This window comes from Manis pentadactyla, chromosome 9 (assembly GCF_030020395.1).
Source record: "Manis pentadactyla isolate mManPen7 chromosome 9, mManPen7.hap1, whole genome shotgun sequence".
In the NCBI taxonomy this organism is placed as follows: Eukaryota; Metazoa; Chordata; class Mammalia; order Pholidota; family Manidae; genus Manis; species Manis pentadactyla.
The window spans coordinates 45596229-45661482 of NC_080027.1; the positions used below are offsets into that span (position 1 = coordinate 45596229).

The 65254-nt window shown below is 40.0% G+C and overlaps 5 protein-coding genes and 1 pseudogene across 5 annotated transcripts; all 6 read left to right on the forward strand.

The window, feature by feature from the left end:
- The first annotated feature begins 16039 nt into the window (after positions 1 to 16039).
- Positions 16040 to 16975, forward strand: LOC118933032 (olfactory receptor 52E5-like; annotated as a pseudogene).
- A 5354-nt stretch (positions 16976 to 22329) lies between these two features.
- On the forward strand, positions 22330 to 23289 carry LOC118933031 (olfactory receptor 56A3-like). The gene has a single exon (XM_036927001.2). It carries the CDS (start codon positions 22342 to 22344, stop codon positions 23287 to 23289), a length of 948 nt encoding a protein of 315 aa, XP_036782896.1. The 5' UTR covers positions 22330 to 22341.
- Positions 23290 to 36318: 13029 nt separating this feature from the next.
- LOC130684712 (olfactory receptor 56A3-like) lies at positions 36319 to 37266 on the forward strand. The gene has a single exon (XM_057506612.1). The coding sequence runs from the start codon at positions 36319 to 36321 to the stop codon at positions 37264 to 37266; it is 948 nt and encodes a 315-aa protein (XP_057362595.1).
- A 7781-nt stretch (positions 37267 to 45047) lies between these two features.
- Positions 45048 to 45995, forward strand: LOC130684713 (olfactory receptor 56A3-like). Its single transcript, XM_057506613.1, has one exon. It carries the CDS (start codon positions 45048 to 45050, stop codon positions 45993 to 45995), a length of 948 nt encoding a protein of 315 aa, XP_057362596.1.
- Positions 45996 to 53798: 7803 nt separating this feature from the next.
- LOC130684714 (olfactory receptor 56A3-like) lies at positions 53799 to 54749 on the forward strand. Its single transcript, XM_057506614.1, has one exon. The coding sequence runs from the start codon at positions 53799 to 53801 to the stop codon at positions 54747 to 54749; it is 951 nt and encodes a 316-aa protein (XP_057362597.1).
- A 7800-nt stretch (positions 54750 to 62549) lies between these two features.
- Positions 62550 to 63500, forward strand: LOC130684715 (olfactory receptor 56A3-like). Its single transcript, XM_057506615.1, has one exon. It carries the CDS (start codon positions 62550 to 62552, stop codon positions 63498 to 63500), a length of 951 nt encoding a protein of 316 aa, XP_057362598.1.
- The last annotated feature ends 1754 nt before the right edge of the window (positions 63501 to 65254 follow it).

Consider the following 65254-nt stretch of genomic DNA (forward strand, 5'->3'; position numbering starts at 1 on the left):
AGGTTGGAGTGGGAAGGTCAAGATGTGGCAGGAGGGCGTCTGGAGAGGTGGCTCTCCTGGTCTCTAAGACACTGTCAGCCCCAGAGCCTGGCCCACTGCCTGCTGGCCTCCTCCATGTGCCTTGATGAGTAGGTCTTCAGGTTTTCTTTTAGGCTCAGAAGAGAGTGACCCCTTCCATCTTTCCCAGCCATTCCCACACCCTAAGGGGAGAAGGGAGGAGTGGGACATGGGTGAGCTGCACATCAGGACAGAAGTTCAGTGGATGGACTATAGAGATTTGAATCCCCCAGATCCAGGCCCTAGCCCAGGACTGTCCAAACATATTCCTGAAACCTGCCTTGACATTTGCTATAATGCCACCAGGATCCTAGTATGGGATTCAAACAAGCAATGCATTTTCTGCTCAGCCTTCACATTTATGCAGTTTGTGGTCATCTGGAGATCCTGATCCTGTTGTTAGGACTTAGCTGGGAAGGGGGGCCATGTGAGCTGGTATTCCAGTCAACAAAAACATTGAATTTATTGCCTTTCCTTGGAACTTTATAATAGAATTAAAAATGGTGTCCTGTACTCTTAGCCCATGTCCTTGTCATTGGCACAGCCTCCAGGCCTGGCTCAACTTCCTGCCTTGGCTAGTAAGGTATTTATCCTGCCTTCTAAGTTTTAAACCATGTTCCTCTTTTGGACCCTCCTCAAAGACCTGTTTTTTTTTTTAAGAACAGCCTTAGCACCCTCAATTTGTTCATGTCCTCCTGGTGCACAGACTAGCTCTGTCCCCCGAATGGGCAATTCAGTCTTTTCCAAAGGACCCAAACCAAAGTAAACACTATCGAGCCTTCACAAAGAGAAACAACAGCAAATAATCTAGTAAGAGAATGATAAACATTATGCTTTTAAAGTATAATCCTCTCTGGATCAGGAAGAAATGACTGCCCTTGAGTGCTGTAAAGGGCTGCTCTACCGCTAATCAATCCAATTATTTCCTGAAGGATGAAAACAAGGAATCCTGAAGTCAGACCCTGTCCAGTCCTATAGAGTAGAGGGCTCGGCTTTTCCAGGATGTCCATGGAGTCAGCTAAATAGAGCTTTCCATATAGCTATTCCTTCTAAACTGAAGGAAGACAGGGCTTAGTTCAGTGCCCATCTAGGCTAAATCATGTGCAGCAGTTGAAAACAGAGACTCTGGAGTCAGACTCCCATGTTCACAGTCCTGGCCTCACCGCTTATTGGTGCTCTCACTTTGATCAAACTACTCTGCTCCCCTTTACCTGTACCCCTTCATTATCTGTGAAATCAGTATTACTTTTAAGTGTTTTCAAAACAATGGAATGAGATAATGACTACAAGCTTTCAGTGTGGTGTCATTCAGTTATTTGTCGGTGATGACTGATTATGATGGTAATTTTAAAACCTCACTTGCACAGGGTAAGGGCCCCAATGGAAACCTGGGTATTTCCTACTACTCTGTCCTACATTTTAAAGGACTCTAGATTACCAGTGTGATCAAGACATTTTACATGACATAACCAGGCAACTACTCCACTGCTCCCACCTCTGAATTCCTCCTCTTCTGCTTCCCTAACTACCAGACCTGGAAGCTCGAGCTGTCCCTTCCCCTCAGCCTCCTCTTCCTCCTGGCCATGGGGGCCACCACCACCCTCCTCATCATCATCCGGATGGAGGCCTCTCTGCACCAGCCCATGCACTACCTGCTCAGCCTCCTCTCCATGCTGGACATGGTGCTCTGCCTCACCATCATCCCCAAGGACCTGGCCATCTTCTGGTTTGACCTCAGGTCCATCAGCTTCCCTGCCTGCTTCCTGCAGATGTACATCATGAACAGTTTCTTGACCATGGAGTCCCCACACCTTCATGGTCATGGCCTATAACTGCTATGTGGCCATCTCCGCCCACTACAATACCCATCCCTCATCACTGACCAATTTGTGACCATGGCTGCCATCTTTGTTGTGGCCTGGAATGCCCTTTTTTCTTCCTGTTCCAATTCTTTCTGCCAGACTCAGATGCTGTGCAGAGAACATTACCAAGAACTGCATCTGTATGAACGTGTCTGTGTTCAAACTCTCCTGTGATGACATCACCTCCAACCCCAGCCTTATTGTTCTCTCCTCCTCCTTTATCCTTGAGCTGTACTGAGGATCAAGGCAGAGGGAGCTGCGGCCAAGGCCCTGAGCACCTGTGGCTCCCAGTTCCTCCTCATCCTCTTCTTCAGCACCGTCCTGCTCGTCCTGGTCATCACTACCTGCCAGGAAGAGGATTCCCCTGATGTCCCCATCCTGCTCAACATCCTGCGCCACATCATCCCCCCAGCTCTGAACCCCATTGTTTATGGTGCAATAACCAAGGGGATCAAGCAGGGAACCCAGAAGCTGCTGAGGAGGTTTTAAGAGGTAAAAAGGATCAGATCTACCTTAGAATTGTTAACAAAAGTCAGGAATTACTTCATGTTGGAAACATGAATTACTTCATGTTATATGTTCTGATTCTCCTTTTTCTTAATATCTGAGACTATGGTGAGAATATTCTTCTGTGAATCTTTGCTCTTGTTGCCTCAATTCTGTGGTCCTTTGCGAATTTTCCTGGATTCTGTGGTCCTTTGTGAATTTTCCTTGACTAGCTCCTTAGTCAAGGGTCTTGCCTTTGCCAAATGGAGCTGGTTGGAGTGGGAAGGTTTGACCACTAAAGAAACAAGCTTTGTATGATACCCTGAGGAAGGGTATCTGCCTGTCTCTAATTTGCAAAAGACGCAGATGCTCTCCTGTCTCCTGATTGAGCCTGGCAGAGCCCCACAAGACTTTTGTGTTGTGAGGCATTGATTGGGCAGAAGCACAGATGTTTACCCCAGAACTTTGGGCTCTCATTGAGTGCTTTACCCTGAACATCCCTGACACTGTTCTTCAGATCCTGTGTCATATATACCATCTTTGGGCTCCTCAGACCCTCCCAGATCTTGTGAAAGCTTTCTGGGTGAAGTTTTCCTATTCTTCCTTTCTGCTAAGATTCTTCAATATTTTTTTTGTAAAGGAGATTGGCAACTTTTCAGGGGATTTTTGGGGAGGGGCAGTTGCATTGTTTGAAGTGTTATATGTTTTTTCCTTCATTATCTTCACCTTCATGACTTTATAATCTTAACTGTATCCCATCTTAGCTCCTACAAGGAACTTGGTACTTTCAATCAAATCTCAGGTTCCACCCCTATTCTGCTGTGACCTGCCCATCATGGACAGGACCAGTCTGCTGTCCTGTTCATTCCCTCCACTGCCCTGTTTGCTGCAGCCTCCAGCCTGAGCATGGAAACTAGGATTTGATTTTCACAGATAAGTGTGTTCCACTACTTTAGAATCCCACCTTAATGGTGCCACACATTAGTCTAATGTTTCCAAAGAATGTTTTACAGCAAGAAGGATGATCTATCCTTCTTTCTTTTGTATTGAAGATTGTCTTTGCAGAACCACTTGTATTGAAATATAGTACTTCTACAGCATTTTTCCTTTGTTTTATTTTATTTTTTATTCCTTCCAATTTTATTGAGATACAACTGATGACATAGCATTATATTAGTTGAAGATGGAGGACATGATTTGATGTATGTGTATACTGGAAAATAATTACAATATGTTTAGTTAACACCCATCAACACATGGTTAAAATTTGTTTCTTGCAATAAGAACTTTTTTTAGGGATATCCTTCTTTGCCACTAGACACTTGACCTTTCTCTACATTTTGAGAGGTAAATGTCACTGCTAGCATGAATTTTTGAGGTGTTGAGTTTTGAAAGAACCTTCTTTAGGGTCTAATATATATCCATTGCATAACATTGATCTCATTAAAGTTTTCAAGAGATTGAGTCAGGTGAGCTCTTTGTCTCATCCCCACCAACCTTTTAACAGTTAGTATTAATTGAAGGCCTACCATGTGCCAGACACTTCAACTGCATTCTTATTTTGCCTGTACATTTGCTCTGAGAGATTTTTTTGTTGGACTTAGATGAAGAAACTAAAGCTGAATGAAGTAAATGATACCAAAAGCCACAGCAATTGAGTCAGGAAAAATCTATGTCACTTGGGTTCCTGAAGCCTGCCTGTTTCCACATTGTGAGTCCCAACTTTGCTGCACAATAGCATAAGTTACAAAAAGCCGTTGAGTAATATCCCAAGCTACTCATATCCCTACCCCAAGCTTGGTGTCTGGCACTTAGTAAGCATATTAAATATGCTAATTTAATGCATAGGAGTCAATGGCAGGCAGGAAGCAATCCATAACATTTGAGTCATAGAATGACCACACACTTACAAACAAGTCGCCATATGTTGTTGAGAGGAGATATGTCCCAGCTCCATCTAGTACCAACTCATTTTTTTAAATCACTTTTACTAATTTTACATGTATTTATCTTATTTGAAATTTTTTCCAGTTTTACTGAGATATAATTATAAGTGTACAGCATGATTCAACATACATATGTATACTGTTTAGTAATTACCCTCACCTCATAAAGAATTTTTTCTTGTGATGACAGCTTTGAAGATATATTCTTTTAGCAATGTGCAGACACACAATATAGTACTGCTAACTATAATCACCATGCCCTACATGTTTGTGACCTTCACCTCTTTCTGCCACCCCATCCCGAGTTCTGTCAATGAACGACCTATTTTCTGTTACTATGAGTTCATTTGTTTAAATTCTACAGTATTTGTCTTTCTCTGATATAGACATATACATTGACATAGCCACAGATGAAACTAGAATCCTAGCCAAGAAACTGATTGCAAACTAGGAGTCCCTGAAGCAGAAAAACAAACTAAGCCTTGCCTGGATTTCTTTTGTATGGAGCTAAACTTCCAATTAAAAAAACTAAAAAACAAAATAAACAATAACAAATCAGAAATTAAATCTAAAGAATGTAAAAGACAAGAATACAATACAAGCACAGAATAATAAAACAGAAAGAATAGAAAATAACAAAGCCAAAAGTTATGTTTTGAAAAATAATAAAAGAGATAAACTTTTAGTAAAAATGAAAGAAAACACAAATTGGAATTATCTAGAATCTTAAAAATATTACTGAAGTTAGAAATATTTTTAAATATAATAAAACTACACTATGAACCACTAGGACAACTAATTTGACAATGATATAATATAAAAATTCCTTTACAGGAGGGGTGCAGCCAAGATGGTGGCATGAGTAGAGCAGCGGAAATCTCCTCCCAAAACCACATACATTTTTGAAAATGCAACAAATACAACTCTTCCTAAAAGAGAGACCAGAAGGCACAGGACAACAGCCAGACTACATCCACACCTGCGAGAACCCAGCAGCTCGCGAAGGGGGTAAGATACAAGCTGCAGCCCAGCAAGACCCGAGCGCCCCTCACCCCAGCTCCCGGCAGGATGAGAGGAGTCAGAGTGGGGAGGGAGAGGAAGCCCAGGACTGCTAAATAACCAGCCCTAGCCATCTGCACCAGAGTGCAGACACAGTGCGTGCATGGGGTGCTGGGAACTAGGGAAACAGGACAGTAATACCTGGGAGTGGGTCCCCACAGCTGGTGCGCCCCAGGGACAAAGAAAAGCATGTGCTTTTTGAAAGTCTTAAAGGAACAGGGACCCCACAGCTGGACAGAAGCGTCCTGGGACACGTAGCCTAGCAGCTGGGAATCCCGGGGAACTCCGGGCACTCTAACCCCCTGGGCAGCAGCACACCACAGAGGCCCTTCACGGAGATAAACAGCTTCCCAGCCGTTTCCCCTCCGACGTGGCTCTGCCATAGTGGAGCAGCAGCCTGAGGAAGGCCATGACCACAGCAACCGCAGAGCTAAACTCAACAGTGGCCAGGCAAGAATCAGAAGCCCCATCTGTGCACAGCTGCCCAGCACAAGCTGCTAGAGGTCACTGTTCTCCCAGGAGGGGAAGGCCACAAACCAACAAGAAGGGACGTTCTCCCAGCTGTCACTCGCGCCAGCTCCACAAACTATCTCTATCGCCATGAAAAGGCAGAATTTGAGGCAGACAAAAGTCACAGACTCAACCCCTGAGAAAGAGATAGACCTAACCAGTCTTCCTGAAAAAGAATTCAAAATAAATCTCATAAACATGCTGACGGAGCTGAAGAGAAATATACAAGAGCTAAGGGACGATGTCCAGAGGGAGATTACAGAAATGAAACAATCTCTGGAAGGGTTTATAAGCAGAATGGATAAGACGCAAGAGGCCATTGATGGAATAGAAACCAGAGAACAGGAATGCATAGAAGCTTACTCAGAGAGAGATAAAAGGATCTCCAGAAATGAAACAATATTAAGAGAACTGTGTGACCAATCCAAAAGGAACAATATCTGCATTATAGGGGTGCCAGAAGAAGAAGAGAGAGAAAAAGGGATAGAAAGTGTCTTTGAAGAAATAATTGCTGAAAACTTCCCCAAACTGGGGGAGGAAATAATCGAACAGACCACGGAAATACACAGAACCCCCAACAGAAAGGATCCAAGGAGGACAACACCAAGACACATAATAATTAAAATGGCAAAGATCAAGGACAAGGAAAGAGTTTTAAAGGAAGCTAGAGAGAAAAAGGTGACATATAAAGGAAAACCCATCAAGCTATCATTAGACTTCTCAACAGAAACCTAACAGGCCAGAAGAGAATGGCATGATATATTTAATGCAATGAAACAGAAGGGCCTTGAACCAAGGATACTGTATCCAGCACAATTATCATTTAAACATGAAGGAGGGATTAAACAATTCCCAGACAAGCAAAAGTTGAGGGAATTTGCCTCCCACATACCACCTCTACAGGGTGTTTTAGAGGGACTTTTCTAGATGGGAGCACTCCTAATACTAAACAGATGTCACCAGAGAAATTAAAATCACAGCAAAGAAAGCAGACCAACCAAATACTAACTAAAGGCAAAAAATAAAATCAACTACCCACAAAAGTAGTTAAAGGAAACAAAAAAGAGCACAGAATAAAACAACCAACATAGAAAGAATGGAGGAGGAGGAATAAGAAGGGAGAGAAGTAAAGAATCACCAGACAGTGTTTATGACAGCTCAATAAGTGAGTTAAGTTAGGCAGTAAGATACTAAAAAAGCTAACCTTGACCCTTTGGTAACCATGAATCTAAAGCCTACAATGGCAATAAGTACATATCTTTCAATAGTCATCCTAAATGTAAATGGCCTGAATGCACCAATCAAAAGACACAGAGTAGTAGAATGGATAAAAAAGCAAGACCCATCTATATGATGCTTACAAGAAACTCACCTCAAACCCAAAGACATGCACAGACTAAAATTCAAGGGATGGAGAAAGATATTTCATGCAAACAACAGGGAGAAGAAAGTAGGAGCTGCAGTACTAGTATCAGACAAAACAGACTTCAAAACAAAGAAAGTAACAAGAGATAAAGAAGGACATTACATAATGATAAAGGGCTCAATCCAACAAGAGGATATAACCATTATAAATATATATGCACCCAACACAGGAGCACCAGCATATGTGAAACAAATACTAACAGAATTAAACAAGAAAATAGAATGCAATTCACTCACTTTAGGAGACTTCAACATGCCACTCACCCCAAAGGATAGATCCACTGGACAGAAAATAAGTAAGGACACAGAGGCACTGAACAACACAATAGAACAAATGAACTTAATAGACATCTATAGAACTCTATATCCAAAAGCAACAGGATACACATTCTTCTCAAGTGCACATGGAACATTCTCCAGAATAGACCACATACTAGGCCACAAAAAGAGCCTCAGTAAATTCAAAAAGATTGAAATTCTACCAACCAACTTTTCAGACCACAAAGGTATAAAACTAGAAATAAACTCTACCAAGAAAGCAAAAAGGCTCACAAACCCATGGAGGCTTAACAACACGCTTCTAAATAGTCAATGGATCAATGACCAAATTAAAATGGAGATCCAGCAATATATGGAAATAAATGACAACAACACCACAAAGCCCCAACTTCTGTGGGACACAGCAAAAGCAGTCTTAAGAGGAAAGTATATAGCAATCCAGGCATATTTAAAGAAGGAATAACAATCCCAAATGAATAGTCTAACATCACAATTATCGAACTGGAAAAAAAAGAACAACTGAGGCCTAAAGTCAGCAGAAGGAGGGACATAGTTAAGATCAGAGAAGAAATAAAATTGAGAAGTATAAAACAATAGAAAAAATCAATGAAACCAAGAGCTGGTTCTTTGAAAAAATAAACAAAATAGTAAGTCTCTAGCCAAACTTATTAAGACAAAAAGAAAATCAACACACATCAACAGAATCAGAAATGAGAATGGAAAAATCACGACAGACCCCACAGAAATACAAAGAGTTATTAGAGACTACTATGAAAACCTATATGCTAACAAGCTGGAAGACCTAGAAGAAATGGACAACTTCCTGGAAAAATACAACCTTCCAAGACTGACCAAGGAAGAAACACGAAAGTTAAACAATTTTTGAGAAAAGAAATTGAAGCGGTAATCAAAAAACTACCCAAGAACAAAATCCCCATGGCCAGACGAATTTACCTTGGAATTTTATCATACATACAGAGAAGACATAATACCCATTCTCCTTAAAGTTTTCCAAAAAATAGAAGACGAGGGAATACTCCCAAACTCATTCTATGAAGCCAACATCACCCTAATACCAAAACCAGGTAAAGACCCCACCAAAAAAGAAAATGACAGACCAATATTCCTGATGAACGTAGATGCAAAAATACTCAATAAAATATTAGGAAACCGAATTCAAAAATATATCAAAAGGATCATACACCATGACCAAGTGGGATTCATCCCAGGGATGCAAGGATGGTACAACATTCGAAAATCCATCAACATCATCCACCACATAAACAAAAAGAAGGACAAAAACCACACAATCATCTCCATAGATGCTGAAAAAGCATTTGACAAAATTCAACATCCATTCACGATAAAAACTCTCAGCAAAATGGGTGCAGAGGGCAAGTACCTCAACATAATAAAGGCCATATATGATAAACCCACAGCTTACATCATACTGAACAGCAAGAAGCTGAAAGCTTTTCCTCTGAGATCGGGAACAAGAAGCGATGCCCACTCCCCCCACTGTTATTCAACATAGTACTGGAGGTCCTAGCCACAGCAATCAGACAAAACAAAGAAATACAAGGAATCCAGATTGGTAAAGAAGAAGTTAAACTGTTATTATTTGCAGATGACATGATATTGTACATAAAAAACCCTAAAGACTCTACTCCAAAACTACTAGAACTGATATCAGAATACAGCAAAGTTGCAGGATACAAAATTAACACACAGAAATCTGTGGCTTTCCTATACACTAACAATGAATCAATAGAAAGAGAAATCAGGAAAAAATTCCATTCACACTTGCATCAAAAAGAATAAAATACTTAGAAATAAACCTTACCAAGGAAATGAAAGACCTATACCTTGAAAACTATAAGACACTCTTCAGAGAAATTAAAGAGGACACTTACAAATGGAAACTCATCCCATGCTCTTGGCTAGGAAGAATTAATACGGTCAAAATGGCCATCCTGCCCATAGCTATATACGGATTTGATGCAATCCCTATCAAATTATCAACAACATTCTTCAAAGAACTGGAACAAATAGTTCAAAAATTCATATGGAAACACCAAAGAGCCCAAATAGCTAAAGTAATCCTGAGAAAGAAGAATAAAGTGGGGGGATCTCACTCCCCAACTTCAAGCTCTACTACAAAGCCATAGTAATCAAGACAATTTGGTACTGACACAAGAACAGAGCCACAGACCAGTGGAACAGATTGGAGACTCCAGACATTAACCCAAACATATATTGTCAATTAATATTCGATAAAGCAGCCATGGACATACAATGGGGAAATGACAGTCTCTTCAACAGATGGTGCTGGCAAAACTGGACAGCTACATGTAAGAGAATGAAACTGGACTATTGTCTAACCCCATACACAAAAGTAAATTCAAAATGGATCAAAGACCTGAATGTAAGTCATGAAGCCATAAAACTCTTAGAAAAAAACATAGGCAAAAATCTCTTGGACATAAATATTAGCGACTTCTTCATGAGCATATCTCCCCAGGCAAGGGAAACCAAAGCAAAAATGAACAAGTGGGACTATATCAAGCTGAAAAGCTTCTGTACAGCAAAGGATACCATCAATAGAACAAAAGGGTACCCTACAGTATGGGAGAATATATTCGTAAATGACAGATCCGATAAAGGGTTGACATCCAAAATATATAAAGAGCTCACACACCTCAACAAACAAAAAGCAAATAATCCAATTAAAAAATGGGCAGAGGAACTGAACAGACAGTTCTCCAAAGAAGAAATTCATATGGAAAACAGACACATGAAAAGATGCTCCACATCGCTAGTCATTAGAGAAATGCAAACTAAAACCACAATGAGATATCACCTAACACCAGTAAGGATGGCTATCATCCAAAAGACAAACAATAACAAATGTTGGCGAGGCTGTGGAGAAAGGGGAACCCTCCTACACTGCTGGTGGGAATGTAAATTAGTTCAACCATTGTGGAAAGCAGTATGGAGGTTCCTCAAAATGCTCAAAAGAGACTTACCATTTGACCCAGGAATTCCACTTCTAGGAATTTACTCCAAGAATGCAGCACTCCAGTTTGAAAAAGACAGCTGTACCCCTATGTTTATCGCAGCACTACTTACAGTAGCCAAGAAATGGAAGCAACCTAAGTGTCCATCAGTAGATGAATGTATAAAGAAGATGTGGTACATATACACAATTTACTGTTATTCAGCCATAAGAAGAAAACAAATCCTAGAATTTGCAACAACATGGATGGAGCTAGAGGGTATTATGCTCAGTGAAATAAGCCAAGTGGAGAAGGACAAGTACCAAATGATTTCACTCATATGTGGAATATAAGAACAAAGGAAAACTGAAGGAACAAAAGAGCAGCAGAATCACAGAACCCAAGAATGGACTAACAGTTACCAAAGGAAAGGGCGTGGGGAGGATGAGTGGGAAGGGAGGGACAATGGTGGGGAAAAAGAAAGGGGGCATTATGATTAGCATGTATAGTGTGGGGGGGTATGGGGTGGGCTGTGCGACACAGAGAAGACAAATAGTGATTTTACAGCATCTTACTACGCTGATGGACAGTGACTGTGAAGGGGTATGTGGGGGGGACTTGGTGAAGGGGGGAGCCTAGTAAACATAATGTTCTTCATGTAATTGTAGATTAATGATATCAAAATAGTAAATAATAAATACGTTCATACATACATACATAAATAAATGGATAAAAAGTAGGATGGAGCATCCCTGATTTTTAGGGTATGTGCATCTGTGATTCTGTTATACCTCATATGTTATATCCCAATGACCAGTGATAGTATAATTCTTATTTTCTCCATTCTCAATCTCTCCGTCTCTCCCTTCTTCTCCCCTCCCCATGCCCCACACACCAAAGTTGAATTGCCAACAATATTCCTATGTGTTTTTAATTATCATATAGTGAATCACAAAATATTTTTCCATCACTGCCAGAACAATTAGAATACTTACTGCTAATTGTCATTTTTATAGTTTTTCCTTTTCATTCATGTGTCTATGTACACAGTGTAGATGGCACATATCAAACAAATCATATACTGATGACTCCCAAATATATGTAATCAACCATGCCCTTGTCCTGAGGTTCAGGCGTATATATCTAATTATCTACCTGACATATCCACTGGATATTAATTTCCTTTGGTATATATCTAGGAGTGCAGTTGCTGAACAATAGTGAAGATGTATTGTTTAAGTTCATAAGAAATATGCCAAACAGTTTCCAAAGTAGTTGTACATTTCACATACCTATTATCAATGAATGAGAATTTTGATTCTTCCACATCCTCTTCAAAATACAATAATGTGAATCGTTTTCACTTTAGCCATTCCAGCAGTGCAAAATGGAATCACTTTGGGTATTAATTTTTATTTCTCTGGTGATTAATAATGTCAAATATTTTTTCATTTGCTATTGAAAATTTGTTTAGCTTCTATTAGAAGAGTCTGTTCCATCTCTTTCCATTTTTTAATTGTTTCTTTCTATTCTTAGTGTTGACTTTTAATTCTATTTAATTATATTTCCATTACATTTGTTATTATATGGAGTAATTTAATTATTTTTGCATGCTTATTGTTTTTCTTACTAATTTAGAATTAAGCATTATGAAAACAGACTGTTTCTTTATCACCACCATATACCTCAACCATTCCCTAAGAACACCAGCTACAAAGTAAATAACAAATACTGAATAAATACTTGAAATAATAATGTTTCAGAAGAATTTAGAAGACCCAAGACATCTAGTCTTTCCATTAGAATAACACTGTATTCTGCTAAGAATTAAATTTAGCCATTTAAATTTCTTTTCATTATAACTTAATGACATACTGCAAACTCACTTTAGTGATTTTAATATTTAATTCTGGTTTAATTTCTTAATTGATATTTGAATTATAAAAGTATTATGTTCTAATTGTCTCTTAAAGCCTGGATAATATATTTATACATTTAAAGGATATAACAGACTGACAGAAACAAAAAATCTTTTCAGTTTTGTTCACTCTACTCTTTCCAAATATGTTTAACCTCAGAACACTCAATTTTGGTATCATCCATTAACAATTTCTACTGTTTGGAAGCTTTCTTGTTGCACTATAGTTTTCATTTCTGAAGCTTTCCTAAATGTCACTTAGTCTGTAAAGTCGGTAATCCAAATAGAAATGAGCAGCAGAGTGATGTCAGTAAGACTGTAATTTCTAAGTAGCATAGAAGAAAATACATGCAAAAACCCCATTCATCACCAAGTGCATGTTTTAAAGGCTGTAACACGGGAGGCATGCTTGGAAACAGCGGGGTATGCTGACAGATTTCCCAAGAAGGCAAAATTGCTTAAGGATGTCATGAAACTCTACAGTGTTTTACAAAATGGATTTGCACAAAACCATCAACACTGCAAGGCTCAGACAGAGCAGCTGCACCTCCCTGTGCCAAAGGCTGCATTGATCATCTTAGCTGAGGTCCCTGTCCGTGAAGCATTAGCATGCTCCAAACCAATTTAAAAGGGCTTGTTTGGCTATCCCTACAAACTTCTGGGGCTACAGAGAGCTGGGTCTTTGTGCATAGTCACCATTATTGCTAGCTGAATATTTCCATCAGGGGCAACTCTGATGTCCACTAAGCATTTGTATGGGATTAATATTCTCAACAATTTCATCTCAGAACACAGCTAAACCAGAAGAATCCACATCAGCACACCTGCATTAAATGGAATGCTTCCACAACACAAAACTGAAAGTATACTCTCAATATCCAGGTAGGGGCTAATGTACCTTCTGTCGCTCTTTCCTGTGTATATGTTATTTCACAACCTTTCCCTAACTGTGTCACTTCCTTCTGTTATTTTTGTAGCTGCCTGAAATTAAATAGCACTGAAGTCCTGCTCCCCTGACTGTTCTTATACCCATTCAGGTGTCCTTGGGTATCTCTGTCCTAACCATAGCATTCATTGGGTTATTTAACTCTCAGGTGGCAACATTATTTCCCCTCTTCAAGTCTGTGCTTTGGATAAAGGTAGCACATGTAAAAAAAGATTATACTTAAGGCTAATTTTGGATTCCTTTCATACCAAAAGTGAGAAAAAGTCATTATTTATAGATAGCACATAAACTCTGAAAAAAATCATTTGGAAATAAGATGAACAAATTTTCCCCTTGAACAATCATTCACAATTGCCTAAATGTTTTAAATTTCCATGTGATCAGATTTTGCTTTAATATACAAAGCAAAGCATTTAAACCCATAAGAATTAGATCACACTTGAAATAAATTGATTTTAGGGGTATGTATGTCAGTGAGAAATAAACTCCTGCTTCTGACGTAGAAACCTTGGGAGAGATGAACTACATGAGAAGCCAATTCCTGTCTCTGGGGGCAGGAGAGGAGGAAAAACACTGTAAGAAGTTTGACACTATTGTTTTCTTTTGTCCTGCTTATGTACATGACACTTTGGGACTGAGTTTGACTTCCTGCTTATGTAGAAGACAGTTGGGGACTGAGTTTGACTTCCTGCTACATGGGACTGAGTACAGAAGACACTTTGGGACTGAGTTTGACTTCCTGCTTCTGCAGAAGACACTTTGGGACTGTGTTTGACTTCCTGTTTCTGTAGATGACACTTTGGGACTGAGTTTGACTTCCTGCTTCTGCAGATGGCACTTTGGGACTGAGTTTGACTTCCTGCTTATTTAGAAGACACATTGGGACTGAGTTTGAGTTCTTGCTTATGTAGAAGACACTTTGGGCCTGAGTTTGATTTCCTGCATATGTAGATGAAACTTTGGGACTGAGTTTGACTTACTGCTTCTGTAGAAGACACTTTGGGACTGAGTTGGACTTCCTGCTTATGTAGATGACACTTTGGGACTGAGATTGACTTCCTGCTTATGTAGATGACACTTTGGGACTGAGATTGACTTCCTACTTATGTAGATGACACTTTGGGACTGAGTTGGACTTCTCAGATTTTCCATTAAACAGACAACTAAACTTCTGGGGATAATGAGTATCCCCAACCAAGGCAAGATCTGAGAGGAAACATGACCATCATTTCCATGTAATGGCATCCATCCGTAAGGGATACATCCAGACAGTGAGATCAAGGGTAAGAATTAGAGGATATGAGTGATATGGTAGTTGGCATCACTACACGCTTCTTTGTACTGTGCAGACCCAATGAAATCTGGCTCTTTTAAAATCCCAATGTTCAGTGTGTATTTAGGGCTCAGCTTATAATGGTAGCTTAGAAAGGAAAGGAATATAACAGGTGTGCTAGACAGAATAATGCCCATCCTAAAATATGTCCATGCTTAATTATTTTGTTTGAACTACTCAATATTTTACAATAAGTCATAATACAGTCAGATACGCAGGAGCATAAACAGAGAGGGAATTCATGAATCGCTGTATAACACACTTAGGAGATTTTTTCCCCTAAAGACATTGACTTCTCATCTCTGGGCTAGGTTCTTTCTCTACCTCTTCATTCTGTAGTTATCTGAGGAGTGTTTGAGGACACAGGGATTCATTCACTGTTGTGATATTCATCCCAGTATAGCCCTCCAGAGATTATAAATATTTTGAACATGAAAAAGAACAAAATACAATACTGTTTTAATCACAGCGGGGATCCTGTGGTTCCTAGAGTCATGAGCATGGGATTTTTGGTGCTTTATAAATTCACTGATGTCCAAAACTGGGTGGGTTTCAACAACAATGGAAGTTGAACTAATAGTCTGCCTGCTGAGAATCTCTCCTTGGTTCAATATAACTTCCTATCTAGATATTTCAGAACAGATGTCAACACCTACGCTCATCAGCTACAATAAATAAAGCTCACCTCTATTATATCTGAAATCTCATTGAATGTCACTAGTATTCACCTCTTTGCCCAAGACAGAATCCTAGAAGTTCAGCATGGCTTATTACTCCCTTTCATCACCCAAGTCACATCAAACACTGTGCTCTGCCAATTCATTCTTTATGCCATTACCTCTTCATCTCTATTACTATTTATTTAGATCAGGCTAACATCCTCTGTCACTCATCTTACTTCAACTCACCTGCCTCTCCAATCCATTCTCCATTGTGACATTACAGAAGTCCCTCTAAAATATAAGTACATTTTACATCACTCCTAGGACTCTAGCAGAACCTCAAGTTTGGGATGTATCTTGGACATAAGAACAAGATGTCCAGACTTTGGTGAGTTCTGTATTGGGAGCATTTTTAATTTTTTATCACTTTCCACTCTAGGGTCTTCTGCTAAGTATTAAGGCAGAGAATTAATTCCATGTCTCTCTGTGACCTGAAAGAACAACATGAATCAGATTGGAGTCTTAATACAATGTGGAAAAGCTGGCCAGCACCCATAAAGATGGCCTATCACAATACCACCCAGTTTTACCCATCCTCCTACATCCTTTTAGGGATTCCAGGCCTGGAAATTTTTCATATCTGGATTGCTTTCCCCTTTTGCGCTATATGTATCTGATTGCCCTCCTGGGGAACATGATTCTGTTTATAATTCAGACTGAGCATAGTCTCCGTCAGCCCACGTTTTACTTCTTGACCATGTTGGCCTTCACTGACCTAAGCCTGTCTACTGCCACCATCTGCAAGATGCTGGGCATTTTCTGGTTCAATTTCAGGGAAATACTTTTTAGTGCCTGCCTTGCACAGATGTTTATGATTTATCTTTACACTGGCCTGGAGTCTGGGGTACTGATAGTCATGGCCATAGACTGCTATGTTGCCATCCACATTCCTCTGAGATTGACCATGATCCTAACAAACAAGGTGGTGGCCATTCTGGTGTAGTCATGACAGTGATATTTTTAACCTCTTGTTATCCCTTTTTTGTTTCTCATCTTGCCATTGTCATTCTGTGGTGCCCGTATGGTCCCACATACCTACTGTGAGCACATGGGTGTCACCCGCCTTTCCTGTACCAGCACCAGAGCCAATAACTTGTTTAGCATGGTTGCCCTTTCCATGGGATTCACTGACCTTATTGTAATTGGTTTCTCCTGTGTGAGGATACTCTGCAGTGTTCCGTTTGCCATCACGGAATGCCCGGGTCAAGGATCTCAGCACCCGTGGCTCCCATGTCTGTGACGTGCTCAGCATCTATGTCCCTGCACTTTCCCCTTTTCTGACCCACCACTTTGGTCATGGCATCCCTGGCTGTACTCATATATTTCTGGCCAATCTTTATATGGTTGTTCCCCCTGCACTCAACGCTGTCATCTATGAGTTCAGAACAAAGCAAATATATACACACACACAGATATGTATAAAGGTACATAAGTAGATATATATACTTATATTTTCAGCTAGAAGGATAAATCAAGGCCCAGTGCAGAGTTTACATCTAAACACTCTTAGGTACCATTGAATTATACCTGTTCTTTAGTCCCACTGACTTTCTGAACCAACTTCAAAGCAGCTTTACCAGAGACACCACTCATTATCTTCCTGCCTTCGCCACATGGCCACACTCACTGCTGCACTACATGGCTGTGTTGTGTGAGTGTAATTCAACCTTGAGTGGTAAAGAGTTATATATTTTAGAAAGAGTACTTTGCAGATATGCATATTATGAATATTTTCTCAGAACATACAGCTTGCCTTTTCATTTTCCTAATTGTTTTTTGAAAAGCAGTTATTTTCTATTTTGATGAAATACAATTTATCATTAAAACATTTTTGATAAATGCTTTTGTCCCATTTAAGAAATATTGGCCTATCTTAAATTTATCCAGTTTTCTCCTACAATGTCTATAAGATTTTTTTGGTTTTAGCTTTTAGGTATAAATCTGTAGCTTAATGTTTGTATATGGTATAAGATCATGGCTGAGGTTCATTTTTTTTGGTTTCCCAAATGGAAATGCAGCTGTTCCAGCACATTTGTTGAAAAGACTATCATTCTCCCATTGAATTACTCCGGCACTCTGTCAAAACTCAATATTCTGTAAATGTATGGGTCTATTTCTGGAACCTCCATTCTCTTCCATTACAACAATCTACCTATCCTTATACTAGCAACACACTGACCTCATGACTTTTCACTATGTTATGTAATGAAATCAGGTAACGTTAAGTCCCCCAGCACTGTTGCTTTTTAAAATTGACTTTACTCTTCTAGGTCCTTTGCATTTCTATTTAAATTTTAGAATCATCTTGGCAATTTCCACTAGATGGCTGCCAAGATTTTAATTAAGATTACACTGAATCTATAGGTTAATTTGAGGGTAATCTCTAAGAGATAGGTAGTAATCCACAAGAGGTGAACCTGAGTTACATTAGAGATGCATGTGACTGCCAGTGTGTGATGCAACCAAATTTATCAAGCTGCTATGAGCAAAGAAAATTATAAAAAGTAAGAATGAAACCAACAATTGTAAGTGAAGATGCTCTAAGTAGTAGGCACTAATTTGAGATCAAACTGCTTCTGACATGGGCAGTTCTGTGTAAAAGTCTCCAAGGTGAGTAGTAGCAGGTATTTGTTTATTACTGACTAGCGATTTTCAAAAAAACCTGGGAAGCCAAATTTTCTAGTAACAGTAACAATAATAACATTGTAACAAGGGCTTTCCTAACATAATCACATTTATTCCTCACAACAAATATACAAATAGGGATATGAGATATATAATTCAAATGACTTGACAAGTGGCAGATCTGGGAGCTCAGACCTTTGGCACCAGGGATGGAAAATATTTACCTGCTCTTTACCATATCTTAGACCTGCTAGGCACTAATGGACTATATTGTAAAGTAAGCAGTTAGATATAAAGAATCATCTTGAATTTTTGTATTAAGTGTTACAGGAATAGGGCTTCTTGAAAAAATTTCCCTCAAGTAGAACCCTTAGTCATAGATACTAAAAAATTAGGGAGCTGGTCTGAGTGCTTTATAGCTACCACAAACTATCAGCATAGAAGATACACATGGCTGGTTTTTTGTACACTATGTATATTTATTTAAGAAAATATTTCTGGAAAATCACACCTTGGTACCAATGGCATTTTGCCTTGAGCCTTCTTGCCCTAAGATGTTGCTTTTGTATAATTAAGCATACTTTTGTTTCCTAAGTATCACATCCTACCCAGTCAACTCCTGCAGGGAGATTAACTCTGAGACTCTTTTTATGCCTTCAGAGGCAGTATTGACTCTGCACAGAGATCACAGAATGTGAAGAGCTGAGAGGAAAGCTCTCTCCCTGAGGGATAAGAAAATGTGGGGCTCTTGACTCCCTGGCCCCTACCTAGCCAGCAAGGAAGTCTTTCCTGCGGGAAGCAGAGGAAGTTGCAGCTCAAGGATAAGCTCTCCTTTTTGAAAGCCAGAATATAGAAGATTCAGACAGACAAAGCCAGAAATCTCCCTCCCTGGCAGAGAGCACTGTCTCCATCCAGTAAGTCTGGCTCCTCCAGAAACTGAAGGCACCAAGCCACCACCATGATATTGACACAGCCAGAACAGGGACTGTGGTGGGCTTCAAGCTAGGCTTGCAACTGGAAAATCTGCAGGGGTGAAGTGTGAGGATAAAGGTTGAAGGGAAGCGGGGGAGAGAAATGGCACAGGGCCAAATGGAGGTGACTGCCAAAGTGGAGCCCACACTTCTGTGTGCTCTGGGAAGAGGTTTGGTCCAGGTGGGAGTTCAAGGATTTGCGGCTGAGTATCGTGAGGGAGATATCCTGAACAGCTTTCTCTGAACATTCATGGGTGCATGAGGGGGAATGCAGATTTGGAAGGGAAAGAAGGTTCCCAGTCACACTCCCTTGATCATCAATACTCAGAAATCATCATCCATCTGCCTTTCCCTGCCTTTCTCATTCCTAAAAGTACCTGCTCCTCTTGTTTCTCCTTCCTTTTACTTCTTTTGTTTCCTTTGTCCCCTCAATTTCAAATCCAATCTCTTCTGTTTTAATTTCACTTTTCTCTTTTCCTGTCTTCTCTGTATCATCTATGTTCTGCACATGCATTCTTCTGTCCTCCCCACTCTTTCCACTCTTTCCCAGTCTAGCTTCCCCCTAGTAGGCCTAGATTCATTCTTTGTGCACACTTCCTCCAGATGGACAGAGATGCCCAGCAGAAGCAAGCCGAGAGCACCGTGGTCCACGCAAAGACATTCTCTCTTCCCCTTACTCCTCTCTCTTGCCTCCAGACCCTATTGACGGGTTTGATAACAGACTTAATAATTTTTTTCAAGATTAATACAAATTCTCATTCACTTTCTATATATGCTAATTTAATACTGAAAAAGATTACTGAGAAAAACCTCTGCACAGATCTGGCTCCTCCAGACACCAAGAACAGCAATCTTCCATGCTGGGTTGCTGAGGAGGGTCCCTTGTACAATAGTCCCTTAGAGATCATTGCTGCCCCAAGAAGGCTGTCTGTAGGCTACTTGGAACAACAAAATGGGTATGGAGATCTTATTAGCCTGGGCAAAGAAATCTTACAATCAGGAAAAAGAGGGCAGAATGATATAAATACAGGGGGTTAGGAGGAAAATGAGGAGGTGCAGTGAGAGTAAAATTACTCTTCGAAAAAGAGGCCAAGAATATCTTGGTTAATGCAACCTGCCTCACACGAGTTCTGATTTTAACAGTCATTTTTCAGATCTCCCTTGTCTTTTGGTATCTGAAGTTAGACCATGAAATCCAGGTATATACATTTAGATATATCTCAATATACCTAGGTGCACATTTATTTTTATTTACCCCACTTGAGGTTGGTTGCAATTCTTGAATCTGCTTATTGGTGTATTTTCTATCTTCTAAAAATTGAAAAGCCTCCACTTCATTCTCCTCTTCAATCTGGAGCTCTGATTACATGTGTTAGACATTTGTACTCTATCCTATAATTTCTCTTATGCTTTATTCTGTGTGTTGTCCATCTGTGTTTATTTTCTCTCCATCTTTATTCTTGGTAGATTTTTCCAACCTCTCTTCTAACAGTTAACTTTCTCTCTAGCTAGCTCCAGTCTACTGTTGAATTCATGAGTTGAGTTTTTTTGTTTGATATTGTATTTTTCAAAATTTCTGGCTCATTTTCAAATCTGCTTTGTTACTTTTTATAGTTTCCAGTACCCTGAGAAAAATATTAATTCTAGACTTTTTCTTAATCCCAGTAAGGTAAAAAAGACAGAGTGACGATGTCCATCAGATTCCCTTGTCCTTGCTCTTAACTACACGTTTGCATTTTCTATATGTCTACTGAGCTTCAGTCTAAAAACTCCCTCAAGTTCTATCTTCAGTTCACTAATTATCTTTTCAACTGTGGCCAATCTACTCTTAAAGCTAGGTTTTAAAATACTTGTTTTATTTATTATATATTTGCATTACTAGGAGCTATGATTTATTCTTTTAAGTGTGCTTTTTTATTATAGTTTTAAACTTATATTTCATTACTTAAAACCCAGTAAGGAAATTTTTCAACATTCTTACCAAACCGATCCAATATCTTAAGGTTTTATTCATGATTTTTTTAAATGAATCTCATCTTTTATTATATACAACTCCATCTCTTCAGAATTTTTTGTGTTGAAGTTCTTAGAGGACTGAGATTAAAAAATTTAAGAATTTGGGCTTGTTTCTGTTATTTTATGGAGCCACTACCAATCCAGGATAACTTTTTTGAGCCAAACAGTTGGCTTGAACTCAGGCAACAAAGTCACATGAGGACTAACCTGTGTTTCAGAATCTACAGGGACGATTTCTCCCATATAACAAGCTTTGAGGTAGGTAGTTTCATTTGCAATTCCAGGTGGGAGTGAGAGATAGAGATGAAGGATTGTTTCTAATGCACACCTTTGTTCAGTATGTAGTGCTATAAAGCCCTATCTTAATGGGATATCACCTATTAGATTCCCCAGCTGCTTGAGCCTGAATTTTATCTTCTGTCACTGGATTTTAGGTACTGAAAAATGGTGCGTAAGTTCATGTAATGCTGCAAATGCCCTCAGATTGAAAGCCAATATTAGTATTCAATTTTATGACTAGATTTTACTCAATCCCTACTCTGATAGTTCTTTCTTTCTTACCTACTCATGGATGTATTCAAGGTATTCAAATTTAGATCTAGTCATTGATATAGCTATAAATATAGGAATGGGGATGGGTATTTATGCAGACAGATTAGATATGGACACAACATAGATTATTTTTATTCATTTTTATCAGGTTTGCTCTGTGTACCTTGTCTATCCTCCCTCCAGAAAGTCTCACCTTTTACTGCCTTAAAAACTTGAGAGTGGCTGCCCTCTAGCCTTTAGAACCCATTTCTATGTATTTTAATATTTGCACTGAAATGTTTTCTCAGCCTTTGATTTTAAATAACACTTGATACCTAAGTAACTTGATTCACTGAATATTAGCCAAGAAAATAAATTGAAAAGATACATTCACACAAGAGAAAATGTAAGATGAAACACAGCTGAAAAAACAAAGATGGGGAAACATTATTTTATCTATTCAACAAATGTCTAGTAGCCACCTGTGTGTCCAAAAGATGGACCAGGCACAAGGGATGTGGAGTGGATGAGGTGGACTGTGTCCTTACCTTCAAGGATTGCACAAGCTAAGTGCATAGTCATCAGAGCCTAGGGAAGAATTAACTCTTTCTCTCTTCTTCAGCTACTCAAGGATACCTACCTTGCTAAAGTCACGGCCAATGCTGCCCTATAGTAACGGTTCCCTCGCAATTGAAGTCTCTGAGTTCCTCCTAAATTGTTTTGTCAGGTCCCCCAGCTGGCAGCTCTGGCTGTCCCTGCCCCTCAGCCTCCTCTTTCTCCTGGCCATGGGGGCCAACGCCATCCTCCTCATCACCATTTGGCTGGAGGCTTCTCTGCACCAGCCCATGTACTATCTGCTCAGCCTCCTCTCCCTGCTGGACATGGTGCTCTGCCTCACTGTCATCCCCAAGGTTCTGGCCATCTTCTGGTTTGACCTCAGGTCCATCAGCTTCTTTGCCTGCTTCCTGCAGATGTTCATTATGAATAACTTCCTGCCCATGGAGTCCTGTACCTTCATGGTCATGGCCTATGACCGCTATGTGGCCATCTGCAAGCCTCTGCACTACCCATCCATCATCACTGACCAATTTGTAGCAAAGGCTGTTATCTTCATCTTGGTCCGGAATACATTTTTTACTGCACCTATTCCCATCCTCTCTGCCCAGCTCCTTTATTGTGGAGAAAATATCATTGAAAACTGTATCTGTGCCAACCTTTCTGTGTCCAAGCTCTCCTGTGATAATGTTGCCCTTAACAAAATCTACCAGTTAATTGTGGCCTGGACTCTTCTGGGATCTGATCTCATCCTTATTTTCCTCTCCTACACCTTCATCCTCCAAGCTGTTCTTCGACTCAAGGCCAAAGGGGCAGCTGCCAAAGCCCTGAGCACATGTGGCTCTCACTTCATTCTCATCCTCTTCTTCAGCACCATCCTGCTGGTTTTTGTTTTTACCCATATGGCCAAGAAAAAGGTTTCCCCTGATATCCCTGTCTTACTTAATGTCCTGCACCATGTAATTCCTGCCGCTCTCAACCCTATTGTCTATGGGGTACGAACCCAGGAAATTAAACAGGGAATTTGGAAATTTTTGAGGCGGGGTGGATGACAGCAGAAAGTAATCGTGTTCTTGCTTTGCTTTTCTCAATCAAGAATATTCAAATCACAATCGGAAGGTAGGGATTGAGAGAGAAAAATACAGTCCTAATCTTCTCCCTGGATATGCCTGATAATATGAACTCTATGGTTACCCACAGTCACATCCGGTTTCTTACCACTGCATGGTTTCCTGGCATAGACTAAGGATATAGATATAACCTTCCACTATGCTACCTAGACCAGGTGCTAAGAATTTTTATGAGTCAAGCATCAAACCTAATTGTCTACCCTGATTCAATTCCAAGTAGAGCTAATGGAGATGGAAAATCAATACTCGCTTAAAGGTATGTGGCCATTGGGAAATATTAGTACTCAGAAACAGTACGTTGACTTTGGAAGAGCAAATATAAATTTAAAAGCCAACTGTTAATCTTAATGCCCCCTTTCTTTTTCCCCGCCCTTGTCCCTCCCTTCCCACCCATCCTCCCCAGTCTCTTTCCCTTTGGTAACTATTAATCCATTCTTGGGTTCTGTGATTCTGCTGCTGTTTTGTTCCTTCAGTTTCCTTTGTTCTTATACTCCACATATGAGTGAAATCATTTGGTACTTGTCTTTCTCCACCTGGCTGTGTGGGGGGCACGAGGAGGGCTGTACAATCCAGAGAAGACAAGTAGTGATTTTACAGCATCTTACTATGCTGATGAACAATGATGGTGAAGGGGTATGTGGGGGGGACTTGGTGAAGGGGGGAGCCTAGTAAACATAATGTTCTTCATGTAATTGTAGATTAATGATACCAAAAAAAAAAGCCAACTGTTAAAAAATGTTTAAAATAACCATCATGCTTTAATATTTTCTTTCAGGCATCTAAAAATATTTATTGAAAGTTATTTTATGTCCACCATAGTACAGAAAATGGAACTCTAACATAAATAAACCTTGATCCCATTACTCAAAAAGTACATGCCCTAGGAGAAAAGGCAAAACATGTAAAATCAATGACACTGCAATGGAATAAGAGTAAGATTAAAACACATAAATAAAGCACTTTTGGAAGCCCACAAGAGATAGGGATTTATTTCTCTGGGTGAAACTCATTTACCTATCTTCTCTCCTCCTTTGGTCTATTCAGTCTAAACTGCCTCTCTAGCAGTTTCTCAAAAACATGAACCATATTCCTGCTTTCTGGGTCTTTTTATTTGTTTCTCTGTTCACATAATTCTCTCCCTCAGGTCCACTGGATCTCCCTGACCACTGTATTTACAATAGTACCAAACGATATTCCCCCAAAACACAAATGATATCCTAATGCCTTCTCTGTTTTACTGTTCTGCATAGCATTTATCACTATCTAATGACGATAAATTTTACTCATTTATTTGTTTAGTAAGTCTACAGTCACTAAAATTTAAGCAGCACAAGGGCAAGAATTTTTTCTGTGTGTTCACTGTATATCCAGGGCCTGAACAGTGGTTGATACATGATACAGACCCATAAATATTTGTTAAATAAATGACTGAAAAATGTCAAATAAATGATTGAATGTATGCTAGATACTAGGAATATAATTCATACAAGGTCCTTGTCCTTTGGATTTTTAACTTTAAATACCAAGCCTTGTCCTTTGGATTTTTAACTTTAAATACCAAGAAGGAGGAAGAAAGCATATTTCATTAAAGATTCCATGATCCAAGCAACTGTGTGGACCATTGCCATAGGACAGGTAGGGCCTTCAGATAGGATCAAAAGTATATTTTTAGATACTTTGAGTTTGAAAACATATGAAACATACAAGTGGAAGAGTATGGTAAGACTTACAGGGGTTGGCACTCAAGTAAAATACAAACTTGTGAATTGACTACAGACTGTAACTGAAGCAATAGAAGTAGATGGGATCGCTTAAGGAAAGAATATAGAAGAAAAGAAGAAAATCTATCAAGAACTCCTCGGGAGCCCCCTTACCACCCTGACCTTCTGGTTTGATGAGATTAGCACTGTGGAAACAGAAAGTAGAGGTCAGGGGAGGAGAAGAAAAAATTAAAAAGTAACAGAAGAAAGCACCTCAGAAGGGACTGTGATCAGTTCAGGAGGTATGGTGACTTTATTCAAGGCCCCTGTAGAATGTGCAAAGGCCCTGTCTATATAAATTTAATGTTTAAAGTGCATTACAAAATTTGTGGGCCCATTATAAAATGTATGAGTTTACCAATGAAAATTTAGAATAATGGGTTGAGAAGAAATTCTTACACATGTATTAATTGTCCAATCAGTTGCAAATAAAGACTCTTTGTAGTGTCAAGTCACCAACTCTTGACAGAAGAGAGGACATAAATATATTTGAAAAAAATAATGACTGATATTTTCCAAGTCTGATAAAAATTATAAATCCACAGTTCAAGGAGGTCAGTGAAACCCAAGAACAAGAAACACAAAGAAAACTACACTAAGGCACATCATAATCAAATTGCTCAGAAGTAATGATAAAGAAAAAATCTTAAAAGCCAGAAAAAAGACCCATTAAAAAGGAACAAAATTAAGGATGACAGCAGATTTCTTATCAGAAACAATGCAAGAAAAAGACAGTAGAGCAAATATTTAAATTACTGAAAGAACAAAAATTGTTAAACTAGAATTCTATGCCCCATAAAATATGCTTCAAAAACAGACAAAATGCCTTTTTAAACATACAGAAACTGAAAGAATTCATTAGCAGCAGGCTAACATGACACAAATGTTTAAAAATTTCCCAGACAGAAGGATAATGATAACAGACATAAATATGAATCACACAAAGGAATGAAGAACATCAGAATTTGTTACTACATGGGTAAATTAAGAAGAGTCTTCTACTATTTAAATGCATTTTTAAAGTAATTGTTTAAATAAAAATACTAAAATGCAGTATGTGGCTTACAAGATAAGAAAATTTAGTAAAACATATGATAATAATAGTATAAGCCAGGAAGGAAAAAATAGAACTATGTTATTTTAGTTCTTACATTTAATATGATATATTATTACTTGAAGGTAGACAATGATTAGAGATTTGTACTATAATCTGTAAAGTGATCCCCAAAATAAAATAGTTAAAATTCATAAGAAGTAAGACTAAATGGAATTTTTAAAAAAATACTCAATCCAAAAGAAACATAGAACAAATGCCAAAATGATAGGTTTAAACCCAACCATATCTATAACTCACATTAAGTATAAATGGACTAATCACACAATTAAAAGTTTATCAGATTGCATAAAAAATAATCAAATAAATGCTGCCTACATAAAATGCACTTCAAATATAACGCAATTAGGTTACAAGTAAAGGGATGAAAAAATAGATCATATCAACACTAATCAAAAGAAAAATGGAATAGCTCTGTTAATACCAGAAAAAATTTCAAACACAAGATGAACAACAGGATACATGTTATCAAATGTACACTGAATATTTACCAAAATGGACCATATTCTGGGCCATAAAATGAATCCCAATACACTTAAAAAGATTCATTCAGGCCATGGAAGGTATATTTTCTGACCACAGTGGAATTAAATTAGGAATCAATAATGAAGTGATCTCTGGAAAATATCCCAAACATTTGAAAACTAAACAATACACTTCTAAACAATTTATGAGATAAAGAAGGAGCCAAAATGGAAAACAGGAAGTATTCTTAACTGAGAAAAAATTAAAATGCAACATATCATAGTGAGTCTATAGCATCTTACTACACTGATGGACAGTGACTGTAATGGGGTTTGTACGGGGGGACCTGGTGAAGGGGGGAGTCTAGTAACCATAATGTTCTTCATGTAATTGTAGATTAATAATAATAAAATGAATTTTTAAAAAATGCAACATATCAACATTTTTGAGACAATGCTAAAGCAATATGTACACGGAGACATATGGCATTAAATGCTTATGTTAGAGTTACAAGATCTCAGATCAATGACCAACCTCTATCATTATAAAGAAAAAAATGGAAAAAGAAGAATAAATTAAACCCAAACTAAGGATAAGAATAAATATTAGAACAGAAACCAGAGAAATAGAAAAAAGAATACAATAGAGAAAATCATTAAAACCGAAATATTTTACATTGAGAAAACTGATAAAATGTATAAGACTCTAGCCAGACAGATCAGGGAAGGAGAGAGAGAGACAGGGTTAGAAAGAATGAGAGAGATGGAGAGAGACTGAGAGAGAGAGAGGATGGGAGAGAAGAAACAAATTCTCAAAATCAGGAATGAGATATGTGACAGGACTAGAGGCCCTGTATGTATTAAAAAGACAATGATATACAATGAATCATAAGAAATATATATTTGGTCATTTATATGATGAAATATGTATTTCCCAGGTATATTTGGTCTTCATTCACAGTTCCTGAAAACACTGAAGAGTCTTAAAGATGAAATGGGTGTTTTTTCATGTTAGTGAGAGACTTTGGACCCGCACTCAAAGGTGGCGGGGCTGGAGGTTGGATCAGCCAATGGCCAATAATTTAGTCAATTATGACTATGCAATGAAGCCCTCACAAAACCCCAGAGAAGAGCTTATCACTCTCTGCTGCTGTTGGATCCTGCTTCTCAGTCAGGGAGAGCTTCTATGCTCAGGGAACCAGAACACCTCCACGTGCCACCGAGCAGGCCCCAAGCTCCAGGAGCACAGGAGCTCATTTATTTGGGACGCTGCCCTGTGTATCTCTTCCTCTGACTGTTAATTTGTATCTTTTATGGTATCCTTTATTAAACTAGTAAAGGTAAGTGCTTTCCTGAGTTCTGTGAGCTGCTCTAGCAAATGAATTGAACCTAAGCGGGAGTCATGGGAACCTCCGATCTAGTCAGACTGTCAGAAGCACAGGGAACTGCCTGGAACTTGCAACTGGTGTCTGGAGTCAGGGGGTGGAGGGCAATCTTTTAGGATGGAGCCCTTAACCTGGGAATCTGGTGCTGTCTCTGGGCAGATAGCAACAGAATTGAGCTGAGTTCTCCAACACCCTGCTGGTGTTCGAGAATTGCTTGGTATTATGTGCAGGAAGACCCCCTTCCACATATTTATACACATTGGAATAGTATCTGGGAACCTGAATGGAGTTATACTACTATTACTGCTGTGTGTACCATTGTTACATATGTGTATATATGTATATATCTATGAAACATACCCAAGCAGACAGTAATGGAATATTATGAACAATTTTATGCCAATAAAATTTTTCAACTTAGGTGTAATAAACACATTCCTTAATGCACAAAAATTACCAATGCTTACTTGAGAAGAAATAGATTACCTGAATAGAATGAATTCAACTTGTAGTTAAAAACCTTGCACAAGGGAAACAAACACCAGGCCTAGATGACTTCACTGGGAACTCTAGTAAATATTCTATTAAATATTTAAGAAAGAAAAAATACCAATTCTACAGACTTCCAGAAAAGTAAAGGGAAGGAAATGTTTCCCTGGTCATACTATGAGAACACCATTATACTTATACCAAAACCAGACAAACACATTATATGAACAGATGATGAATAGATATCCTTCATAGACATAGATCCAAAAAACTAAACAAAATTTTAGCAATTAAACTGAAAAAATATACAAAAAGTTTGTATATCAAACTGGATAAGATCCAGTTTGGTTTATCCCAGGAATATAAGGTTGGATGAACATTCAAATATTAGTTACTGAAATTCACTATACTAACAAACAAACAAAAGCCCATGAGAGCACCTCAATATACACAGAAAAACATCTGACAAAATGAAGCCTGCCCCTTGCCCCAAACCCTGAGCATGCTAACAATGTCAGAGAAGTTTTGGGATCCCAGAATATAACACAAAATCTCTATGAACCATTGGAAGTCAGAATTGGTTTGGTCTCTACCAACCTAGGCCAGGAGAGGATTGGCAATACAGGAAACTAAATGAAGAGGACAGATTTAGTTGGGCCTTCATTTCTCCCATGCTTTTCCTGGAGAACACCATTATCATATCTGAAGCTACCAAGTGGGAAGGAATAAAGCCGCCGAGCACTTGCCAAGGCTGAGTGATTTGTAAAAGCTAAGTAGGCCTTCTGTAGTCCCAACCGGGGTCTATGTGATTTGATTTAATAGCAGTTCCTGGAAAATAGCAATGCTGACACAGTGCTAGTGGAAGGCTACTTGAAGGGCTGTTTCACCCAGATTGTAGGAAACAAGAAATATGAAAGTCCAGACAGCTATTAAGCTTCTTCTCTGAAGTGTGACAATCACAAAACTTACCTGGAGGATTCACAGCCTAGACTTGCTCTTCCTCTCTTCCCCTACCCCTTGGCATTTGTTACTCTCCAAGGTACTTTTGCCCTAGGGAAATATGAGGATAGGACAAAAATTAAGAAAATAATAAACACTGTGAAATAACAAAAATGAACTGAGCAACCTATATCCTAAGAATCAGAATTAATGGGCTAGAGAGATTAACAATGATAAACTAACAATGCTTGACATGTAAGTACAAAATAGATTTTATCAGATAAATGCAAGGCTTACTGTCCTCAGAGACTTAAGGATGATACTGGAAATATGAAGTTGGACCATTCAGTTCTAATAAAGTACTAGTTCTTTTAAAAAGTAAAATAGTTGATATAAAGCATCAGTGTATGAGTTGAATAGCTAATAAATGCAACTGAATATCATATTAATGAGCTGGATCAGGCCCAGGAAAATTCTAGTCATGTTAGATAATTGTCAGAAGATATGGAGAGGAGGAGGAAGAAATGGCTAAAAGATAACATGCAAAATGTCAAAATGTAAACTTGGTCTAATCAGAGTTGCTTAGGAAATAAGTAAATGGAAAGGGAATGTACTTGAGGAAATAGAAATGAAGAGCTACTCATTAAATTTTAAAATGTAAGACTGCAGATTGAAAGATATTAAAGCAAGACAAATTAGATGTTAAAAAATAAAAGCATTTAGATACATTTTAGTGATATCAGAGGAAAAGAGTCAATACTAAAGGCTGCATGCACATCATGTACTGATGTGGATTCCTGAACAGACTCTGAGATTCTGACATATGCTGGTGTTACTTTGGGGACTTAAAGTTGAAAATAAAAGGATGGAAATATAAACAAAAGTCAGTCAGAGTACCAATTTTAGTAATGAACAAAAAATTCATGAAAGAGAAAAACTAACATTACATACAGAAGTATTAAAGATGGTCACAAATTCTTTTACATTCCGCCTAGAAAGAAGTCAGGTTCAGTTTCCCTCTTTGTATAATGTGGCAGAAGTGATGCTAATTATAATATGTGTAAAAAACTAAAATCTACAAAAAGAAACTAAAAATATTTGACAGAATTGAAATGGGGAGTCATCCTGCCATGTAATAGTATATACTATAATGCAATAGTAATAAAAATAATGCAGCATTGCTGTAAATAAAGTCAAATACACTAGTGATAGAATAGGAACAGAGCTATGGCTGTAGGACAGCTGGTATGTAATAAAGCTGACATCCCAGGTCAGTGGAAGAAAGAAAGGTTAATGATCTCTGTAAGGAGAAAAATTAAGTTAGATCCATCTTTAACACTATAAATGGGAATGGTGTTTGAAAATACTTAGTAACTGGTACAGCTCTTCATCAACAAACCAGGAGTGTTCAGACCATGCACTGTACCTGGGCACCAGTGGGCCCTACACTGCAGAATTACCCCACTTCTTAGTGGATAATGGAGAGGCCTAGGAGACACCATGAGAACAGCCAGGGAAGTGTTGAGCACATGTGGCAAGTCTAACTAGGGAATATTTTTTTAAATAGCCTGACAGTATTTCCTATGCTCACAATTATCGCAATAGCAGTACAAACTACTTTAACATCACTTCTTACTTTTGAAAAATAAAAACAGGTTTAAACACATCACATGACACATAAGAAACTAAGTTAAAAAAAAATTAAAGCAAACAGAAACAAAACGCCTTTGTGATCTTGTAGAATGGTCCCTAAATAAGATCCCCAGAGATAATCCATTAATAGAACAATCATTTGACTTGATCAAATTGAAAGATTTCCATTTGATAATGGACAGCACACAGTAAATTTGGCAAACACATGTCAGACTACAGGAGACTTTATCAAAATCAAGCCAACAAGGGACTCTAGTGTTTAAACTTTGCAAGGAGATTTTGTAAATATGCAAGAAAAAATAAAAATGAATAGGAAAAGAAAGCAAAGGATGTGAACATGTAATTCATAGCATGGAAACCATAAATGGTTAAACAGTATATGAAGAGTTCTCACTGGTCAGAAGAAATTCAAATTAAAATAATGAGATACTATTTTACACCCATCAAGTTTTCAAAAAAAAGCATCAAATGGTGTAAAGAATGTAAAAAATAAAGAAACTTTAGAAATTTCCAGTGGGGTTTTATAAATCTTTGGGTGAAAATTTCCAAGTAAAATTAAATATTTTTATATACCACAACTAAAAAAACTATATATCTTCTTTAGGCCCATAAGTAGAGGTGGACCAGGATATTGACAGTAACATTATTTCTGGTAACAAGTCATCTTAGATCAAATGCTATTGGCTAATTACATAGAAAGGGAAAATGCACATTATGGAAACTGCACAGCAGTCAATAATAAAGATGACTTACACAAAGCAACATGTACAGACTTTTAAGATTTAGTCTTGACTGAAAATATAGAACAGTATCACATACAGAACCCAAAGACAGTTCTATAAATTAATACCAAAACCATTCTTCCATAAGTGAACATAGAGCTGAATAGGCACAGTTTTCACTTAGCTGAAGGGAAGAGAAATAGGAGCAATGTTGGGATATGCAGAAGAAAAAGATATAAAAAAAAAAGCAAAAGATTGGAGGGCCTTAAAGAAACAGATGGTGTTCATTCCCATAACTGGAGGAGCATGAATAATTCACATGAGGCACAAGGTGAAAATAAAAAAAGGGAATAAATCATGTTTCCTAATATCTACTTGTACATAAATATTTAAAAATCTTTCACTGTAGCAGAAATTACTACAGGATTTTCTCAGTAATTTACACTGAATTTTCTCAGTGATATTCTCTTGCTTATTTATCATTGTAACTCCATAACAGAAGTCAGTGTAAATTAACATCTCTCCATCTAATAGCATGATTTGGGATGTTATCTAACAAGCACATACAGGAAACCCACACATGGAAGATTCTGAGTGTGGGTGTGCAAATGAGCATGAACATGTGTAAACGGATATAGACCCCAAACCTAGGAGACTGACACCCTACAGGACACATAGCCAACAAAGGGCTGGATTACCAGGGCTCCTTTCTTTTAGAAACAAGGGAAATCACTTTCTTTTCCCATCTGCCTGACTGTCTGTCCCAGGAGGGTCTTTTGAGTTCAAGGAAGGAAGGATGGAGAAGTTCCTAGAGGGCGAAGTCCCTTAGGCTCCAGAGTAATAAATACCCCAGGTACGTTAGGACCTAACCAAAACTCCAGCATCAGTGAAGCCAGACCCCTCTGCTTCACACCCTCCGAAAGTGAGCCTGGGTAGAGGGTGCCTGAGACGCAGCTATACCAACATTAGCCAGAAGACGGGAGAGAGCTTGCTCTTCAGTCAGGAGCTGCGTTCCTGTCCATTCCGGAGTTGGCACCACGAAAGCAGGCTGAAAACAGAGCCGTGCAGCCTGCAGCCTCCGTCAGGTCAGGAGGCAGCATGAGAACCTCTGCCATCCTCTTGCCTTCTCTGATCTTTGCTTGGCACTGCCAGAGATGCAGAGAAGTGGGACTTTGTCCTTAGGAAAGGAGAATAACGCGGGCGGGGAGAGCCCTGGAAAGTGTGTCATCTGGACCCCAGGGAGAACATCGGGGTTTTCAACTCTGAGTGTAGGAATTTAGGAGACTTCAGGCAAAGACTCTGCCTACAAATGTTTCACTCCTGGGGTTGGAATTAAATTTACTCTAGTTCTCTTCAGAGGTTGAGGGTAGAGGCTGCAGGTGGGGATCAGTGGGGCTCAGAAAGTAGTTCCTCAGCTTGCAGCTCAATCTAAGGAATTTCTAAACACCGCTGCTGCCAAAAGCAGAAAATTATGTCCATAGGATCCACGAGGTTTCAGTCACTGGGGGCACGCAGTGATGTCCAACACAACACTGGGAGACAGGTCTGCAGGTCGCTCTTCTGGAACTCTGTAGAGCTGGAGGGGACCCGGACACAGGAATACCACAGTGCTGTGCTGTGGACCTTCCCTGCAACCCGGGGAAAAGCCTGGGAGGCTTTAGGGTCTCTGCTTTATTCTTGACCTTCAGCATCTCTGGCTTCTTCATGGTGTCCCTGTCTGCAACCAGCCAGTCATTAGCTCTAGGTCCTCAGCCCATACGGTGCCGTGGCAAGCTCTGATTGCAGACTGACACTGGAAAAGGACAAAGGAAGAAAGACATATGTGTTCTCACATGCTCTGCTGCTAGGGCTCAGTGGGTAGCTCAGTGTTTGTTGAGTGAAATGTGGATTGAAGAACATGGAGGGGCATTCCAGAGAACAGAGAAGGAAGTTAGAGTTGGTAGGGGAAACATACAAAATAATCCTGTTATGTTGTCCTCAGAAATTTCATCCTAGTGCTAGAAGTAATTACCACAAAGCTCTTTAGCTGACATCCCCCATCCACCCGAGAAAAAGCAGGCATCTTCCTCTCAGCTAGAGGTGGCGATGGAGGAGCTGTACTCATATAATCACTAGCTTTAGAGCTGACTTTCATTTTTTCTATGTTCAAATCCTACTAGTTAAACTGTGGAAAAGACCTGTAATACCACTGCATCTCAATTTGCCTGTCTGAAAAAGGTACATTGTTAAAACAGTCAACATATCATACCTACTTCAGACTATTATGAGTCACAAATGAAGTATTTTTAAAATTCTTCCCCAAATTGCCGAAGTCTCTATCAGTGCATTCTATCATTAGCAAGAGAAACAGAATTGTAAGATAGTCTAAATATCTTCCACACACCAGGTGGGAAAGCCTTGCCTAGCAGACACCAGCTGTACAGAACTGCTGTCTGGAGAGGCAGAGGGTGAACAGGAGGGAAGAGAGGAGCCCCAGTTACTGAGGGGGTCTCTCTGAGGAGGAAGATCTCAGAGGAGTTGGCAGAAGAGCACTGGAATTGTATTTGGGAAATGAAAAAATTTCACTGGAAACAAAAATACTATTTCAAATGATACCAAAAATAGTATGTTTCTAATGGTACCAAAATAATGGTCTGCTCTTCAAACACCATTTTATTCAAACTTCCTTCCTTACCACACAAACCCCACTCAAAATCTATTTCTCCACTATCAGATTCCATATCAAGACTCTTAATTGTATCCAAGGAGAAGTTTGCTTCCTTTTTTATAGAATTGATGGGACAAGTAAATTTTCACAGAATTATTTATCAAGTCCAAAGAAATCCTAGAAATTACTCCAATCCATCCCACAGTATTAGGCAAGATTAGCATCAGTGTAAAATAGTTTGTGCGGTAAAGATATTGAGATATAATTTCCGTTGTTTGTAATGTGGCAATAATATAACATATCTCATAGGATGTTGAATGATCAAATGGGATAAAGCCCTAGAGTATTTGGGGATAGTTCCCAGCAAGTAGTAAGACTTCCAAACCTAACATAATTTTATGTTACATTAGTGAGCCTAATGAGTAATAAGCAGCGTAGTTCTAATACTCCTGATGAAAAATAATTTCTGAACCACAAAATAACTCTTTAACAGAGACTCTGTCCATATGCACAGATTTAGGTACAATGGACTCCATGACTTGAAGGATCCCAGAAAGACCTGACCTATATACTAGTTGCCAAGCTACAACCTTCCTTGGACAATTTCACAATCAGGGGAAGAACCTTAGGATCCTTCACCTTTAATGTAAATGAGGGTACCACATCACTCTATGTACAATCTTTCTTGTCCAACCTACGCCCATGTCAAAGTTAGTCAGTCCTCCCCATCATGTCCTAATGGTTTGCGCAAGACCCTGTCATTTGTTCTTATGATTCCCCATTGTTCCCAAGAAGGTTTTTGCTTTACCTCCTCGAGAGTAAGAACAGCTCCCTGTTCAGTTCTGTGGCTCTGCTACCTCCCACAGTGCCAGGTTAAAAGGCTGAGTGATAGAAAGCAATGCCAACATTAAAGCAGTGCCTGGAAGCAGGGGACTGCCCACCTGGTCCATTACATCGATGCTTGAAAAGGGAAACAGAAGAGGGCAGGAGTATAAAGATAAACGTCGCCAGCCTCCCACAGCTGCCAGCAGAATGACTGCCTTCCCGTCTGGTTTAACGGCAGGTATGGCCCTTCCAAAACACGGCAAAATTGGCCATCATCCTTTTAAAGGTACTTCCAGAAATTAGGAATCCTACAAATGTGAAGAGCTGATAAACAGAGGGGAAAACAAGTATTATGGGGTTTCCGTACCTATCCACTTGAAATACTTTTCAGACGAAACGTCAAATAACTAATTTCAGTTCCATAATTATCTTAAATCTCTAATTAAAGCAAAGTAAATACAGCTGAAAAGTCAGAATGAAGGTGACAAAACGACTGGGGATAATCTTCTGAGCGCCACTTCGTGCTGACTCTGATACTTATTGGTATATACTGTTAGAGTTAAGTTGCAGGGGTGGTAGCCTATGTGTGCATTAAAAAACAAAAAGAAAGAAACTCACAAGTACAAATTTAGACTCACCTATCACAAAAAGTAGTTTCTACATTTTTATGCAAGAATATAATTACATTGACACTGAGCCTTGAACAGATCAGACATGTATAAACAAATGCTATTACCTCACGCCTCTATGCTGCTTAGAATAAGAGAAATACCCCAGTAGCATAGCACAACAAATAAACAGATGCATTTGCTTACTTTGGATAAACTGCTAGGACCCACACAGTTTACATAGGAAAGGCATATTGTTGGAAATTGATGTTTGTGTAGTCATTAGCCAATTATTATCCTAATTACAGATTCCTAGAAGAAGGATGTAGGAATACATGACAAAATATGACCACACAACACAATGTCACGACCTCCACTGAGATTTCACACTTCCTCCTGAATTGTTTTGTCAGGTCCCCCACCTGGCAGCTCTGGCTGTCCCTGCCCCTCAGCCTCCTCTTCCTCCTGGCCATGGGGGCCAATGCTACCCTCCTCGTCACCATCCGGATGGAGGCCTCTCTGCACCAGCCCATGTACTACCTGCTCAGCCTCCTCTCCGTGCTGGACATGGTGCTCTGCCTCACCGTCAGCCCCAAGGTCCTGGCCATCTTCTGGTTTGACCTCAGGTCCATTAGCTTCTCTGCCTGCTTCCTGCAGATGTACATCATGAACAGTTTCCTCGCCATGGAGTCCTGCACCTTCATGGTCATGGCCTATGACCGCTATGTGGCCATCTGCCACCCACTGAGGTACCTGTCCATCATCAATGAGCAATTTGTGGCCAAGGCTGTCATTTTTGTTTTGGCCAGGAATGTCCTTCTCACAATGCCTATTCCCATTCTCTCAGCACGGCTCCATTATTGCAGGAGAAACGTCATTGAGAACTGCATCTGCGCCAATATGTCTGTGTCCAGGCTCTCCTGTGATGATGTCACCATCAATCGCATCTACCAGTTTGCTACAGGCTGGGCTATGCTAGGATTTGACCTCATCCTCATCTTCCTCTCCTACACCCTCATCCTGAGAGCTGTGCTGAGACTCAAGGCAGAGGGAGCTGTGGCCAAGGCCCTGAGCACGTGTGGCTCCCACTTCATCCTCATCCTCTTCTTCAGCACAATCCTGCTGGTCTTCGTCCTCACGCATGTGGCCAAGAAGAAGGTCTGCGCTGAGGTGCCAGTCCTGCTCAATGTCCTCCACCACGTCATCCCTGCAGCCCTCAACCCCATTGTTTATGGAGTACGCACCCAGGAGATCAAGCAAGGAATCCAGAGGTTACTGAGGAAAGGTTGGTAGGGACACTGGATCTCTGCATTCCTAATGGAAGGTGACTCTGAAGCAATAAAAGGTGAATAATGAAATTTACATTGATGAGTTATTTTCTAAACTCAGAAAATTAAGTATCACATTTTCTTTAATAAAACTTCAGTTTCGTTTTAAGTTTCTCTTTCTCTCACCTCTCCATTGGGAATCTCCTTGTCCCTTTCACCTGTCTTTCCATACACATTGTCTTATTTTGTCCAAAGCATAGACATTCCTGGGGGTAGGTTCTAAAGTGAGAAATTTATTTTCCTATAAGTACAGCTGTTATTGTATCATGACTTTGTATTCTTGAATATACATCTGTGGATATTTGGTGGGTTGTGTTGTGTAATGTGTTCTTATTCCATTTCCACAGAAGGGAGTATATCGGAGACAAGGACATAGGAGTGAATTTCTTTCGTGAATGAAGGGAAGATGCTTCTAGTCATTAATTGGCTCTTTCCCTGTGAGCCTTTGACCACATCAGTGTCTTTTTTTGTCTCTCCATCTCTGCCTCTCTCTCTCTCCTTCTCTAGGAGACGAGGTGACCTTTTGTATTGTGTCCTGTGTACATTGCAAAAGGACAAGATTTCTACCTGGGTTGCTCATGTGTGTAACAATTAGCCATGAGCTTTATTAGATTCTCCTTCCAATGGCTGTGTGCTGTGGACATGCATCTTTTGGATCCAAGGTGTTGTAGTTCATGGTGTGCACACACAGCTGTGCTAATGTGGTAAAGGTTTCTAAAGACTGTAACATATGATCCAGTAATCATATTGAAATATAAATCATGCTGTTCAAACGTTGCTTGCTTATTAATTGGACAGGTAGGAAGCACAATATGTCCTAGGATTTCTGTGTACTATTAAGACACAAAAACACATAGAACATTTTTGTTGCTTTCAGGAGCTTAAAGGTTGGTTAGGCACAACACAATAAGAGTTCTTGGAATACAGTCCTCTCAACAGGTGAGAATGAGGAATGGAATAAGGTATGATGGGCAGTAAGGTACCAGGCAACATAAGAAATCACTGGATAGAGAGTCAAAGGTTCTAATTGTAAGTCTTACACAACTAAAACAATCAGTACTTAGGCCCAAAAGAACTGGTCTCATAGTATTTCACATTACTCCTCTATGAACAATTTGTTTTAGCAGATCCTTCCTAAACGTAAGCTTTTGTGACTCAGTAATAACTTAGAAGGGTATTACCCTGTTTTGACCATGGAAGCAAAATCTCTCCATAGTCTACTACCAATACTGTACCCAAAGTCTGGGTCTTTTGGTCTTAACATAAAGCACCTCACATACATCCTCAACCAACTTAAGCTTTCATTCCACAAAGCTCTGCCCATTTCTTTCCTCCTCCCTCTCACAGCGAAGAAAAATAAATTGGTATTTCATTTCTCTGCTCTTGGATACCACTATGAGCTACTCTTTGAAAAATAAACATATACTCACATAATAAAAAGCAATACCTGAAAAGCATATATTCTAGATTAACATTGAATTACATTTCTGAAAATAAAAAGCAGTCTATCAAGATCCAACTTGGTTAACACCTAGATAAACTTTTACTTTCTCATTTGAAAAAGAACTCCTCAAAATTTCATTCTCTCAAATATTTCAAAATAATTTAAATGGCTTGGTTTCAAGTGTGCATGACTGAACACCAAGAGGAACATCTTACGTGTATAAAGGTACTAAGGTACTAAGTAGCTTCTAAGGTAAATTTGGACTACTACCTCTTAGGAAATACTAAATATCAACCACTTTTAACAATATTACATATGAACATCCAATCATCAAGCGCATACAGAGAATGATAATGGCCCTTGAGGCCAACATCTAACATATTGTCTAACAAGTGTGCATTTACAGCAAATATAGACAAAGTTTTGTTATGGTTCTGGGGTTGCAGCAATGAGGAACATACTCAAGGTCCATGCTTACAACTGCAAAGGCTCTAAACCTCTAAGAAAGAGGAGTCCAAGAAGCAGTGGAAAGTGTCAATAGATTTCATAACAGTTCTCCCAACACAGCAGCAGAATATGCCAACAGGAAGGACATAGCCAAGGAGCACCTAAGGCAGAGGTCCAATACTATGGCCATTAGGCAGAAGGCTGGGGTGCAAATCTACAAGAGAATTTGAAGGACTAAGCAGAATATGATAACAGGAACTTGAGTTTGAACCAAAGCAGGAACACGATCCTGTGAACTGAAGACATACGGAAGAAAATGGGATTGAAGAAGGGAGGCACTTCATCAGACCAGCACAACCCACAGAAAACGTGTCTGCTTTCTAAAATATTAATCAAAAATAAGTACATAATTACGCCAGAATTTCTAGATGAAATACCAAGCTGTTATTTCTTATCTTGTTGATACTAGCCATTCTGGCTAATGTGAGGTGATATCTCATTGTGTTTTAATTTGCATTTCCCTGATGATTGATGATGTTGAGCATCTTCCCATGTGTCTGTTGGCCACCTGCATGTCTTCTTTGAAAAAAATGTCTGTTCAGGTCCTTGGACCATTTTTAAATAAGGTTATTTCAGGTTTGCTGTTGAGCTTATGAGTTCTTTATACATTTTAGATACTAGCCCCTTATCAGATATATCACTTGTAAATATATCCTCCCATACAATAAATTATCTTTTCATTTTGCTGATGGTTTCCACTGCTGTGCAGAAACATTTTGGCTTGATATAGACCCATTTGTTCATATCGCTTTCATTTCCCATGCCTCAGATAAATATCCAGAAAATGTGAGTCTAGGAATCACAGGAAAAACCACAAAGCTAGTTCAGCCTCAACACCGGCTCAGGTTGGAGAAATGTCTGTAAGGCTGTTGCAAGGAGTATGGGCCCAGGTGAGTGACACTAGGCGTTTCTATTAACAGCATCAGTATCCAAGACAGGCTGAAACCCACACAAAACACAGATGCAAAGAATTTTCTTAGGTGTAATTTATAATTTTTCTTTCTTTTCTTTATTGTCTTTCCCCTTTCCCCACGTCACCCCATTCTACCTCACTAGGTTGTTATGAGGACTAAAGGAAATATCAGGTAACAATCAGAATAATATGACACGGTAAGAAGATGTATGATGATTGCTTCTAGTGTGGTCCTTGATGTAGCTGTAAGTGTGGTCGCCTTCTCCTAAGGAGGCAGAAAATATTCTTTGATGTGCTGTATTTCTAACACATAGTATAATGCTTTCTACACAGTACGATCAAAATATTCATTCAGTAAAAAAGTAAAAGTAATTTTACCCTTGCAATAATCCTGTGTCAGAAAATTTATTATTAAAATATTATCAAACAAACATTAACAAAACAGAAACACCTTGGTGATCTTGTGGAATCCCGAAATAAGATCTCCAGGGATAATCCATTAATAGAACAATAATTTGACTTGATCAAATTGAAAGATTTCCATTGAATAATGGACAGCACACAGTAAATTTGGCAAATACATGTCAGACTACAGGAGACCTTAGCAAAATCAAGCCAACAGGGGACTCTAGTGTTTAAACTTTGAAAGGAGATTTTGTAAATATGCAAGAAAAAACAAAAATAAATAGGAAAAGATGGAAAGGGATGTGAACATGTATGTGAACACTCATGGTTTCACAGCTTCAAAACCAAAAGTGGCTAAACAGAATATGAAGGATGCTCCCTGGTCAGAAGAAATTAAAATTAAAATAATGAGATGCTACTTTACATCCATCAGTTTTCAAAAGACAAGCATCAAATGGTATAAAGAATGTAAAAAATAAAGAAACTTCAGAAATTTCCAGTGGAGTTATATATATTTGGGAAAGAAATTAAAAGTGAAGTTAAATTTTTTTATATGCCACAACTAAAAAAAGTTCCTGCACATGTACCTTCTTGAGGTCCATAAGTAAAGGTGGACCAGAGTATTGACAGTAACATTATTTCTGGTAACAATTCATCTTAGGTCACATGCTGTTAGCTACTTACACAGAAAGGGAAAATGCACAGAATGGAAACTGCACAGCAGTCAATAATGAAGATGACTTACACACTGCAACATGGCAGACTTTCCGATTTAGTCTTAACTGAAAATATAGAACAGTATCAGATACAGAACCTGATGACAGTTCTATAAATTTAATACCAAAACCACAAATAAGTGAACATATACCTAAACAGGCACATTGCAGATTAATTAGAAAGAAATATGGAAGGGATCCTACAGTTTCCATTTAGCTCAAGGGACGATAAATAGCAGCAATGTTGGAATATGCAGAAGAAAAAGATATAAACAATAGAGCAAAATATGGGAGGACCTTAAAGAAACAGATGGTGCTTATTTGATAACTTGAGGAGCACGAATGATTCACATGAGGCTCAAGGTGAAAATAAAAAATAAGGAACAAATCATGTTTCCTAATTTCCACATGTATATAAATATGATTTTAACATCTTTCACTGTAGCAGAAATTACTACAGGATTTTCTCTCTGAAAATTACAGTGCATTTTCTCAGTAATTCTCTCTTGCTTATTTATCATTGCAATGCCATAACAGAAGTCATGATAAGTTAACATCGCTCCATCCAATAGGATGATTTGGGAGGCTATCTAACAAGCACATAGAGGAAGCCCACACATGGAAGATTCTGAGTGTGGGTGTGCAAATGAGTATGAACATGTGTGAATGGATATAAGACCCCAAACCTAGGAGAGTCACTAACTCCCTACAGGACACATAGCCAACAAAGGGCTAAATTAAAAGGGCTTTTTTCTTTTAGAGAAAAAGGAAATCGTTTTCTTTTCCAATGTGCCTGACTGTCTGTCCCAGGAGGATCCTTTGAGTTCAAGGAAGGAAGGATGGAGAAGTTCCTAGAGGGCGACATCCCTTAGGCTCCAGAGTAATAAATACCCCAGGTACGTTGGGACCTAACCAAAACTCCAGGATCAGTGGAGCCAGAGCCTGTGCTTCACACCCTCCGAAAGTACACCTGGGTAGAAGGTACCTGAGATCCAGCTATACCATCATTAGCAAGAAGACAGGAGAGAGCTTGCTCTTCAGTCAGGAGCTGCGTTCCTGTCCATTCCGGAGTTGGCACCGCAAAAGCAGGCTGAAAACAGGGCCGTGCAGCCTGCAGCCTCCCTCAGGTCAGAAGGCACCATGAGAACATCTGACATCCTCTTGCCTTCTCTGAACTTTGCTTGGCACTGCCAGAGATGCAGAGAAGTGGGACTTTGTCCCTAGGAAAGGAGAATAATGCGGGGTGGGGGGGGAGAGCTCTGGAAAGTGTATCATCTGGACCCCAGTGAGAGCATTGGGGTTCTCGATTGTGAGTGTGGGAATTTAGGAGACTTCAGGCAAAGACTCTGCCTACAAATGTTTCACTCCTGGAGTTGGAATTAAATTTACTCTAGTTCACTTCAGAGGTTGAGGGTAGAGGCTGCAGGTGGGGATCAGTGGGGCTCAGAAAGTAGTTCCTCAGCTTGCAGCTCTATCTAAGGAATTTCTAAATGCCACTGCTGCCAAAAGCAGAAAATTATGTCCATAGGATCCACGAGGTTTCAGTCACTGGGGGCACGCAGTGATGTCCAACACAACACTGGGAGACAGGTCTGCAGGTCGCTCTTCTGGAACTCTGTGGAGCTGGGGGGACCCCTGGACACAGGAATACCACAGTGCTGCGCTGTGGACCTTCCCTGCAACCCGGGGAAAAGCCTGGGAGGCTATAGGGTCTCTGCTTTATTCTTGACCTTCAGCATCTCTGGCTTCTTCAAGGTGTCCCTCTCTACAACCAGCCAGTCATTAGCTCTAGGTCCTCAGCCCAGACGGTGCCGTGGCAAGCTCTGATTGCAGACTGACACTGGAAAAGGACAGAGGAAGAAAGACTTATGTGTTCTCACATGCTCTGCTGCTAGGGCTCAGTGGGTAGCTCAGTGTTTGTTGAGTGAAACATACCAACAATAGTATGTTTCTAACGGTATGAAAATATTGGTCCACTCTCCATATACCATTTTATGCAAACTTCCTTACCACACTGACCCCACTCCAAAATTATTTCTCCTCCATCAGAGTCCCTGTCAAGACTCTTAATCGTGTCCAGGGGGAAGTTTGCTTCCTTTTTAATAGAATTGATGCGGAAAGTACACTTTCATAGAATTATTTATCAAGTCCAAAGGAATCCTAGAAATTACTCCAATCCATCCCATGGTATTAGGCAAGATTAGCATCAGGGTAAAATAGTTTGGACGGTTAAGATGTTGAGATATAATTTCCATTGTTTGTAATGTGCCAATAATATAATATATCTCATAGGATGTTGAATGATCAAATGGGATAAAGTCTTAGAATATTTGGGCATAGTTCCCAGCAAGTAGTAAGACTTCCAAACCTAACATAATTTTATGTTACATTAGTGAGCCTAATGAGTAATAAGCAGCGTAGTTCTAATACTCCTGATGAAAAATAATTTCTAACCCACAAAATAACCCTTTAACAGAGACTCTGTCCATATACACAGATTTAGGTACAATGGACTCCATGACTTGAAGGATCCCAGAAAGACCTGACCTATATACTATTTGCAAAGCTACAGCCTTCCTTGGACCCTTTCACAATCAGGGGAAGAACCTTAGGATCCTTCACCTTTAATGTAAATGAGGGTACCACATCACTCTATGTACAATCTTTCTTGTCCAACCTACGCCCATGTCAAAGTTAGTCAGTCCTCCCCATCTTGTCCTAATGGGTTGCGCAAGACCCTGTCATTTGTTCTTATGATTCCCCATTGTTCCCAAGAAGGTTTTTGCTTTACCTCCTCGAGAGTAAGAACAGCTCCCTGTTCAGTTCTGTGGCTCTGCTACCTCCCACAGTGCCAGGTTAAAAGGCTGAGTGATAGAAAGCAATGCCAACATTAAAGCAGTGCCTGGAAGCAGGGGACTGCCCACCTGGTCCATTACATCGATGCTTGAAAAGGGAAACAGAAGAGGGCAGGAGTATAAAGATAAACGTCGCCAGCCTCCCACAGCTGCCAGCAGAATGACTGCCTTCCCATCTGGTTTAACGGCAGGTGTGGCCCTTCCAAAACTCGGCAAAATTGGCCATCATCCTTTAAAAGGTACTTCCAGAAATTAGGAATCCTACAAAGGTGAAGAGCTGATAAACAGAGGGGAAAACATGTATTAGGGGGATTCCATACCTATCCACTTGAAATACTTTTCAGACGAAACGTCAAATAACTAATTTCAGTTCCATAATTATCTTAAATCTCTAATTAAAGCAAAGTAAATACAGCTGAAAAGTCAGAATGAAGGTGACAAAACGACTGGGGATACTCTTCTGAGCGCCACTTCGTGCTGGCTCTGAAACTTATTGGTATATACTGTTAGAGTTAAGTTGCAGGGGTGGTCGCCTATGTGTGCATTAAAAAACAGAATGAAAGAAACTCACAAGTACAAATTTAGACTCACCTGTCACAAAAAGTAGTTTCTACATTTATATGCAAGGATATAATTACATTGAAACTGAGCCTTGAACAGATCAAACATGTATGAACAAATGCTATTACCTCACGCCTCTATGCTGCTTAGAATGAGAGAAATACCCCAGTAGCATAGCACAACAAATAAACAGATGCATTTGCTTACTTTGGATAAACTGCTAGGACCCACACAGTTTACAGAGGAAAGGCATATTATTGGAAATTCATGTTTGTGTAGTCAATAGCCAATTTTTATCCTAATTACAGATTCCTAGAAGAAGGCTGTAGGAATACATGACAAAATATGACCACACAACACAATGTCACCACCTCCACTGAGATTTCAGACTTCCTCCTGAATTGTTTTGTCAGGTCCCCCAGCTGGCAGCTCTGGCTGTCCCTGCCCCTCAGCCTCCTCTTCCTCCTGGCCATGGGGGCCAATGCTACCCTCCTCGTCACCATCCGGATGGAGGCCTCTCTGCACCAGCCCATGTACTACCTGCTCAGCCTCCTCTCCGTGCTGGACATGGTGCTCTGCCTCACCGTCAGCCCCAAGGTCCTGGCCATCTTCTGGTTTGACCTCAGGTCCATAAGCTTCTCTGCCTGCTTCCTGCAGATGTACATCATGAACAGTTTCCTCGCCATGGAGTCCTGCACCTTCATGGTCATGGCCTATGACCGCTATGTGGCCATCTGCCACCCACTGAGGTACCTGTCCATCATCAATGAGCAATTTGTGGCCAAGGCTGTCATTTTTATTTTGGCCAGGAATGTCCTTCTCACAATGCCTATTCCCATTCTCTCAGCACGGCTCCATTATTGCAGGAGAAACGTCATTGAGAACTGCATCTGCGCCAATATGTCTGTGTCCAGGCTCTCCTGTGATAATGTCACCATCAATCGCATGTACCAGTTTGCTGGAGGCTGGACTCTGCTAGGATGCGACCTCATCCTCATCTTCCTCTCCTACACCCTCATCCTGAGAGCTGTGCTGAGACTCAAGGCAGAGGGAGCTGTGGCCAAGGCCCTGAGCACGTGTGGCTCCCACTTCATCCTCATCCTCTTCTTCAGCACCGTCCTGCTGGTCTTCGTCCTCACACATGTGGCCAAGAAGAAGGTCTGCGCTGAGGTGCCAGTCCTGCTCAATGTCCTCCACCACGTCATCCCTGCAGCCCTCAACCCTATTGTTTATGGAGTGCGCACCCAGGAGATCAAGCAAGGAATCCAGAGGTTACTGAGGAAAGGTTGGTAGGGACACTGGATCTCTGCATTCCTAATGGAAGGTCACTCTGAAGCAATAAAAGGTGAATAGCCTGAAACTTACATTGATGAGTTATTTTCTAAACTCAGAAAATTAGGTATCACACTTTCTTTAATAAAACTTCAGTTTCGTTTTAAGTTTCTCTTTCTCTCACCTCTCCATTGGGAATCTCCTTGTCCCTTTCACCTGTCTTTCCATACACATTGTCTTATTTTGTCCAAAGTATAGACATTCCTGGGGGTAGGTTCTAAAGTGAGAAATTTATGTTCCTATAAGTACAGCTGTTATTGTATCATGACTTTGTATTCTTGAATATACATCTGTGGATATTTGGTGGGTTGTGTTGTGTAATGTGTTCTTATTCCATTTCCACAGAAGGGAGTATATCGGAGACAAGGACATAGGAGTGAATTTCTTTCGTGAATGAAGGGAAGATGCTTCTAGTCATTAATTGGCTCTTTCCCTGTTAGCCTTTGACCATATCAGTGTCTTTTTTTGTCTCTCCATCTCTGTGTCTCCATCTCCATCTCTGCCTCTCTCTCTCTCCTTCTCTAGGAGACGAGGTGACCTTTTGTATTGTGTCCTGTGTACATTGCAAAAGGACAAGATTTCTACCTGGGTTGCTCACGTGTGTAACAATTAGCCTTGAGCTTTATTAGATTCTCCTTCCAATGGCTGTGTGCTGTGGACATGCATCTTTTGGATCCAGGGTGTTGTAGTTCATGGCGTGCACACACAGCTGTGCTAATGTGGTAAAGGGTTCTAAAGACTGTAACATATAATCCAGTAATCATATTGAAATATAAATCATGCTGTTCAAACATTGCTTGCTTATTAATTGGACAGGTAGGAAGCACAATATGTCCTAGGATTTCTGTGTACTATTAAGACACAAAAACACATAGAACATTTTTGTTGCTTTCAGGAGCTCAAAGGTTGGTTAGGCGCAACACAATAAGAGTTCTAGGAATACAGTCCTCTCAACAGGTGAGAATGAGGAATGGAATAAGGTATGATGGGCAGTAAGGTACCAGGCAACATAAGAAATCACTGGATAGAGAGTCAAAGGTTCTAATTGTTAGTCTTACACAACTAAAACAATCAGTACTTAGGCCCAAAAGAGCTGGTCTCATAGTATTTCACATTACTCCTCTATGAACAATTTGTTTTAGCAGATCCTTCCTAAACGTAAGCTTTTGTGACTCAGTAATAACTTAGAAGGGTATTACCCTGTTTTGACCATGGAAGCAAAATCTCTCCATAGTCTACTACCAATACTGTACCCAAAGTCTGGGTCTTTTGGTCTTAACATAAAGCACCTCACATACATCCTCAACCAACTTAAGCTTTCATTCCACAAAGCTCTGCCCATTTCTTTCCTCCTCCCTCTCACAGCGAAGAAAAATAAATTGGTATTTCATTTCTCTGCTCTTGGATACCACTATGAGCTACTCTTTGAAAAATAAACATATACTCATAATAAAAAGCAATACCTGAAAAGCATATATTCTAGATTAACATTGAATTACATTTCTGAAAATAAAAAGCAGTCTATCAAGATCCAACTTGGTTAACACCTAGATAAACTTTTACTTTCTCCTTTGAAAAAGAACTCCTCAAAATTTCATTCTCTCAAATATTTCAAAATAATTTAAATGGCTTGGTTTCAAGTGTGCATGACTGAACACCAAGAGGAACATCTTACGTGTATAAAGGTACTAAGGTACTAAGTAGCTTCTAAGGTAAATTTGGACTACTACCTCTTAGGAAATACTAAATATCAACCACTTTTAACAATATTACATATGGACATCCAATCATCAATCGCATACAGAGAATGATAATGGCCCTTGAGGCCAACATCTAACATATTGTCTAACAAGTGTGCATTTACAGCAAATATAGACAAAGTTTTGTTATGGTTCTGGGGTTGCAGCAATGAGGAACATACTCAAGGTCCATGCTTATAACTGCAAAGGCTCTAAACCTCTAAGAAAGAGGAGTCCAAGAAGCAGTGGAAAGTGTCAATAGATTTCATAACAGTTCTCCCAACACAGCAGCAGAATATGCCAATAGGAAGGACATAGCCAAGGAGCACCTAAGGCAGAGGTCCAATACTATGGCCATTAGGCAGAAGGCTGGGGTGCAAATCTACAAGAGAATTTGAAGGACTAAGCAGAATATGATAACAGGAACTTGAGTTTGAACCAAAGCAGGAACACGATCCTGTGAACTGAAGACATACGGAAGAAAATGGGATTGAAGAAGGGAGGCACTTCATCAGACCAGCACAACCCACAGAAAACGTGTCTGCTTTCTAAAATATTAATCAAAAATAAGTACATAATTACGCCAGAATTTCTAGATGAAATACCAAGCTGTTATTTCTTATCTTGTTGATACTAGCCATTCTGGCTAATGTGAGGTGATATCTCATTGTGTTTTAATTTGCATTTCCCTGATGATTGATGATGTTGAGCATCTTCCCATGTGTCTGTTGGCCACCTGCATGTCTTCTTTGAAAAAAATGTCTGTTCAGGTCCTTGGACCATTTTTAAATAAGGTTATTTCAGGTTTGCTGTTGAGCTTATGAGTTCTTTATACATTTTAGATACTAGCCCCTTATCAGATATATCACTTGTAAATATATCCTCCCATACAATAAATTGTCTTTTCATTTTGCTGATGGTTTCCACTGCTGTGCAGAAACATTTTGGCTTGATATAGACCCATTTGTTCATATCGCTTTCATTTCCCATGCCTCAGATAAATATCCAGAAAATGTGAGTCTAGGAATCACAGGAAAAACCACAAAGCTAGTTCAGCCTCAACACTGGCTCAGGTTGGAGAAATGTCTGTAAGGCTGTTGCAAGGAGTATGGGCCCAGGTGAGTGACACTAGGCGTTTCTATTAACAGCATCAGTATCCAAGACAGGCTGAAACCCACACAAAACACAGATGCAAAGAATTTTCTTAGGTGTAATTTATAATTTTTCTTTCTTTTCTTTATTGACTTTCCCCTTTCCCCACGTCACCCCATTCTACCTCACTAGGTTGTTATGAGGACTAAAGGAAATATCAGGTAACAATCAGAATAATATGACACGGTAAGAAGATGTATGATAATTGCTTCTAGTGTGGTTCTTGAAGTAGCTGTAAGTGTGGTCTCCTTCTCCTAAGGAGGCAGAAAATATTCTTTGATGTGCTGTATTTCTAACACATAGTATAATGCTTTCTACACAGTACGATCAAAATATTCATTCAGTAAAAAAGTAAAAGTAATTTTACCCATGCAATAATCCTGTGTCAGAAAATTTATTATTAAAATATTATCAAACAAACATTAACAAAACAGAAACACCTTGGTGATCTTGTGGAATCCCGAAATAAGATCTCCAGGGATAATCCATTAATAGAACAATAATTTGACTTGATCAAATTGAAAGATTTCCATTGAATAATGGACAGCACACAGTAAATTTGGCAAATACATGTCAGACTACAGGAGACCTTAGCAAAATCAAGCCAACAAGGGACTCTAGTGTTTAAACTTTGCAAGGAGATTTTGTAAATATGCAAGAAAAAACAAAAATAAATAGGAAAAGATGGAAAGGGATGTGAACATGTATGTGAACACTTATGGTTTCACAGCTTCAAAACCAAAAGTGGCTAAACAGAATATGAAGGATGCTCCCTGGTCAGAAGAAATTAAAATTAAAATAATGAGATGCTACTTTACATCCATCAGTTTTCAAAAGACAAGCATCAAATGGTATAAAGAATGTAAAAAATAAAGAAACTTCAGAAATTTCCAGTGGGGTTATATATATTTGGGAGAGAAATTCCAAGTGAAGTTAAATTTTTTTATATGCCACAACTAAAAAAAGTTCCTGCACATGTACCTTCTTGAGGTCCATAAGTAAAGGTGGACCAGAGTATTGACAGTAACATTATTTCTGGTAACAATTCATCTTAGATCACATGCTGTTAGCTACTTACACAGAAAGGGAAAATGCACAGAATGGAAACTGCACAGCAGTCAATAATGAAGATGACTTACACACTGCAACATGGCAGACTTTTAAGATTTAGTCTTAACTGAAAATATAGAACAGTATCAGATACAGAACCTGATGACAGTTCTATAAATTTAATGCCAAAACCACAAATAAGTGAATATATACCTAAACAGGCACATTGCAGATTAATTAGAAAGAAATATGGAAGGGATCCTACAGTTTCCATTTAGCTCAAGGGAAGATAAATAGCAGCAATGTTGGAACATGCAGAAGAAAAAGATATAAACAATAGAGCAAAATATGGGAGGACCTTAAAGAAACAGATGGTGCGTTTTCGATAACTTGAGGAGCATGAATGATTCACATGAAGCTCAAGGTGAAAATAAAAAATAAGGAACAAATCATGTTTCCTAATTTCCACATGTATATAAATATGATTTTAAAATCTTTCACTGTAGCAGAAATTACTACAGGATTTTCTCTCTGAAAATTACAGTGCATTTTCTCAGTAATTCTCTCTTGCTTATTTATCATTGCAATGCCATAACAGAAGTCATGATAAGTTAACATCGCTCCATCCAATAGCATGATTTGGGAGGCTATCTAACAAGCACATAGAGGAAGCCCACACATGGAAGTTTCTGAGTGTGGGTGTGCAAATGAGTATGAACATGTGTGAATGGATATAAGACCCCAAACCTAGGAGAGTCACTAAGTCCCTACAGGACACATAGCCAACAAAGGGCTAAATTAAAAGGGCTTTTTTCTTTTAGAGACAAAGGAAATCATTTTCTTTTCCAATGTGCCTGACTGTCTGTCCCAGGAGGATCCTTTGAGTTCAAGGAAGGAAGGATGGAGAAGTTCCTAGAGGGAGACATCCCTTAGGCTCCAGAGTAATAAATACCCCAGATACGTTGGGACCTAACCAAAACTCCAGGATCAGTGGAGCCAGAGCCTGTGCTTCACACCCTCCGAAAGTACACCTGGGTAGAAGGTACCTGAGATCCAGCTATACCATCATTAGCAAGAAGACAGGAGAGAGCTTGCTCTTCAGTCAGGAGCTGCGTTCCTGTCCATTCCGGAGTTGGCACCGCGAAAGCAGGCTGAAAACAGGGCCGTGCAGCCTGCAGCCTCCCTCAGGTCAGAAGGCACCATGAGAACATCTGACATTCTCTTGCCTTCTCTGAACTTTGCTTGGCACTGCCAGAGATGCAGAGAAGTGGGACTTTGTCCCTAGGAAAGGAGAATAATGCGGGGTGGGGGGGGAGAGCTCTGGAAAGTGTATCATCTGGACCCCAGTGAGAGCATTGGGGTTCTCGATTGTGAGTGTGGGAATTTAGGAGACTTCAGGCAAAGACTCTGCCTACAAATATTTCACTCCTGGAGTTGGAATTAAATTTACTCTAGTTCACTTCAGAGGTTGAGGGTAGAGGATGCAGGTGGGGATCAGAGGGGCTCAGAAAGTAGTTCCTCAGCTTGCAGCTCTATCTAAGGAATTTCTAAATGCCACTGCTGCCAAAAGCAGAAAATTATGTCCATAGGATCCACGAGGTTTCAGTCACTGGGGGCACGCAGTGATGTCCAACACAACACTGGGAGACAGGTCTGCAGGTCACTCTTCTGGAACTCTGTGGAGCTGGGGGGACCCCTGGACACAGGAATACCACAGTGCTGCGCTGTGGACCTTCCCTGCAACCCGGGGAAAAGCCTGGGAGGCTATAGGGTCTCTGCTTTATTCTTGACCTTCAGCATCTCTGGCTTCTTCAAGGTGTCCCTCTCTACAACCAGCCAGTCATTAGCTCTAGGTCCTCAGCCCAGACGGTGCCGTGGCAAGCTCTGATTGCAGACTGACACTGGAAAAGGACAGAGGAAGAAAGACTTATGTGTTCTCACATGCTCTGCTGCTAGGGCTCAGTGGGTAGCTCAGTGTTTGTTGAGTGAAACATACCAACAATAGTATGTTTCTAACGGTATGAAAATATTGGTCCACTCTCCATATACCATTTTATGCAAACTTCCTTACCACACTGACCCCACTCCAAAATTATTTCTCCTCCATCAGAGTCCCTGTCAAGACTCTTAATCGTGTCCAGGGGGAAGTTTGCTTCCTTTTTAATAGAATTGATGGGGAAAGTACACTTTTCATAGAATTACTTATCAAGTCCAAAGGAATCCTAGAAATTACTCCAATCCATCCCACGGTATTAGGCAAGATTAGCATCAGGGTAAAATAGTTTGGACGGTTAAGATGTTGAGATATAATTTCCGTTGTTTGTAATGTGCCAATAGTATAATATATCTCATAGGATGTTAAATGATCAAATGGGATAAAGTCTTAGAATATTTGGGCATAGTTCCCAGCAAGTAGTAAGACTTCCAAACCTAACATAATTTTATGTTACATTAGTGAGACTAATGAGTAATAAGCAGCGTAGTTCTAATACTCCTGATGAAAAATAATTTCTAACCCACAAAATAAATCTTTAACAGAGACTCTGTCCATATACACAGATTTAGGTACAATGGACTCCATGACTTGAAGGATCCCAGAAAGACCTGACCTATATACTATTTGCAAAGCTACAGCCTTCCTTGGACCCTTTCACAATCAGGGGAAGAACCTTAGGATCCTTCACCTTTAATGTAAATGAGGGTACCACATCACTCTATGTACAATCTTTCTTGTCCAACCTACGCCCATGTCAAAGTTAGTCAGTCCTCCCCATCCTGTCCTAATGGTTTGCGCAAGACCCTGTCATTTGTTCTTATGATTCCCCATTGTTCCCAAGAAGGTTTTTGCTTTACCTCCTCGAGAGTAAGAACAGCTCCCTGTTCAGTTCTGTGGCTCTGCTACCTCCCACAGTGCCAGGGGAAAAGGCTGAGTGATAGAAAGCAATGCCAACATTAAAGCAGTGCCTGGAAGCAGGGGACTGCCCACCTGGTCCATGACATTGATGCTTGAAAAGGGAAACAGAAGAGGGCAGGAGTATAAAGATAAACGTCGCCAGCCTCCCACAGCTGCCAGCAGAAAGACTGCCTTCCCGTCTGGTTTAACGGCAGGTATGGTCCTTCCAAAACTCGGCAAAATTGGCCATCATCCTTTTAAAGGTACTTCCAGAAATTAGGAATCCTACAAAAGTGAAGAGCTGATAAACAGAGGGGAAAACAAGTATTAGGGGGATTCCATACCTATCCACTTGAAATACTTTTCAGACGAAACGTCAAATAACTAATTTCAGTTCCATAATTATTTTAAATCTCTAATTAAGGCAAAGTAAATACAGCTGAAAAGACAGAATGAAGGTGACAAAACGAGTGGGGGATACTCTTCTGAGCGCCACTTTGTGCTGGCTCTGATACTTATAGTATATACTGTTAGAGTTAAGTTGCAGGTGTGGTAGCCTATGTGTGCATTAAAAAACAAAAAGAAAGAAACTCAGAAGTACAAATTTAGACTCACCTGTCACAAAAAGTAGTTTCTACATTTATATGCAAGGATATAATTACATTGAAACTGAGCCTTGAACAGATCAAGCATGTATAAACAAATGCTATTACCTCACGCCTCTATGCTGCTTAGAATGAGAGAAATACCCCAGTAGCATGGCACAACAAATAAACAGATGCATTTGCTTACTTTGGATAAACTGCTAGGACGCACACAGTTTACAGAGGAAAGGCATATTATTGGAAATTCATGTTTGTGTAGTCAATAGCCAATTTTTATCCTAATTACAGATTCCCAGAAGAAGGATGTAGGAATACATGACAAAGTATGACCACACAACACAATGTCACCACCTCCACTGAGATTTCAGACTTCCTCCTGAATTGTTTTGTCAGGTCCCCCAGCTGGCAGCTCTGGCTGTCCCTGCCCCTCAGCCTCCTCTTCCTCCTGGCCATGGGGGCCAATGCCACCCTCCTCGTCACCATCCGGATGGAGGCCTCTCTGCACCAGCCCATGTACTACTACCTGCTCAGCCTCCTCTCCGTGCTGGACATGGTGCTCTGCCTCACCGTCATCCCCAAGGTCCTGGCCATCTTCTGGTTTGACCTCAGGTCCATAAGCTTCTCTGCCTGCTTCCTGCAGATGTACATCATGAACAGTTTCCTCGCCATGGAGTCCTGCACCTTCATGGTCATGGCCTATGACCGCTATGTGGCCATCTGCCACCCACTGAGGTACCTGTCCATCATCAATGAGCAATTTGTGGCCAAGGCTGTCATTTTTATTTTGGCCAGGAATGTCCTTCTCACAATGCCTATTCCCATTCTCTCAGCACGGCTCCATTATTGCAGGAGAAACGTCATTGAGAACTGCATCTGCGCCAATATGTCTGTGTCCAGGCTCTCCTGTGATAATGTCACCATCAATCGCATGTACCAGTTTGCTGGAGGCTGGACTCTGCTAGGATGCGACCTCATCCTCATCTTCCTCTCCTACACCCTCATCCTGAGAGCTGTGCTGAGACTCAAGGCAGAGGGAGCTGTGGCCAAGGCCCTGAGCACGTGTGGCTCCCACTTCATCCTCATCCTCTTCTTCAGCACCGTCCTGCTGGTCTTCGTCCTCACACATGTGGCCAAGAAGAAGGTCTGCGCTGAGGTGCCAGTCCTGCTCAATGTCCTCCACCACGTCATCCCTGCAGCCCTCAACCCCATTGTTTATGGAGTGCGCACCCAGGAGATCAAGCAAGGAATCCAGAGGTTACTGAGGAAAGGGTGGTAGGGACACTGGATCTCTGCATTCCTAATGGAAGTTCACTCTGAAGCAATAAAAGGTGAATAGCCTGAAACTTACATTGATGAGTTATTTTCTAAACTCAGAAAATTAGGTATCACACTTTCTTTAATAAAACTTCAGTTTCGTTTTAAGTTTCTCTTTCTCTCACCTCTCCATTGGGAATCTCCTTGTCCCTTTCACCTGTCTTTCCATACACATTGTCTTATTTTGTCCAAAGTATAGACATTCCTGGGGGTAGGTTCTAAAGTGAGAAATTTATGTTCCTATAAGTACAGCTGTTATTGTATCATGACTTTGTATTCTTGAATATACATCTGTGGATATTTGGTGGGTTGTGTTGTGTAATGTGTTCTTATTCCATTTCCACAGAAGGGAGTATATCGGAGACAAGGACATAGGAGTGCATTTCTTTCGTGAATGAAGGGAAGATGCTTCTAGTCATTAATTGGCTCTTTCCCTGTGAGCCTTTGACCACATCAGTGTCTTTTTTTGTCTCTCCATCTCTGTGTCTCCAACTCCATCTCTGCCTCTCTCTCTCTCCTTCTCTAGATGAGGTGACCTTTTGTATTGTGTCCTGTGTACATTTCAAAAGGACAAGATTTCTACCTGGGTTGCTCATGTGTGTAACAATTAGCCATGAGCTTTATTAGATTCTCCTTCCAATGGCTGTGTGCTGTGGACATGCATCTTTTGGATCCAGGGTGTTGTAGTTCATGGTGTGCACACACGGCTGTGCTAATGTGGTAAAGGGTTCTAAAGACTGTAACATATGATCCAGTAATCATATTGAAATATAAATCATGCTGTTCAAACATTGCTTGCTTATTAATTGGACAGGTAGGAAGCACAATATGTCCTAGGATTTCTGTGTACTATTAAGACACAAAAACACATAGAACATTTTTGTTGCTTTCAGGAGCTCAAAGGTTGGTTAGGCGCAACACAATAAGAGTTCTTGGAATACAGTCCTCTCAACAGGTGAGAATGAGGAATGGAATAAGGTATGATGGGCAGTAAGGTACCAGGCAACATAAGAAATCACTGGATAGAGAGTCAAAGGTTCTAATTGTTAGTCTTACACAACTAAAACAATCAGTACTTAGGCCCAAAAGAGCTGGTCTCATAGTATTTCACATTACTCCTCTATGAACAATTTGTTTTAGCAGATCCTTCCTAAACGTAAGCTTTTGTGACTCAGTAATAACTTAGAAGGGTATTACCCTGTTTTGACCATGGAAGCAAAATCTCTCCATAGTCTACTACCAATACTGTACCCAAAGTCTGGGTCTTTTGGTCTTAACATAAAGCACCTCACATACATCCTCAACCAACTTAAGCTTTCATTCCACAAAGCTCTGCCCATTTCTTTCCTCCTCCCTCTCACAGCGAAGAAAAATAAATTGGTATTTCATTTCTCTGCTCTTGGATACCACTATGAGCTACTCTTTGAAAAATAAACATATACTCATAATAAAAAGCAATACCTGAAAAGCATATATTCTAGATTAACATTGAATTACATTTCTGAAAATAAAAAGCAGTCTATCAAGATCCAACTTGGTTAACACCTAGATAAACTTTTACTTTCTCCTTTGAAAAAGAACTCCTCAAAATTTCATTCTCTCAAATATTTCAAAATAATTTAAATGGCTTGGTTTCAAGTGTGCATGACTGAACACCAAGAGGAACATCTTACGTGTATAAAGGTACTAAGGTACTAAGTAGCTTCTAAGGTAAATTTGGACTACTACCTCTTAGGAAATACTAAATATCAACCACTTTTAACAATATTACATATGGACATCCAATCATCAATCGCATACAGAGAATGATAATGGCCCTTGAGGCCAACATCTAACATATTGTCTAACAAGTGTGCATTTACAGCAAATATAGACAAAGTTTTGTTATGGTTCTGGGGTTGCAGCAATGAGGAACATACTCAAGGTCCATGCTTATAACTGCAAAGGCTCTAAACCTCTAAGAAAGAGGAGTCCAAGAAGCAGTGGAAAGTGTCAATAGATTTCATAACAGTTCTCCCAACACAGCAGCAGAATATGCCAATAGGAAGGACATAGCCAAGGAGCACCTAAGGCAGAGGTCCAATACTATGGCCATTAGGCAGAAGGCTGGGGTGCAAATCTACAAGAGAATTTGAAGGACTAAGCAGAATATGATAACAGGAACTTGAGTTTGAACCAAAGCAGGAACACGATCCTGTGAACTGAAGACATACGGAAGAAAATGGGATTGAAGAAGGGAGGCACTTCATCAGACCAGCACAACCCACAGAAAACGTGTCTGCTTTCTAAAATATTAATCAAAAATAAGTACATAATTACGCCAGAATTTCTAGATGAAATACCAAGCTGTTATTTCTTATCTTGTTGATACTAGCCATTCTGGCTAATGTGAGGTGATATCTCATTGTGTTTTAATTTGCATTTCCCTGATGATTGATGATGTTGAGCATCTTCCCATGTGTCTGTTGGCCACCTGCATGTCTTCTTTGAAAAAAATGTCTGTTCAGGTCCTTGGACCATTTTTAAATAAGGTTATTTCAGGTTTGCTGTTGAGCTTATGAGTTCTTTATACATTTTAGATACTAGCCCCTTATCAGATATATCACTTGTAAATATATCCTCCCATACAATAAATTGTCTTTTCATTTTGCTGATGGTTTCCACTGCTGTGCAGAAACATTTTGGCTTGATATAGACCCATTTGTTCATATCGCTTTCATTTCCCATGCCTCAGATAAATATCCAGAAAATGTGAGTCTAGGAATCACAGGAAAAACCACAAAGCTAGTTCAGCCTCAACACTGGCTCAGGTTGGAGAAATGTCTGTAAGGCTGTTGCAAGGAGTATGGGCCCAGGTGAGTGACACTAGGCGTTTCTATTAACAGCATCAGTATCCAAGACAGGCTGAAACCCACACAAAACACAGATGCAAAGAATTTTCTTAGGTGTAATTTATAATTTTTCTTTCTTTTCTTTATTGACTTTCCCCTTTCCCCACGTCACCCCATTCTACCTCACTAGGTTGTTATGAGGACTAAAGGAAATATCAGGTAACAATCAGAATAATATGACACGGTAAGAAGATGTATGATAATTGCTTCTAGTGTGGTTCTTGAAGTAGCTGTAAGTGTGGTCTCCTTCTCCTAAGGAGGCAGAAAATATTCTTTGATGTGCTGTATTTCTAACACATAGTATAATGCTTTCTACACAGTACGATCAAAATATTCATTCAGTAAAAAAGTAAAAGTAATTTTACCCATGCAATAATCCTGTGTCAGAAAATTTATTATTAAAATATTATCAAACAAACATTAACAAAACAGAAACACCTTGGTGATCTTGTGGAATCCCGAAATAAGATCTCCAGGGATAATCCATTAATAGAACAATAATTTGACTTGATCAAATTGAAAGATTTCCATTGAATAATGGACAGCACACAGTAAATTTGGCAAATACATGTCAGACTACAGGAGACCTTAGCAAAATCAAGCCAACAAGGGACTCTAGTGTTTAAACTTTGCAAGGAGATTTTGTAAATATGCAAGAAAAAACAAAAATAAATAGGAAAAGATGGAAAGGGATGTGAACATGTATGTGAACACTTATGGTTTCACAGCTTCAAAACCAAAAGTGGCTAAACAGAATATGAAGGATGCTCCCTGGTCAGAAGAAATTAAAATTAAAATAATGAGATGCTACTTTACATCCATCAGTTTTCAAAAGACAAGCATCAAATGGTATAAAGAATGTAAAAAATAAAGAAACTTCAGAAATTTCCAGTGGGGTTATATATATTTGGGAGAGAAATTCCAAGTGAAGTTAAATTTTTTTATATGCCACAACTAAAAAAAGTTCCTGCACATGTACCTTCTTGAGGTCCATAAGTAAAGGTGGACCAGAGTATTGACAGTAACATTATTTCTGGTAACAATTCATCTTAGATCACATGCTGTTAGCTACTTACACAGAAAGGGAAAATGCACAGAATGGAAACTGCACAGCAGTCAATAATGAAGATGACTTACACACTGCAACATGGCAGACTTTTAAGATTTAGTCTTAACTGAAAATATAGAACAGTATCAGATACAGAACCTGATGACAGTTCTATAAATTTAATGCCAAAACCACAAATAAGTGAATATATACCTAAACAGGCACATTGCAGATTAATTAGAAAGAAATATGGAAGGGATCCTACAGTTTCCATTTAGCTCAAGGGAAGATAAATAGCAGCAATGTTGGAACATGCAGAAGAAAAAGATATAAACAATAGAGCAAAATATGGGAGGACCTTAAAGAAACAGATGGTGCGTTTTCGATAACTTGAGGAGCATGAATGATTCACATGAAGCTCAAGGTGAAAATAAAAAATAAGGAACAAATCATGTTTCCTAATTTCCACATGTATATAAATATGATTTTAAAATCTTTCACTGTAGCAGAAATTACTACAGGATTTTCTCTCTGAAAATTACAGTGCATTTTCTCAGTAATTCTCTCTTGCTTATTTATCATTGCAATGCCATAACAGAAGTCATGATAAGTTAACATCGCTCCATCCAATAGCATGATTTGGGAGGCTATCTAACAAGCACATAGAGGAAGCCCACACATGGAAGTTTCTGAGTGTGGGTGTGCAAATGAGTATGAACATGTGTGAATGGATATAAGACCCCAAACCTAGGAGAGTCACTAAGTCCCTACAGGACACATAGCCAACAAAGGGCTAAATTAAAAGGGCTTTTTTCTTTTAGAGACAAAGGAAATCATTTTCTTTTCCAATGTGCCTGACTGTCTGTCCCAGGAGGATCCTTTGAGTTCAAGGAAGGAAGGATGGAGAAGTTCCTAGAGGGAGACATCCCTTAGGCTCCAGAGTAATAAATACCCCAGATACGTTGGGACCTAACCAAAACTCCAGGATCAGTGGAGCCAGAGCCTGTGCTTCACACCCTCCGAAAGTACACCTGGGTAGAAGGTACCTGAGATCCAGCTATACCATCATTAGCAAGAAGACAGGAGAGAGCTTGCTCTTCAGTCAGGAGCTGCGTTCCTGTCCATTCCGGAGTTGGCACCGCGAAAGCAGGCTGAAAACAGGGCCGTGCAGCCTGCAGCCTCCCTCAGGTCAGAAGGCACCATGAGAACATCTGACATTCTCTTGCCTTCTCTGAACTTTGCTTGGCACTGCCAGAGATGCAGAGAAGTGGGACTTTGTCCCTAGGAAAGGAGAATAATGCGGGGTGGGGGGGGAGAGCTCTGGAAAGTGTATCATCTGGACCCCAGTGAGAGCATTGGGGTTCTCGATTGTGAGTGTGGGAATTTAGGAGACTTCAGGCAAAGACTCTGCCTACAAATATTTCACTCCTGGAGTTGGAATTAAATTTACTCTAGTTCACTTCAGAGGTTGAGGGTAGAGGATGCAGGTGGGGATCAGAGGGGCTCAGAAAGTAGTTCCTCAGCTTGCAGCTCTATCTAAGGAATTTCTAAATGCCACTGCTGCCAAAAGCAGAAAATTATGTCCATAGGATCCACGAGGTTTCAGTCACTGGGGGCACGCAGTGATGTCCAACACAACACTGGGAGACAGGTCTGCAGGTCACTCTTCTGGAACTCTGTGGAGCTGGGGGGACCCCTGGACACAGGAATACCACAGTGCTGCGCTGTGGACCTTCCCTGCAACCCGGGGAAAAGCCTGGGAGGCTATAGGGTCTCTGCTTTATTCTTGACCTTCAGCATCTCTGGCTTCTTCAAGGTGTCCCTCTCTACAACCAGCCAGTCATTAGCTCTAGGTCCTCAGCCCAGACGGTGCCGTGGAAAGCTCTGATTGCAGACTGACACTGGAAAAGGACAGAGGAAGAAAGACTTATGTGTTCTCACATGCTCTGCTGCTAGGGCTCAGTGGGTAGCTCAGTGTTTGTTGAGTGAAACATACCAACAATAGTATGTTTCTAACGGTATGAAAATATTGGTCCACTCTCCATATACCATTTTATGCAAACTTCCTTACCACACTGACCCCACTCCAAAATTATTTCTCCTCCATCAGAGTCCCTGTCAAGACTCTTAATCGTGTCCAGGGGGAAGTTTGCTTCCTTTTTAATAGAATTGATGGGGAAAGTACACTTTTCATAGAATTACTTATCAAGTCCAAAGGAATCCTAGAAATTACTCCAATCCATCCCACGGTATTAGGCAAGATTAGCATCAGGGTAAAATAGTTTGGACGGTTAAGATGTTGAGATATAATTTCCGTTGTTTGTAATGTGCCAATAGTATAATATATCTCATAGGATGTTAAATGATCAAATGGGATAAAGTCTTAGAATATTTGGGCATAGTTCCCAGCAAGTAGTAAGACTTCCAAACCTAACATAATTTTATGTTACATTAGTGAGACTAATGAGTAATAAGCAGCGTAGTTCTAATACTCCTGATGAAAAATAATTTCTAACCCACAAAATAAATCTTTAACAGAGACTCTGTCCATATACACAGATTTAGGTACAATGGACTCCATGACTTGAAGGATCCCAGAAAGACCTGACCTATATACTATTTGCCAAGCTACAGCCTTCCTTGGACCCTTTCACAATCAGGGGAAGAACCTTAGGATCCTTCACCTTTAATGTAAATGAGGGTACCACATCACTCTATGTACAATCTTTCTTGTCCAACCTACGCCCATGTCAAAGTTAGTCAGTCCTCCCCATCCTGTCCTAATGGTTTGCGCAAGACCCTGTCATTTGTTCTTATGATTCCCCATTGTTCCCAAGAAGGTTTTTGCTTTACCTCCTCGAGAGTAAGAACAGCTCCCTGTTCAGTTCTGTGGCTCTGCTACGTCCCACAGTGCCAGGGGAAAAGGCTGAGTGATAGAAAGCAATGCCAACATTAAAGCAGTGCCTGGAAGCAGGGGACTGCCCACCTGGTCCATGACATTGATGCTTGAAAAGGGAAACAGAAGAGGGCAGGAGTATAAAGATAAACGTCGCCAGCCTCCCACAGCTGCCAGCAGAATGACTGCCTTCCCGTCTGGTTTAACGGCAGGTATGGTCCTTCCAAAACTCGGCAAAATTGGCCATCATCCTTTTAAAGGTACTTCCAGAAATTAGGAATCCTACAAAAGTGAAGAGCTGATAAACAGAGGGGAAAACAAGTATTAGGGGGATTCCATACCTATCCACTTGAAATACTTTTCAGATGAAACGTCAAATAACTAATTTCAGTTCCATAATTATTTTAAATCTCTAATTAAGGCAAAGTAAATACAGCTGAAAAGACAGAATGAAGGTGACAAAACGAGTGGGGGATACTCTTCTGAGCGCCACTTTGTGCTGGCTCTGATACTTATAGTATATACTGTTAGAGTTAAGTTGCAGGTGTGGTAGCCTATGTGTGCATTAAAAAACAAAAAGAAAGAAACTCAGAAGTACAAATTTAGACTCACCTGTCACAAAAAGTAGTTTCTACATTTATATGCAAGGATATAATTACATTGAAACTGAGCCTTGAACAGATCAAGCATGTATAAACAAATGCTATTACCTCACGCCTCTATGCTGCTTAGAATGAGAGAAATACCCCAGTAGCATGGCACAACAAATAAACAGATGCATTTGCTTACTTTGGATAAACTGCTAGGACGCACACAGTTTACAGAGGAAAGGCATATTATTGGAAATTCATGTTTGTGTAGTCAATAGCCAATTTTTATCCTAATTACAGATTCCCAGAAGAAGGATGTAGGAATACATGACAAAGTATGACCACACAACACAATGTCACCACCTCCACTGAGATTTCAGACTTCCTCCTGAATTGTTTTGTCAGGTCCCCCAGCTGGCAGCTCTGGCTGTCCCTGCCCCTCAGCCTCCTCTTCCTCCTGGCCATGGGGGCCAATGCCACCCTCCTCGTCACCATCCGGATGGAGGCCTCTCTGCACCAGCCCATGTACTACTACCTGCTCAGCCTCCTCTCCGTGCTGGACATGGTGCTCTGCCTCACCGTCATCCCCAAGGTCCTGGCCATCTTCTGGTTTGACCTCAGGTCCATAAGCTTCTCTGCCTGCTTCCTGCAGATGTACATCATGAACAGTTTCCTCGCCATGGAGTCCTGCACCTTCATGGTCATGGCCTATGACCGCTATGTGGCCATCTGCCACCCACTGAGGTACCTGTCCATCATCAATGAGCAATTTGTGGCCAAGGCTGTCATTTTTATTTTGGCCAGGAATGTCCTTCTCACAATGCCTATTCCCATTCTCTCAGCACGGCTCCATTATTGCAGGAGAAACGTCATTGAGAACTGCATCTGCGCCAATATGTCTGTGTCCAGGCTCTCGTGTGATAATGTCACCATCAATCGCATGTACCAGTTTGCTGGAGGCTGGACTCTGCTAGGATGCGACCTCATCCTCATCTTCCTCTCCTACACCCTCATCCTGAGAGCTGTGCTGAGACTCAAGGCAGAGGGAGCTGTGGCCAAGGCCCTGAGCACGTGTGGCTCCCACTTCATCCTCATCCTCTTCTTCAGCACCGTCCTGCTGGTCTTCGTCCTCACACATGTGGCCAAGAAGAAGGTCTGCGCTGAGGTGCCAGTCCTGCTCAATGTCCTCCACCACGTCATCCCTGCAGCCCTCAACCCCATTGTTTATGGAGTGCGCACCCAGGAGATCAAGCAAGGAATCCAGAGGTTACTGAGGAAAGGGTGGTAGGGACACTGGATCTCTGCATTCCTAATGGAAGTTCACTCTGAAGCAATAAAAGGTGAATAGCCTGAAACTTACATTGATGAGTTATTTTCTAAACTCAGAAAATTAGGTATCACACTTTCTTTAATAAAACTTCAGTTTCGTTTTAAGTTTCTCTTTCTCTCACCTCTCCATTGGGAATCTCCTTGTCCCTTTCACCTGTCTTTCCATACACATTGTCTTATTTTGTCCAAAGTATAGACATTCCTGGGGGTAGGTTCTAAAGTGAGAAATTTATGTTCCTATAAGTACAGCTGTTATTGTATCATGACTTTGTATTCTTGAATATACATCTGTGGATATTTGGTGGGTTGTGTTGTGTAATGTGTTCTTATTCCATTTCCACAGAAGGGAGTATATCGGAGACAAGGACATAGGAGTGCATTTCTTTCGTGAATGAAGGGAAGATGCTTCTAGTCATTAATTGGCTCTTTCCCTGTGAGCCTTTGACCACATCAGTGTCTTTTTTTGTCTCTCCATCTCTGTGTCTCCAACTCCATCTCTGCCTCTCTCTCTCTCCTTCTCTAGATGAGGTGACCTTTTGTATTGTGTCCTGTGTACATTTCAAAAGGACAAGATTTCTACCTGGGTTGCTCATGTGTGTAACAATTAGCCATGAGCTTTATTAGATTCTCCTTCCAATGGCTGTGTGCTGTGGACATGCATCTTTTGGATCCAGGGTGTTGTAGTTCATGGTGTGCACACACGGCTGTGCTAATGTGGTAAAGGGTTCTAAAGACTGTAACATATGATCCAGTAATCATATTGAAATATAAATCATGCTGTTCAAACATTGCTTGCTTATTAATTGGACAGGTAGGAAGCACAATATGTCCTAGGATTTCTGTGTACTATTAAGACACAAAAACACATAGAACATTTTTGTTGCTTTCAGGAGCTCAAAGGTTGGTTAGGCGCAACACAATAAGAGTTCTTGGAATACAGTCCTCTCAACAGGTGAGAATGAGGAATGGAATAAGGTATGATGGGCAGTAAGGTACCAGGCAACATAAGAAATCACTGGATAGAGAGTTAAAGGTTCTAATTGTAAGTCTTACACAACTAAAACAATCAGTACTTAGGCCCAAAAGAGCTGGTCTCATAGTATGTCACATTACTCCTCTATGAACAATTTGTTTTAGCAGATCCTTCCTAAACGTAAGCTTTTGTGACTCAGTAATAACTTAGAAGGGTATTACCCTGTTTTGACCATGGAAGCAAAATCTCTCCATAGTCTACTACCAATACTGTACCCAAAGTCTGGGTCTTTTGGTCTTAACATAAAGCACCTCACATACATCCTCAACCAACTTAAGCTTTCATTCCACAAAGCTCTGCCCATTTCTTTCCTCCTCCCTCTCACAGCGAAGAAAAATAAATTGGTATTTCATTTCTCTGCTCTTGGATACCACTATGAGCTACTCTTTGAAAAATAAACATATACTCATAATAAAAAGCAATACCTGAAAAGCATATATTCTAGATTAACATTGAATTACATTTCTGAAAATAAAAAGCAGTCTATCAAGATCCAACTTGGTTAACACCTAGATAAACTTTTACTTTCTCCTTTGAAAAAGAACTCCTCAAAATTTCATTCTCTCAAATATTTCAAAATAATTTAAATGGCTTGGTTTCAAGTGTGCATGACTGAACACCAAGAGGAACATCTTACGTGTATAAAGGTACTAAGGTACTAAGTAGCTTCTAAGGTAAAT

Bases quoted from the DNA above. Each gene is read 5' to 3' on its own strand.
- LOC118933031 (XM_036927001.2), top strand. From the start codon at position 22,342: ATGCTGCCCTATAGTAACGGTTCCCTCGCAATTGAAGTCTCTGAGTTC.
- LOC130684712 (XM_057506612.1), top strand. From the start codon at position 36,319: ATGACCACACAACACAATGTCACGACCTCCACTGAGATTTCACACTTC.
- LOC130684713 (XM_057506613.1), top strand. From the start codon at position 45,048: ATGACCACACAACACAATGTCACCACCTCCACTGAGATTTCAGACTTC.
- LOC130684714 (XM_057506614.1), top strand. From the start codon at position 53,799: ATGACCACACAACACAATGTCACCACCTCCACTGAGATTTCAGACTTC.
- LOC130684715 (XM_057506615.1), top strand. From the start codon at position 62,550: ATGACCACACAACACAATGTCACCACCTCCACTGAGATTTCAGACTTC.